Source organism: Silene latifolia, chromosome 1 (assembly GCF_048544455.1).
Source record: "Silene latifolia isolate original U9 population chromosome 1, ASM4854445v1, whole genome shotgun sequence".
NCBI lineage: Eukaryota > Viridiplantae > Streptophyta > Magnoliopsida > Caryophyllales > Caryophyllaceae > Silene > Silene latifolia.
In genome coordinates this window covers 194,719,362-194,778,294 of record NC_133526.1, presented here as the reverse complement: position 1 = coordinate 194,778,294, position 58,933 = coordinate 194,719,362, and the positions used below count along the sequence as shown (strand labels likewise).

Here is a 58,933-nt window from a genome sequence, read left to right as displayed (position 1 = left end):
TTCACCTCCATTTTCTCACGCCATAATTACCACCGTCGTCCGCCACCCCACCACCATTACCGTAACCAGAACCCGTTATACTGAATTACCCGCCAAATCTCTCTTTCGATTCAAATGTGTCTCCAAACAATTACAAACCCTAATTGCTTCCCAAGTTTACAATTTGGTACTCGACCCAATAAATTCAATTATCGGATCTTACAATGGCTATCGGACTCTATTCGATTATCTAGTTGTTAGCCGGGCACCTTTTTCCATTGTATTTTCGGGTTTACTTAAATAGTTAGAGTGATTACATTCAAAACCAAACTGAAAGATACAAAGCAACTGTTCCAAACCAAAATCCAACTGAATAAATAAAAATGTCTCGACACAACAGCGGAAGACTACTAGCTGACTCGTAGTGACTCATCCCGAGCTAACCCTCGCGCATCCAAGTCATACCTGCTCAACAATTGCTCATTATTCCCGAATGGATCACCACAGTTTTCAAAATAATTAAACGGGGTCAGTTACTGCATACACAATATAAGATAATACAACAACAAGTACACGGTCACCATCCTCCAACACTGTCACATCACCAATCATCTGACTAGCCTGAAGGTTTAGCACTGCCAGATTGCCAGTCGCAACCAGTAATCCACACCGCCAGTGGGGGACCGCAGACTTTCTCACCTAAGCCCCGCTCATCTTCATCGAGCGAACAACCCATGTTCCTTAATGTGCACATCCCCCTTGTGACGGGAACCACAAGGAGCAAATCAAGGGCGTGATTCGTGAAGTCACTCCCGCAAATGACTCCAGTCAGCCGAGGGCGCACCTCGCGAACCATAGACAATCAACAACAACCAATTATAATATCAACAATACCAAAACAAACTACCATATATTCACATGTCAATCAACCATGCATCAACCATCTCATAATCATGTATACAATAACTGAGTAGGGAAACCCTACCTGGAATGCAATCATCAAAATCAACACAAGGAGCAGATAAAAAACGTTCCTCTACCAAATCCCCTCTTATCAACATAGAATCATACAATTACAAACCATCATCAACAATACTCCCAAACACCTCCAAATCACCCAATTAGGGTTTAACCGAAACTAACGAATTAACATAAAAACTGTACTAGGATCTTACCCACAATACGACGGTCTCAATGGTATAAAGAACTCTGCAATCTGACGACTCCAGCCCTTTGATTTGATAGCAAGGAGAGAAGAAGAAGAATCAGTGTTGCTTTGTTTTCTTTGTAAAAAGTTTAGAATAAAGTAAAAAGATAAAAGAAACTGACGATTCCATTTTATATAACTTTCACGTGTTGCTATCAAACCCGGCCAAAAATACGAATAACCCGACTTACTCGATCGAGTAACTAAGGTACTCGATCGAGTAGCCCCTAACACTCTCCAGAACGTAAAACTAACTTACTCGATAGAGTACCCAACAACTCATAAATCCGTATTATTACATTGGTACTTGTACTTGGTACCGTCAGAGTCTGGTGATATCTTCGGCGCTGTCGGAGTTGTTCACTTATATTTTCGATGCCGCCTGAGGTGGTCGTTGTATGTAAGTGATGAATCTTTGGTGTTTTATTGGTGGTGGTGGCGAGGAAAGGGTGGTGGTTGTGACGACGGTGGTGGTTGTGAATACACAGATTACCACCCCAGATACATACAGTATAACTACTAGATACATGTGGTATTACTAGTAGATACATGTGTCTCCAATAGTTATACCATGTGTATTCGGAGTTACTACCTTGTGCATACGGGTGTATGAACTTGCGTATCCAGAAGTATTATATTGTCGATATAGATTTAGAATCCGGTGAGAACAATCACTTGGTGAGAACGCATATGTAACCTTAGATTAAACATGTCACCAATCAAATTTAAGACCCTGCGATCTACTATCAACTTCCCTGGGTACATCTCTTACTCACACTGTGTCACCGGAGCCAGAGTTCTGGCAAGCCACTACTGTCCGTACATTCGTACTCCACCATCGGAGCTACGCTAACCCACCACTGGCCGCACAACTTCAACAATGTATTTATTTCTCCTCCACTTTCCGCTAACCCCGATCTATTGCCCTTGTCCTCAACCACCACAAGTGACCTTCGCCGGAATTATAGTTTGGCTCGCTGGTGTGATGTTTCCAATGGTGGCGGACCTAATCGATTTCCATTTGTATTCATTTTCACTCTCACCGCTCTCTCTTTTGCTGGAAACCAGTCAACATCTAACGACCTCAACACCTCCCCTTCTTTAGTTTCCCAACTATTTTAATGAATCTACACCAATTTTTAATGTATTTAACCACTATTTTAATGTGTATAACATAGATACACAAAATTATTTATTAGGTACATCAAAAGTGTCATGAGATACATCAATATATAGACCACATACTCTGTTTAGATCCAACATATCACATTAATAAATTTGATAATGGTAACGGCGCAAGAGATGACGTCGGCGGAGACTGTGAGTGAGTTGTATCACTACCTAGTGAGAAACGAAACACGTTATTTCAGTGTCGGCATCGATAGATTAAACGACCGTTCTATTGAAGTGTCTTCATGTCCGATGTAGGTGTTGACATCTACTAGTGGTTGGTGGCGGGCAGTGGCAGCTGTTGGCAGTGGTGGAGGTCTTGGGAGGTGAGGGATCAAAGTGATTTGTGTGAGTGATAAAAAATGTGGGGTAACCTCTGTGAATGCTTGAATGTCTTATTTAATGTGTTAATTTGGAGATCTAATATCAGCCATTCGTTCGCTCTTATCCAAGGGAGGAGAGTTGTTCTCATCGAGTGATCGTTCTCACTAGATCTCGACTCTTTATATATATCTTGATACTTAAGTATGTAAAAAATATAAACTAGCTGATTTCAAAACTGTTATTAGGTAAATATTCATGATTTCACGGTCATGTATATTTTTAAATCATACTCCCTCCATTGAGATCTTGTTTTATTCGTCTTTATAAGTACATTAAAAATACGGTATTGCTCTTTCACATACGATTTTTACTCTTTCACATACATTTTTTTCATAATGTTTCCGCACAATACCCTCCACTCAAGAAAAAACCCTTGATTTCATGCTCTTTCTCCTAGAACCTAATTAAATTTCACTCAAATTCTTCAATTACAGATCTTAATTCTTGTATAGAACGATTAATTACTTTGATGTTTCAAAAAAAATAAAACATCAATTTGCTACGTACGTATTACACGAAATTGGATTGCTCAATGACATTGTTTTGGGTGTTGATTTACAAAATGAAAATCGAATTCGTCGAAGTTGTAGTGTAGCATTAAACGAAATTGCATTTTACATATTCTTCGTCAGTTTTATATTTAATCAAATTGTGATTCAAGAATTGATTGTCTTGTATGTTTCTTTCAATTAATTAAAGACTTATTCTATACATAGGATAACAGATTAACATGGATTGATTGGGGATCAGCGGCTTTAGTCGTTCGTTGGCGAAAGTAGCTGGTGTCTGTTGTCGGTCTTTGGTTGGTGGGTGGGGTGGTTGGCGATGGTGGCAGTTGTAGAAAACGGCTAATTGTTTTTTTTTTTTATTATTGAAAATGAAAGGGGTAAAAAGGTAATTTGTGTATGTGAAAGAGTAAAATGCGTATGTGAAAGAGCAATACCCTAAAAATATCAAATTTTTATAATTTTTAAAAATGCGTAGCTAAAGATATTTACGATGCAAAATATACGTTGACAAACTTGACAAAAAAAAAAAGAAAATTACCATTTAGAGTTGAATGGAGAGAATATAAAAGGAGTCTGACGTATTCAACTTATTCTCTATTTTAAAAACAACGTTTAATTCCTCCTTACAAGACATGAATAGATTAACGTTTGAATCAAATTTACGGGTCGGATTTTGAATTGTTGGCTTGAACTGTTGGTGTACATAGACAGAGAGATGCTTTTTTTTTCAAAGCTCCATTACGTACAGAAAAAGTACCAAGGTAGGGAATGCGACCGTTCATATCCAACGGTAACATTTGACCTAGATCTAAGACCTTTTGTCTCTTTGGAGTATTTTGTGGTAGTTGGTTCATAACTCATACGGAGTACATAATACACATGCTGCAACGTCCTTAAATCGTTGGTTTATTTGATTTAATTTCATAATTATAATTATTGGTCCTACCATGGTACGTTGTGTCCCCTTTTGTGATAATGTTTACCTTACTTTAAATCTACATTACAAACTTGTACTAATAATATTGATATAGAGTATAAGAATATGATGACCCCAATTCCCAAATTAATAATTCATGGTGGTTAGAAATCGGTGGCAATCTAATGATAATATCAATATTAATAATTTTACCATTAACATAGGCCCTGTTTGGTAAACAGCGGATTAATTTCAGCATAAGCAGATTGCAAAAGCAGATTATAAATGACAGATTTTATCAGAAGGTTTGACTAGCATATTATAATTAGCATAATTAATTTGAGTGTTTGGTAATTGGCAGATTACGATTAGTAGATTATTCTTTTCTTTGTAAAATGGAGAAAAATTTCCTATTTTACAATATCTAACCAATATGTTGGGGTAAGCGGATATTGTAAAACAAAGATATCATATTGACCCCAAATATCTTTGTTTCAATATCTTTATTACTAAACACTAAAATTAAGATATTGATTGGTCAAACATGCTAAAACCCTCAATATCTTTAAAATTGGCCAATATCTTTGTTTACCAAACACAATATATAATCAAGGATTGAGAGTCAGATATGAGTGAGAGTATCGTGCCATTTTATCCTTAAAACAGACCCAATACCATCATAATGATAGTAGAGATAAACTTTTGATAGTCCTAGAGATGGAAGTCAGAAGTGGGTCATGGCTGGAAAAGGAAATGGCACGGCCTAGACATTGGAAGAGTGGGTTTTGTATCGTGCCGGTGAAATGGAAATGGCAGCCCAGGCATGTAGTGCCATGCGTGCTTGGCAATCCCTCCACTTAAACCTTACTTCTTTGTAATTTTGGGCGTGTCCAAATGTGTCGTGTGCCCGTGCCTGAGCCAAGCGTGACCCATGAGTCCATGACCCATGGCATGTGAAGTGCATGTCATACCGTGCCAATCTCGGTGTCGTGTTAGTTAATATGAGCCATGCGCGGTGCTTGGGCATGGCAGCCCAATAACTCTCCTACCCATTTTCATTTCTACAACTCTACCCTAAACAACTTATGTTATCAAGTGATATCTATTTGACCCGTTTTATTCTTCCACCAATACTCATTGAAGACGGACACTTTTCGTCACAAGCTGAAGACGGGCCAAATGTCGTCATTATAACGACAAATGTGACCATTTTAATGACAAATTATTATAGCCTAGGAAATTGTTCTGGTAACTTTTTGCGTAAAATTGTTACATTTTTGTCTCAAAAGAATCACATTTTATCCCGTCTTCAACTTATAACGAAAGATACCCGTCACAAGCAAGACGCGTTGTATTCTTCAAACGGAAACATTCCGTCTTGAAGGAATCTACGTTCGATCTTAAATGGCACTTCCCCCAAGGAAAAAAAATTGCAAAAAAGGACAGTTACTAATTCAACTTTTTCTATATAAGAACAAGATTTCACTCAATCTATTCTGCCACACCCACACACACACACCTCTCCAATCTCCACCCGCCTCCATATTCTCCCTCTCTTTCATTCGTGGGTCTTTTTCCTCTTCTCACCCACGTGCATTTAAAACATTCACCTAAAACATTTTACTAATTTTTCATCTTTCATTAAAAAAAAATTCACTGTTTTTACTGTTTTAATCGTAGAAAATGGTGATGTTTTCAGTACCAAAGTTAGGGATTTTACTGTTGTTGGTGTTGGTTTGTTTAACTGAAGCACAGTATATGAAATATAAAGATTCAAAATTACCAGTAGGTAAAAGGGTAAGAGATCTTTTATCAAGAATGACATTAGATGAAAAAATTGGACAAATGGTTCAAATTGAACGTAAAGTTGCTTCAGCTGATGTTATGAAGAATAACTTCATTGGTATGTTCCTTTTTGTATTGTAAATAAATTATTTGTTTCGAGTCGTGTTGGTAACCCAAGGGTAAGGTTGCGGAAATATAATACCCCATTTAATCGCTCCGTGCCAATCATTTGTTTAGTTTTGATTAAAATACCGATTACCAAAAATAGAAAGCGTAAACAAATGATTGGGAAGGAGGAAGTAATTTGTAATTTGCACTGCGGTAGTAATGTTGTTGTTGATATATCAAAGTTGGTTATTTGATATGGTAGTGATAGAAAGTTTTGATCTTTTGAACTATTTAATGGTTTTATTGAATGACATTTCTCGTGTTGCTAACACTAGGGTAAGACTGCGTAAATCCGATAATTTATCAGGAACTGTTGAATGTTATTGCTGATATATTGTGTTATTTCAGCCCAAAAGTTGGTTATTTGAAGTATATTGATTGAAAGTTTGATCTTTTGAACTATTGAATGGTTTTATTGAATTATATATCTCGGTTTAATTAAATCCGATACTTTATTACTCCCTCCGTCTCAATCATTTGTTTACCTTTGATTAAAATACCCTCACGAAGAATAAAAAGGTAAACAGATGAATGAGGCGGAGGGAATAACTCGTAATTTGTGGGAACCATTGATGTTCTAGGGTAATGATGTTGTTCTTGCTTGTATATCTTGAGTTGGCTCAGCTGTAAAGTTGGTTACTTGATATGGTATTGATAGAAAGTTTTGATCTTTTGAACTATTGAATGGTTTAATACTTTTATTAGTATGTGACAGTGACAAAGTTGATGATATAATTTTTTAGAAAGTTTGATCTTGTGGACTATTAGGTAATTTTGGTTTTGGTTTATGATATTTCAACTACCTCCGTCCCAATCACTTTATTTTTTTATTCTTTGTGACGGGTATTTTAATCAAAGGTAAACAAATGAAAGGACCGGACAGGGGGAGTATTTTTCGGGGTGAAAGTTGGATTCTTGAACTTAGACTATTAGAAATTTTTGATCTTTGGAATTACTGAGTGATTGGTGATTTATATATAGTTGGTTTCGAAATTCCGGTGTATATTTTGCTCACTGGTTTAGTTTATGCTTGTTTTGTGAGCAGGGAGTGTTCTGAGTGGAGGTGGGAGTGTTCCAGCTCCAAAGGCATCTGCAGAGGCATGGGTTAATATGGTGAATGAATTCCAGAAGGGTGCTCTCTCGACCCGTCTTGGGATACCGATGATTTATGGTATTGATGCCGTTCATGGCCACAACAATGTATATGGTGCTACCATCTTCCCTCATAATGTTGGTCTTGGTGTCACAAGGCAAGTAACATGACCTACTTGGATGAAATCGTTCTCTCCACGATTAATATACCGATGAAATTGTTTAGCTAATGTGATGTTTGATGTCTTTATCAGGGATCCTGACCTAGTGAAGAGGATAGGAGCTGCAACTGCAGTTGAAGTTAAAGCCACCGGAATACCCTACGCTTTTGCCCCATGTATCGCGGTATGTAGGGATCCGAGGTGGGGACGGTGCTATGAGAGTTATAGTGAAGACCACAAGATTGTCCAGATGATGACTGAGATCATTCCAGGCTTGCAAGGAGATGTCCCGGCTGGATACAGAAAAGGTGTTCCGTATGTTGGCGGAAAGTAAGCCCTCTTTCCCTTGATTGCTTCTTCCTTTTGAGATGTACAATCACCTAGAGACGGTTTTAAAGGATGATTCATGTCAGCCAATCCCAAATCATTTTGGAATTAAGGATATGTTGTTGTTGTATAGCAAAATGGCTCACAAAATCACAACGCTTTTAGTACTATGAAATCATAGACGGGCGATGAACGTGGGTAATCCTGTAACCGCCAATCGAGTTTAACACATGACCCATGTGAAAAGGTATACACATGAATTATTTGATCATGAAAAACATTCTGAATGAAAAGTTTGGTTAGGTGCATGTTATGGTTCATGGTATAGCAATACAGAACATGTCACATGTATGATCCTTAGGGAACTACTCATGTTGCATTGCTTATTAAATTGAAATTACGAACGTAAATCTAGATTTAGTCCGATCATTTTTCGTCCCATCCTAAAAATCGGATCTTCTTGCTTGGCACTGGTTCACTGAATTAGATTAAGAACTCGATAAATTATGCCTGTAACTCATGATTAATATTTTTATATATTTTTTTTAATTTGGCTAGGACAAAAGTAGCCGGTTGCGCTAAGCATTTTGTGGGTGATGGTGGGACTCAGAACGGCATTAACGAGAATAACACCGTGATCTCACCTAAAGGACTGTTTGACATCCATATGCCAGCTTACCGCAACGCCATTAGTAAAGGTGTGGCGACAGTTATGATTTCTTACTCTAGTTGGAATGGAATCAAGATGCATGCCAATCGCAATCTTGTCACTGGTTACCTTAAGAATACGCTGAAGTTTCGGGTAAGAAAATATTTTTGATGGCGTTTCTCAACCGAGCATTATAAATTTGATTTTGGATCTGAAAGCTGATAATGTGTTCTTTCTGTTTCGTAGGGCTTTGTTATATCAGACTGGGAAGGTATTGACAGAATTACCTCTCCGCCTCATGCTAACTATACTTACTCCGTTCAAGCCTCTGTTCAAGCTGGTCTCGATATGGTCAGTCGTGTGCATTCTGATTCTGATTCTGATTCTACGTTAGCAAGCTTATTCTGATTCTGATTCTGATTCTGATTCTGATTCTGATTCTGATTCAACATCTTACTCATTGCAGATTATGGTTCCCAATAACTTCCAAGAATTCATCGACGATCTTAAATTATTGGTAAATAACAAAATTATCGGAATGGAGAGGATTGATGATGCTGTCAAGAGGATCCTGAGGGTGAAATTTATCATGGGCTTGTTCGAGAACCCAATGGCCGATCTCAGCCTTGCCAATCAAATTGGCAGCAAAGTAAGCGCGCCTCAGAAACCCTCTTTCATTTTCTCTGTCTGCCAACAAACGAGTTATTTCCTAATGCTTTTGAAATTATCTTTCTTGAGCAGGAGCATAGAGAACTTGCAAGAGAGGCAGTGAGAAAATCGCTTGTTCTTCTGAAGAACGGTAAATCAGCATACCAACCATTACTTCCGCTTCCAAAGAAGGCACCCAAGATACTTGTAGCCGGGTCTCACGCTGATAACTTGGGCTACCAATGTGGTGGATGGACAATTGAGTGGCAAGGAGTTAACGGCAATGATGTCACTAGTGGTACGAATTTATTCCCAACTCTTATACAATCACGCGTAGGGACATTAATATGATAATATCTGCAGCTAGTCTTGCTATAGACGGATATATCCACTTGTTGCTTGTCCTATTAGGAATGTGGTATTGTATTTGGCCCGTCTTTAGTTATAGACGGATATGTGCCGTCTATAATGAGATTTTGTATAATATCTGATGAATGTTGCGTAATTTCCGACAGGCACAACAATTTTAACTGCTGTGAAGAACACAGTGGATCCAACAACCCAAGTGGTCTTCAATCAGAACCCCGACCCAAATTTCGTCAAGTCAGGTGGATTCTCTTATGCTATCGTTGTAGTAGGAGAGCCACCATACGCGGAGACATTTGGTGACAGCAACAATTTGACAATCCCTGAGCCTGGCCCAAGCACCATCAAGAACGTTTGTGGGTCCGTCAAGTGTGTGGTGGTCGTTGTTTCTGGTCGTCCCGTGGTAATCCAACCGTATTTGCCAACCATTGATGCTCTAGTTGCTGCATGGCTTCCTGGATCCGAAGGTCAGGGTGTTACAGACCTGTTATTCGGTGATTATGGATTTACTGGCAAACTCGCCCGTACATGGTTCAAGTCCGTAAATCAGCTCCCGATGAACGTGGGCGACCCACATTATGACCCGCTTTTTCCGTTTGGGTTTGGTTTGACAACTAAATCTGCGAAAGGGTATTGAAAAACCATGACCCGTTTCCAGCAGGGTACGAGGTAGTTGTTTCGCTCCTAATGAATATGCACTATGACCCGTTTTTTCGAGTCGGGTTGGGCTGACAATGTAATCCATCAATGTGTAAGGATATGTATTAGTAAGCGAACGAAAAAGCCCACATTATTGGTGGTGTAAATGGCGCAATTTGTAAGGCATATTTGGTTTTGTGATCATGAAATTATTTATTGAAATCACTGGACTTGAATTTTCATGTTGCCCATTAACTTTCCGTCTCGGATATTTATTTAACTTTAATTAAAATACCCTTACGTTTGTTTATCACGAGCCGTTTGTGTAACACTTTAATCGATGGCTCGATACGAAAACATTAATTCATTATTGTATATTCTCATACGACTATCAGTAAAAAATAAAAAATCAAACCGTCTCATACAAGAGTTGTGTTGATTTACCATATAAAATTGATTTTATTTGTTTGCATTAATAATTATTATACTCCGTAATTAATTATTACTTTGTACTTCAAATTGAAAGGGGGGGAGTAGTATTATTGGTGTAAAATGTACCATTTGGATTACTATCATCTTTTGGCTATAATAGCCTAGTAATATAGGGTGGGTAACTTTACAACTCGGATTAAAATTACGACTTTCTTAGGATTCGAGAATTAGAAAGTACTACTGTACTTGTGTATGTGTATCACCGTTAGGGATGGCAATGGGTCGGGTTGGATCGGGTTTTGCAAGATCCAAACCCGATCCACTTACTTATTGGATCACAGATCCATATCCATACCCGATCCATATCCAAAATTTTAAAATCCATACCCGATCCGTTATACTTTTCTCAAACCCATACCCGATCCACTACATAATCCAAAACCCAATATGAAACTTGATTTGACTACATAAAAATTTAATCTTATATAAGAAAATTTAAATTTCAAGGTTAATAAAGCCTAAATTTTAAATAATATCCACTTGGATCGGGTTCGAGTATGAATGAATCGGCTTTGGATTTGGTTCGGGTTTTCCAATAGTGGATATGGACATGGGTTTTTAAATAGTGGATCGGGAATGGGTTTTTAAAGAGTGGGTTTGGATCGAATTTTTTCCTTCGGTTCGATTCGGGTTGGGTTCGGTTTGGGTCATAATTGCCATCCCTAATCACCGTAATATACCTTATGATGATGCATCAATGGATAAATCTTTCCTAACATAGACTCAAATCTTATCCAAATTAATGGATTATTCAAACAAATCCAGAATTATATTTGGATAATTCATAATAGGAAACTTATCATTTTATTATGGATAAATTAACAACATTAATCTTATCTAATTCGAAGATTATGCTCCTACATTAATCTATATAATATGCACAATGTGCCTAAGTAATTTTGTTCTTCATCATGCAATTTTCATAAACTATACAAAATACAAAATTATATAGTTGTCTTCTTTAATCTGAGAAAGTTAATTTGGCTAAAATCGTTTTTAGCAAAGGTTAGAGACGTTTATCGAGTTTATTACGTACCATATCATATCATATCGTATCGTATCGTATCATGTGCTTTAGTGCATTATGCATGACTTTTTTTCTTAAGATTATACGGAGTATTTGTTTTTTTTTATGCAATGTTCGATATGGTAATGTTGTTGTTACTATTGTTGTCTGTGTGTAGTCGTTTTTAATCCGAATAACTGAAATACGTATAGAGATTTCTCTATCAACGTCTTGCTTATTTCAAATGCGTACAACAACAACATCAGAGCCTTAATCCCAAAATGATTTGGGGTCGGCTGACTTTTATTTCAAATGCGTATAATAAGTTTTTTTTATCCAATCGTCCAATTTAGTAATCGTCATGGGTTATTTAGAAATGGTCTCTCTGTATCCAACTAGATATTATACATAGGATTGATATAAATTTTATCCTCCGGGTAAAATTGTTACGGTATATATTCAGGATTTAATCCTGGTATACAATAATAGTTATGTAAAACAGTTTTATACAAGAATTATTGTTCAGTATTTAATCCCGATTTTTTCAAAACAATTGTTTTTCAGGAACATCATGGGAAAATCATCAACACACATAAATTTTATATTGGGATTAATACTATGCATAAGTATAGTGACTTTAGTAGTAGCAGAGGCACATCAGGAGGAGCGCATGGTGTATAAAGACCCAAAGAAGCACGTCGAAACAAGGGTAAAAGACCTTCTAAAGCGAATGACATTAGCCGAGAAATTAGGACAAATGACTCAAATAGAGAGGGTGAATGCCACAGCAGAGGTGATGAAAAAATACGCGATTGGTAGCGTACTCAGTGGTGGTGGAAGCGTACCTCAGGTAAATGCTAGTGCCGAAGAATGGATTGAATTGGTTAATAGGATACAGAAGGGGTCCCTTAGTAGTCGGCTTGGTATACCGATGATTTATGGGATTGATGCTGTTCATGGTAACAACAATGTGTACAAGGCTACTATCTTCCCTCATAATGTTGGCCTTGGAGTTACTAGGCAAGTTTCTATACTATCTATAAATACGAATTTGTGTTATTTCGAGTATTTGGTTAGTTTATATCATAACTTAACGGGTTTTAATTTTCTGTTGATGTCAGCTAGCTTAGCTGGTAAAGTCATGAGATGTGTTACTCATGACCTTGGTTCAAACCCAGTCAGCAATATATATGCCCTTGTGGGGCTCCCTTTGTACCCAAAAAAAATAACTAGCTTAGCTGATAAAGTCATGAGCCCGTGAGCAACTGATTTAAGAGAAACCCAGAAAAGAATAACTGAACGGGTTTTTCTTAAATCGGTTGTTGCTGAAGGTCATTTTGGATCAAGTCATTCCCGAGTTTGATCATTATTGCTTTTTAACATTGGAGTGCTTGTTATTTATACAGGGATCCAGAGCTTGTAAAGAGAATTGGAGCGGCAACTGCGCTTGAAGTCAGGGCAACTGGCATTCCCTACGCTTTTGCACCATGTATCGCGGTATGGCTGATATCTTTCAAATTTCTTGAAATTTTTGGAACGAAGAATTAGTACTTTGGAATTTTGAGTTTCTGCCTTCTACAACATGCTTTATTGAAACCTCTATAGGTATGTCGAGACCCGAGATGGGGTAGGTGCTATGAAAGTTACAGTGAGGATCCTAAAATTGTTCAAAAGATGACTTCTATCATCGACGGTTTGCAAGGTGTTGCTCCTGCTAATTCCAGAGGTTATCCATATGTTGATGGAAAGTAAGTTAACATATTTTTAAAATTCTCATTTGAGACGGTCTCATGGCAATATTACTCTAAATGGTAAATACATGGTCGAGTCAATTCAGATCGGGTCAGTTTTATCAGGTCTATTTATCTCAACCAGATACGAGAATATGCATTGAAACAAGGTCCTAAATTTGTCGAAAAATTTGGTGTAGGCTGAAAGTTGCAGCTTGTGCAAAGCACTTTGTCGGTGATGGTGGAACCGTAAAGGGAATTAATGAGAACAACACAGTAATTGATTGGGAAGGATTGCTGAAAATTCACATGCCGGGTTATTTGCCCGCGATCAAGAAGGGTGTAGCTACTGTCATGGCTTCCTACTCTAGTTGGAATGGCATCAAGATGCATGCTAATCATCATTTGCTTACCAGCTTCCTTAAAGGCAGACTCGGGTTTAAGGTAATTACATCCACAATTGACGCTACTTCTTAATATCCTCTTGATTATACCGAAGAGGTCTTGGCCTAGTGGTTAAGACTGAGATATCGGGACCCATTGGATCTCGACATTAGATCCATGTTAGGTGGATTCAGATTCGACCTGTTGTCATCCCTACTTAAGTTATAGCTTAAATTTTCTAATCGAAATACACAAATACTATCTTACAACCAGTTATATAGTAGCATTGTACAACCGCCTCAAAGTTGTTGAGCTCTTACACAAAGTTGTTGAGCTATTTTACAAGTTATTGAGCTATTTTACGAAGTTATTGAGTTTAATAATTATTCTATTAAGCTCAATAACTTTGTATCATAGCTCCATAATTTTGTTAGTAGAGCTCGATAACTTTATAACAAAGCTCTATATACAACCAGTTGTATAATATATTAACTGATCGAAATATTAATGAATTGTGTCGAGCAGGGATTTGTTATCTCGGATTGGCAAGGTATTGATAGGATCACATCTCCACCCCATGCTAACTACACAAACTCAGTTGAAACTTCTGTTAATTCCGGTGTTGATATGGTGAGAAAATTTGGTACAATTCCTTGACATTTTGCCTCAAAATATACTTAGATCATGGCTAATGAACTGTCTTTTCGCGTTAATTCTGTTCTGATCACAGATTATGGGGCCTTACAACTACGAGGAGGTCATTAACACATTAACCGAACTTGTACACAAGAAGGCGATCCCAATGAGCCGCATTGATGATGCAGTTACCAGGATCTTGCGAGTCAAGTTCGCCATGGGCCTCTTTGAACATCCTCTGGCCGATACTAGCCTGGTTAAACAACTCGGATCAAAGGTCTAAAAGATTTCAATATTGCTAATAATAACTAGTGAAAATTGCATCGAGAATTTGGACCACACAAACACTCTACCCCACGTGCAAATGAATTTAGACCACACAAACCTTTCCAAAAAAAGGAAAGAGGGAAGATAATCTCTCTACCATGAAAAAGGAAAGAGGGAAGAAATAAGCGACTAGGAGGGAGTATGTTTTATGCTATATCGACTACTAATATATATGTATCGTCGAAAACAGGCTCATAGAGAATTGGCAAGGGAGGGAGTAAGGAAGTCATTGGTAGTGTTAAAGAATGGAAAACACGAGAAGAAGCCGGTACTTCCATTGCCAAAGAAAGCGAAGAAGATACTTGTAGCCGGAACTCATGCTGATAACTTGGCTTACCAATGTGGTGGTTGGACAATTTCATGGCAAGGAGAGAATGGCAACAACTACACTACTGGTACACATTCAAACTACATCAATGTTATTTCGATATTTCACACCCGAGTTAATCAAACTACTTCTCTTACTTTAGGACCCATGTCATTTCGATATTTCACTTTTACTTCGTTCTGAATGTCGACACAGTAATTCTTCTGATGACAATTTACAACATTCTGAATGTCGACACAGTAATTCTTCTGATGACAATTTACAGCTGAATCAAAGTAACATAAATGTGTCGACATTCAGAATGAAGTAAAAGTGTCATCAGAAGAATTACTGTGTCGACAATTTACAGCTGAATCAAAGCTACTGCCTATGACATTATTGCAGTAAGTCTCATTTTAGACGGATAAAATGTGACCATTTTACGGTAAAATGTGCAACATTTCCTGATAATAAGGTACCATCAGTTTATTATTAGAAAATGGTCACATTTTACTATAAAATGGTAATATTTTTCTCGTCTTAAGTTAAGACTATCTGAAATGAGAATTTGCGATGATTTTGAAGGCTAACCAATGTTTGTCTACTATGTTCATATAGGAATAACCATCCTGAAAGCCATTGAAGCAACCGTCGACAAAGACACCAAAGTAGTGTACAAGGAAAACCCGGAAAAATCCTCACTAAAAAAACACGATTACTCCTACGCAATAGTAGTAGTCGGTGAACTTCCATATGCAGAGACCAATGGAGACAGTTTAAACTTGACAATCCCAAAACCCGGTCCAGAGATAATCAAGAATGTATGTCATCATATCAAATGTGTGGTGGTGTTAATCTCCGGTCGACCAGTCGTGATTGAACCGTATCTAAAGAAGATGGATGCTCTTGTTGCAGCTTGGCTTCCTGGCTCTGAAGGCCAAGGTGTGGCTGATGTTTTATTTGGTGATTACGCGGCAACCGGGAAACTTGCTAGGACTTGGTTTAAAAGGGTTGATCAACTTCCTATGAATGTTGGGGATAAGCATTATGATCCTTTGTTTCCTTTTGGGTTTGGGATTACTACCAAGGTTGCAAAGAAAGATGAGTAGTAGATAGATAGATGAAAAAATGTTTTTACACAAATTTTATATTATTATTATTATTATTAATTTATTAATTCTTATAATAAAAGAAGATCTCCCAAATTTTTCCGCCTAAATAAATTTGCCTATAAATAGACTCTCATTATATCATATCTGTTAATTGGGCTTTTATTATATCATATTTGTAATTGAGCTTCCATTAAATTATATCTACAACTGGATTATACTAAACTTTCTCTTTTCCACGGATTATTAAATACAAAACATTAATAATGATAATAATTTTACAATTAAATTTCAAATTGAGTTAAATATCAGTTGTATAATTGTTATTTAAATTTCAAATTGAGTTAAATATCAGTTGTATAATTGTTATTTTATATTATTATTATTATTAATTTATCAATTATTATTATTATTGTTGATTAATAGTGATACAAAATGCATTGAATTCAAATTATTAATGAAGTTTCGTTTATTTAAAATGATGTGTTTACGTGTCATACCTTTGTCCGACCGTCTGAGTTGTGCTGGACATGCTCGGAAAAAGGAGATATGCACGATAACATGAAAACGGACTAAAGTGAGAATGTTTTTTTCTTAAACAATGTGATTGCTAGTTTACTACATCATTTGCCTGACTTCTTGTACCTCGCGGTTATCAGAGTCTGAATTCTGATGTAATGTTGTTGTTGTTGTTGATCATTCATCCAATTGGAGAGGCTTGAAATATTTCTCGTCTATAAGGTATGTTCCGATGCTCAAACGAACAGCCCACACGTTCATTGGTTTTCTAGATACGATCCTGACAACAGACCAAAAACATTAAATCATTATTTCATTCATTTATTGATGTAATTAGTGAAAACTTTGTATTCGTATTCAACTAATCCGTAGATTGATAACGAAGATTACCTCCCGACATCACCGGGATTGAGCAAACCGGAATTGACCCTAAGACAAGGGACTGAAGCCGCGGTCTTAATCATTTTAGGAGCTTCGGTAATGATGATGGGGGATCCTATGTTCAGTTTCGATGCACCCTTGTTGGTTAACTCGGTACCAGATGATTGCTCATTATTCAACGTACACCGAGTCGCCACGCTTCGGAATCTCGTAGTTGGGAGTTCACTTACTGGAAATGGCTTGTGTGCTATGGAAGAAGATAAAGTGTGCGACATTGGTGACTATTAGAGAAAGATAGTTGGAGAAATGGTGTAGGGAGCATGTGTGGCTCTTGTGAAATTGTGATCAACTATTAAGCTATTACAATTTGTTCAATTTGGGTCCACCGTTCTTGGTCTCTAGCGCAAATTCTTACTTCAAACCGTCTTAAGTTAAAACAGCAATCACGATTCACGACTGATTTAAATAATATTTAAAATAAAATAAGGTTGTGACTTATGAGAGGTCTTAACTTAAGACCGTCTTAAGCAAGACATACTATTTCTCCAGTAAATTGTCCCAAACCATTTTTCTTAACGCCACTTATTTACGTAAGTTAAGCCTAGGAGATGAATCTTCGAGACACATCTTTGTGTCTTGTTGCAGGTATTTCTCCAAAGCTCAGTCCGTTAAGATAAGTAAAGATTTGTTCGATCATTTGGCTAACTCTGTTCATCCTTTCAAAGAATGCTGAGGATGTTGAAGTTGATCTCTGTGTTCAGTCATCCATACGCCGCCATCAACACACTTTTGTAACCCGATGTAGTTACTTTGTTGTACTCCCTCCTATTCATTTTAACTCTCCCCCTTTCCTTTTTCATCTATTCATATAACTCTCCCCCTTTCCTTATTTAGTAAAGTTTTATACTTATTTTAATCACCTTACCCCACAATACTCATACTTTATCTTATTTTAATCACCTTACCCCACAACAATACTTATTTTAATCATCTTACCTCACAATAATACCTTCTCTCTCTCCAATTACCTTACACCACCACAATACTTTACGATAAAATAATCATCCCCTTAATTTGCGTGCCATTTTGAAAGGGGAGAGTTAAAATGAATAGGAGGGAGTATTAGTTTACGGTATTACTAAAATAAGTGCATTTGACCATATGAGTCCAATGTCATCTGTATAAGAACTTTCTTTTACGACTGCCCAAAAAAACACATCAGAAGATAACAGGACTCACTCACATGAGACTAGGTTCAAATATAGCAACTGATTTCAAAGTTCCAAACGGAAAATATAATAAATCAGAACGAATATTGGCACTCGAAAGGTAACTTCTATTGTTTCAACATAAAAAAATATTGTGCAGTTGGTAGTAAAACACTAGTTGATCCTATGAGTATACAATTTCAATTAATCAGAAAGTTGCGGAACATACACCATTGTCAAATATAACTCAACTCCCCTTCCCCCTGCTAAGAAGATGTCCACTGCAGGATACGGAGTATATTGCAGCGAAATATATTTACATTTACATATACTGGTTACGATTAATTTACAGAAACAAAAAAAAAAAGCTACAGGCAGGGGCAACCAGATTCGATTCAATTGAAAGGGCGGTAGCAAAACTTGATAGCCTGACCGTTTCACGACATTGTTACACTATGCACTCATTTCTTGGCATAGGTTAGATATGCATCCTGGGCAATACTTAAAACATCGGGTCGCTCTGCTTGATTGTAGGTTAGACAGCGCCGTATTAACTCCTGAGATAGCAAATGGAATATGAATATCAAGAGTTTGTAGCAGGCAAAAAAAGAATGAATTCCAAAAGTACGAAATAAAAAGGTATCACACAAGAAAGTCGAAGATAAATAAGAACTGTATGTTACAAGTTTCAATCCATTGTGGCAACATGACTACTAAATGAAATTTTCGTGGAATATTTCAACAAAGAATTACTATTTCGCAATAGAAGCACAACTTGTTTAGTGAATTGTTTTACGCTATTTCTTCATTTAACACCGAAAAAAAGTGGGCTTTGCCTTCATTGGGATTGGAAACAAGCTAGTTATGCTCACGAAGAAAGTCATGCTCATGAAGAAAGATACTACGGTAGAATTTATGAATAATATTTGTTCCTCAAATCATAAATATTTGATTTAGGGTTATTGATTGATATACATGGAATGATGAAGAATGAGTTCGTCTTACTTTTGCCTCAGCTGAAACACTAGGTCTTGAAGGGAAGTCCACCTTCCTAGCTTTGATAATGGTATCTTCACGTAAAATTCGCTCCTGAGTTTGATCGTGTCCAAAAGGACGTCTCCCAAACAGCATTTGGTAGAACAGGACACCCACCGACCAGACATCCACCTGGGTTCAAGGTTTTAACCATAGATATTAAACCGGTGGTCCATGGCTTATCATCCAAGGATAATTGAGAGCTTGCACATGATGTCACGAATCCAACTTCATATATATCAACTCTAACAAATAAAGATACATACCTTTGACGATATTAACGGTATTTTATGGAGCTCAAAGCATTCAGGAGGCAGATACCTAGAGATATATATTATCCAAATTAATTCACGAAGTTAGCGGGAAAAAGGGGGAGCAACAGTTCACGAACAAACAAACAAACAAACAAGCACTTTGGCCATCTTAATTACGATAAAAGTAATTAAACTTCTAGTGTCTTCTGAAACGTGGAAGTATGTCCGCACCATCATGTTTTAGTATATATCCCAAGTCGGAAAAGATTAAGGCATGAGCAAAGCACCAGGTCAGGTAAATCTTACCAAGAGCCAATTTCATCAATTGTTAGAAATCATCGATGGATTAGGACAAAAGAATAAAAGATCACATAACAATACTTCCAAAGTAGTCCGCAGACAGGGATCTCAATGAATAAACTTCTTATTTATATTTTTTTTGGTTATATATGGTCATTTTTTGAGATCTTTCAACTTACATTTTCATCCACATACATGTTCCCTAATTTTTTGTGAAAAACAGACTAGAATGTTTACTCATGGGCAGAAGCAGCACTGCAGCAGCGCATATGACAATTTAAGACTTTCACTTTAATTGATTAAGAAAAGAGGGGAATCAATAAATTTGACATGTTAATCCAATATATTTGATGAGAAAAATGTTCATAGTTCAGACCTAAGTTCATGAAGAGACATAAAAGAGTAACGCGTATCCACCTAGACTCACCAATAAGTTCCCGCTCCTTGAGAAGTAAGCTCCATACCCTGAGGTCCAACATCCTCCTCTACTATTTTACTCAATCCAAAGTCTGTCAATTTAGCAATTCCAAGCTCATCAAAAAGTACATTCCCAGGCTTCAAATCATAATGAATAATCTTTTGTGTTCTCTTGTTCAAATAAACAAGTCCTTGAAATATCTGCACAATTATTATCCGTGCTTCCTTCTCTGACAACACAGGTGTAGCCTTAAGAACAGCGTCAAGATCTTTGCCTGACATGATGGATTGAGAGCCATGAAAAAAAGGTAAATCTATAATATATATATAAAGGAAAACATCATCCAGCATATTCTTACCGCTACAAAACTCCAGGACCGTGCAAAATGCATTGTGATCAATCTCAAAAGTATCCCAAAGACGAACAATGTTATTATGGACCAAGGTCTTGTGAATGTTGTACTCTCGAATAGCATGTCTGATGTAGCTTTGCTTCTTTTCTTCACTCCACTGGGGATTCAGACCATGAAGCTTGCATGCAACGTATCTATGCTCTACCAAGTCATAAGCCTGCCGGAAATTTTTCATGTCAACTCAATTAAAAAGGTTTAGGCTCATATTGTCAAAAGGCAAAGAAAACCTTGAGGATTCTTTTAAAGAAGACTGAGATAGAAGATGGTGCAGGTGAGCACTTATTGCTGTCCAGGTTCAGACCTTGTAAACCTCGCTGAATCCTCCTTTCCCTAAAAGATTCAAAAGAGCATAGCGACGGTTCAGAATTGGAAAGTTGTTGAAGCGAGAACCATCTTCGTCTCGTATACGCTTCATCTCACGTATTAGCCTTCCCTTCTCCAACTCATACCGGTCTCTCTCGCGATAGACCCCTTCTTCCTCCTAAAGATAACCGAACAGTAAGCTGAAACCAGAAAGCTTTCAAGAGAAGAAGACAGAGAGCAAGGAAAGAGCTGTAAAAATCTTCAAAACCTTACCCGCTTAATACTGGCTAGTCGAGATTTATAAATTTCATCCTGTATAAGAAAATCTTCCTCTTGATTACCGGACTCCATGTCACCAACATCACTTTTATCTACAAGAATACATGAAATCCACAAGTGACTAATTATAGAGAGAACACAATCTTAAATACGAATTTCTCCACAACAATGATCCTGATCACCCATTCAGATGTGAACAAATGTGTTGAAGAACAGTGGATATTTGAATTTGCGAATATCACACAAAACACCAACGGAATAACTTGACAAGCGCTCAATGAATGATGAACAATTGATCTTGCACAAAAAATGGTAGGAGAAGATGGAGAAAGAGAGAAAACAAAACATCGATTCAATTTATAGATTAACTGGATGATGGTGAGGATGGAGGTAGAGGAGCAGATCGGCCAATAAACCCAAAAGAAAACTTTGAAAGTCTTCAAGCGAAACAGAGTATTTTTCTTCACATTTTCCGAATCCACAAAACACACTAATGATCCACAACTTCCATCGGGAAGTTATATCGACGTGCCTAGTTAAAATCTAATAACTCAATGACGGGAAATAAATACGGAGGAGGCTTACAAATAAAACTCTAATCTAATTATTTAAATTGCATAATGACAGCACATAAAAGTTAAAACAATAAAAACAACTTGTCAACGTCATAGTAGGATGACTGGGTGACATGGGCCAGTTTAGAGGCAACGACGGCCAGCGCATAGTACTTTTGTTCATAGAATTTCGTTAGTCAAAGGTGAAGAGTTCGGGTAAAAACAATCATTAAGGCTATGCCATAACATAAATGGAGTAAATTTATCTTCTGATAAAATAAAATAAAATAAAATAGGGTGTTAAATGTAGAGATGTACCAGATGGTCGCTTTCTCAACAATTTCCGTTGCCTCTCAACCATTTCCTTTGCCTCCAATAATTGTTTCTAAAAGAACATCTCGTCAGCAGTTAATATATGTGATGTCAAAATATCTCTAAACGCCAAAAAAGGTGACATTCATATAATCATATATCCATATTCCAATACGGACAAGCATTTGGCTCCCATGGAAATAGTTTTCTTGGGTATAAAGTTATCATTTAGCGATTCAGTAAATGATTATTGTGGATAACAAAACATAAAGGCATTTAAGTAAAATGTTAATTACTGGTGTACTACAACAAGTACTACCAGTTTGCTTAATAATCTACACACCAAAAAGAAGGGTGTCAACTACAGAAACTAAAGCACACTTACAATATGAGCGTTGATGTCTTTCAATGCTTGTCCATCCTCCCACGTCTCAGATATGACATGACCAGCCCTGAAACATTGATGTCGCATTGAATCAAAAATAGAAGACGGGTAAGCATTCAGATATCAAGAGAAATTAACAACTATGCTCAGTACACATAATTTTATCTGCATATAGTTGTCATACCTGATCACTCCAACACTTCCAAGCCTAAGAGAATCCTGGCGAATTTTCATCCTTGTTTCTTGTCTCTCAGCTTTTGAAACAGATATCAGCAGATCAGATATGACTTTTGCTCGCTGTAAAGATGAACATACCATGTCGTCCATATCAAAAGAATCTAGATGAAATTGAATGGTGTGCAAAACAATCAGACTTTTCACTATATGCTATCACCACCATTAAGACTTTCTAAAGAGGACAAGTCATAAAATTGATGAGAGCAGCTAAATACAACATACAGAACTAAATATATATTGCATTATAGGCTCATAAGAATATGGAATGAACAAACCTTTGGTTTCATTAGTTCTTCACATTCCTTATGTTCCTTGAGCTCCTAAGTGGATCAGATAGAATGATATTAGAATTTAGTAGCATACTACTAGCATGCACATATTACAATAACATAATAGCGACAAAGCATCATATAAAACTATATTTACCTTCTCTAATTGATTGCACAGCTTCTGATAATTAGCAACCTCCTCACGTGATTTTTTTAGCTCCTCTTCTAAGATGGCAACTTTACTGCGCAATGATGAAACCTCTTCCTGGTAGAGGAACAATAAAGACATGAGAAGATATAAAAGATAGCATCTTCCTTTTCCATCACTAATAAAACACATCTAGTGAACCCTGCTCCACCTTTCTATTCTAAAGTTACTATGTAACCTGTGTTTTTATAGGTGTTTTTTTTTTTTGCTTCATTTTGGGGGAGTGGGTGTCAGACAACAGTTTTTTGCTAACACAACTGATCAGAATCTATAATACCTCAAAGGAAGGCCGTTCACCATTTCCAAACAATTCTTTACTTTTCACATCCTGCAAAATGATAGATAATCCATATTAAGTGAGGACAGTCAATTGTCGGATACTGACAAAGATATCAAACTTCCTTATAATCATAAAGTCATTAATTCAGTTAGTAATTACAGCTCATGTATCATCAGACAACAACTTTAATTATTTAACGAAGGAAGAGGTATGTATGACTATATCTTTTTTCCAATAATTAGACTCCTTGGCCTGTACGGATATACACTTGTCAACACTAATATCCATAATTTTCCTCTTTTAAAGTGACTCTTTGATTCCATTGCAAAAAATAATTACAACAAATAACACAGAAGAAGAAAACGAAGAAGTTTGTTCAATTCCAAGTAGAAATTACCTTGTTTGAGCTATCCGCATGACCATTCAAAGAAGGAACTGCTGAAGAAGATATTTGAGTTTTAGAATTATCATTTGATTTAGAACCACGTCCCCGTCCAGATGATCCATGCGGCCTCCCACGACGCTGTTTTTTCTTGTTTGTTTTAACATCTACCTTTCCATCACCCACGCCCTGACACATTTATCAAAGGACATGAATAAGCAAAGTTCAGAACTAAAAGCTCAAACCCGTTCAGGTGATTATCCATTTTATCTTCCCATTCAGAACCACCTATCTTTTAGTTACTTATTGGGGTAATGTTCTTGTTCTTATCTTCCCTTTAATCAAGGTCTAAGCTCCAAGTTACCCTGTCTAGTTATCTATCAGAGTTTTAACGCGAATTTTAAGTTCAGAGGCAATAAGTAACTACAATATACACACGTTACAAAAATTAAGTATGATGGTGTATCAGCTAAAATACAGGGATAAATGGATAATCACCTGAACGGGATCCAAAACAGTGCTATTGTCATCCTGAACTCTTTGACGCTTCTGAGTGTTGGCTTGTATAAGATATTCCCCACCATTCTGAGAATGAAAGCACAAAAAAAAAAGAAAAAAAAAATTAAGGAAATTAAATACAATGATTGAACTTGAAATAAACAGAGAACAGTCTCGTAAGGCTATGACTTATAAATATGTGAAGATTCAAAGCAATAAAACATACGGTCAAAGATAGAAAAGTAAGTGTGTGTGTGTGTGTGTGTGTGTGGGGGGGGGAGATATCCAGGAAAGGAATGTCATAGTATCCTAAACGGCTTGAGGATAAGCATTTCCAGAGAGTGATGACAGCCGAACGTTAGAAAAACATGTTGCTCAAAACTGAATGCAAAAAATCAATATAAAGTCATTTAATAACAAATGTAAGATCACTAACAGTGGTAAGAAAAGTAAGCTCTCAAAAAAAAAAAAAAAAAAAAAGAGTTAGAGAACAGCTGGCCAAATGTAGCGACAAATTTATCATGGAAATTTATGACGACAACTGTATATGACAGGATTACTAGTGTTTCGCAATATATCTGAGACCTTTGATAGTAAAACTTACAATTCAGCTAATTTGCACTTTCAGAGATATAAAATGCAAAGCCAAATCACACCCATTTACGATTACAACAGTTGAATGACACTTCTTAGAGAACTGTATAGTTATTAGCTGTAATTAAAATTGTATATCATGGTCATTCAGATTACCATAACGGACTACGAAGGTGCACGTTCAATGATCCACAACAATGACCAACCTGACGGTAAATGTCACGTGTAAGCCTTAATAAATGGCAATCACTTGCCATTTTCAATGGATATTGAACAACAACATTACTCCAATGTCTTAAGGGCTCCTGTAAATGGCAAGGTAGGGGGACGAATGTACACCGTCATGCCCTTGTATTGGTTAACACAGAGAAACTGTTTCTAATGACCCAAGATGAAAACTGCATCGGAAATTAAATGACTAATTGACACCACTTTCAATCGCATCCCTAAAAGACCGACGTCTTGTTTCACGAAACCATTTACAATGAATATAAACGGCTGATTTACAGAAGGCGACAAGTATACAACCAAGCAGTTCTACATAATTTAGGAACTAATTAACACCACTTTCAAACCGAATTAACTACTAATAACACAAATAACAGTTAAAAAATCGATCGAAAACACTAAACTTTGGCTCACTTACATCATCATCAGAATCACTAGAAGTGGAAGCATCAGGCACATTTTCAACAGCCTCAAACCTCGACGACGAGGACGGCCAAACAGGCTGGGTAGGCACAGGCAAGGAGCTCGAACCCAAAACTAAACCCGAACCCGAACTCAAACCCTTGCCCACTAAACGAGCTTCAAGCTTAGCCCTTTTGGTGGGATTCAATGAATTATCAGATTGGTTACTTGAATTAGACGCTAAATGGATCAACACATCATCAGACATTTTCAACACTTAAACAGCAAACAACACAAAATAATCCCAAATTGAACGAACAACAAACCCTAAAATGTAAGATTTTTCCTACACATGATTAACAACTAGTTAAAATTGAAATTGAAGTTGGAATTGCAGGAATTGAAGCTGTTATTGAAGTTAATAGTTAACATATGAAAGTGAAATGCGACTCAATTTAAGATCTAAACCCTAATTTTTGAATTGGGGGCGAATTATTTGAGAGGTATGAGGTACTGAAAGAGTATAGTAAAAGAAACAAGCTGGAAATCAGACAATTTGAAGCAGCAATGTAGCATTAACTAAGCAAGTTATCGATTTGTTTTCGAAAGATTGGGAGAGGAAAATGAAATTAGGGTTTGATGATGGAGTAAAATAGGGGTTTAGGGATGCGATTGAGGAACGGAGATTAAATTGATTGGGGAAATTAGGGGAAACGGGGGATTTTTTTGGGGAAAGAGTATCACTTGCATAATACAAGTTGTTACAAGAAAAAGATTAAAGTAAATTGGATCGGAAATGAAAATATTTAACATTAGGGTATTTATAAAGAATCGGTTTTTTCTCGGATGGGAAGTAGAGCGGGCCGTTATTAGGGATTTGACCGAGTGGCGACTTTGAGAATCCGTCACTTCTAGCTTTCTAGGGGTGGTTTCTGTGGAGATTGGAATGTAATCCGAGCTACAATTGGATGGATGGGTATATGGGAGGTTAGACTTGTTTTTATGAAGGGGATAAATAGACGTGTACTCAATCACGCCAGTCATTTAAATAAGAATTGTAATGAGCGAGAATTACGCTTTTGGTTGAGTTAATATTGAACAATGGCACCCATCAAAACTATTTGAAGGTATATTCTTCATCTCTCTTCAAACCATAACTTATTTTTAATATTCAAATTAGTATTTTTAGGTCGAAAGATGTTTGGAATTCAGACCTTCAAAAATGTGATGTTTACAAGATGATGTCGGCTTTATAATCTCCTTGTGTGATGATTTTGAAGCGGTGTGCCAGTCGGATATTTTGAGGCAAAAGTGTAACGTCCCTCCCCAACCCTTTGGGCAGGGAGTGATTACTCACACGAGTTTATCAGGCTATGAACTTGCCCCACATATTAATATGGGTTCTTTTTAGCGCACCTTTGACTGTGGAGTTCTTATCACGCGCCTAAAAAAGAAAATGCACTTTGTTGATATGATTAATACTTTCAATTACTTTAAAACACTAGCTGTTTGAGCTTAACAATAAACCTCTTTAGTAATAAGACAAATCACTCGAACCTCTTCGATTAACATGGGATATTATAAAGTGACTTTGGGATCAAATATGAAAACCCAATTTGACCCATATTAATATTTTCATTTATTATGAAAATATGTCTCGGTTACCAACCATAAACATTGTGCCACAATTAGGCAGTAATGTAGCATGGGGCATGTTTGCCCAGTGTGTCATGGCAGAATAGAGGTGTGCCTCATTTGTTTTGAGATTGTGGTTTGGCAGATGGTGGGAAAAGAGAAATGTGGTCAAGTTAAGTGTGCTTCGATATAAGATGTTATGGATAAGCAGGTTCTTTTGAGTGGGAGATGGAATAAGGAGGATTTTAATTTGTAGAGGGGGTGAAGTGAGTCGACATGTACATAATTTTATGACGGGTTGTTAAACCATTTGGTAAGGGCTTATTTAGGTTTTTCTTTTTAAGAATTGAAGGTACGGGGATGCTTATTGTGAGTCTCGATACAGGAAGAGGTCATAGGTGAAGAGGAGGAAATAACTTTAAATCTAGTGTAACGAAAGCGGTGAGTAAGTTTCCCGTAAAACGATTTTACGATATTAATATTGTAAAACCACGTGAAAAAGACCTTGATGCCTCCATTATGGAAAACTCGCGGTTAGTTGAAGTTATATCAGTATGGTTATTTACTTATTTAGGTAAAATAACAATTGGTTTTACCATAACACTTGTGTACCTCGGTTTTTTACAAGAATTGTTGTTGTTGAAGTTGTACTTTGTTTTATTGCTGATTTTTTTTAATAAGGTTACACGTTAGATCGTGTTACATTGTTACACTATGATATATCGATGATTGATTTTGATCAACTAAGCTCGATTATAACTGATGTTGTGAAGCTTGGTTTAACGAATATGTGTCAACTTCTTTTAGGTTTCAATAAGTCTTCTAAGAATCCGTTTCACATTGTCTTGACTCTCGAAATTGTTCATTTTTATGCTTTTAGTTTTTACTTTTCTCCATGTAAGGATATGTCGCATCTCTTTTCACCAAAAAAACGTTATGATGACACGATACATCCACCAAACAAACAAGGTGAAAAAACAACTAACGCAATGTGAGAGCCCTGACGGCAATATTATTATGATTTTTGGCGGAGTTAGCGGAGGGCTAGTAAGGGCGTTCGTCCCCGCTGGACTATAGAAAATTCAAAGTGTTTAGTTAAATTTTTTTTTTTTTCAAGTGTACTTTGTAGTCTTCAGTCTATTACCTTATTACCCCCGCTTAAAATTTCCGCCCCCATAAATTAAAATCATGGTTCCGCTAATTGTGAGGCCGTCTCTTATCCATCCCCTATATACTAAAATATTAACACATCTTTAATTTTCCCGCTTACATTTCCCGCCCAAGTGAATTATACTAGATAATATTTATTTCCTATTTAATTTGTATTCACTATCTATATTTACTAATAAAATCTCTTTTACTACTAAGAGAATAATATTTCTCTTATTTCCCACCAAATGCATCTGTCTATCTAATTCAAGAAACAAGTAAAATATTCCATCTTTAAACTATTAACTTTTTTATTAAACTAATTAGTATAGATTAAAATTATAAACTATCTTTTTTTTTATTAAACTATTAACTTTACTAACGGTTATAATTTTTTCATCAAAATAAATTAAATTTGATGTTAAACTATAAATTACACGTTGTAAATTCTTCATTAAATGTTATAATTTTAATTTTAGAGAATAATTCGACACATACCTACCATTAACTTTGTGATAATAGAAAATTCATTAAAACAATTGGAGAATTATTTAAATAAAGAAATCATTAATCTCATGGTCAAAAAAATATATTTATTTCATAAAAATACACATTTTATAACGTTACTCGATTCTCTCTAATTAGTTTTTCATTATAAATAACACCCTAAAAAAAATACTCTATATATATCGCGCATGGCGTGGGATCTATGCTAGTACCGATTAGTTTTACTTTCCTTTTTTTTTAAGATGTTTAGTCAGTAGTTACCTTTCTGTTTTGCGCATAACATATAGGTAAACATTTTATTGAGACGGAGTGAGTATAAAAAAAAAGGAAAAAAAAATAAAATAAAAAGAAAACTCTGAGGCGCAGAGCTTCAAACAGAAAGAAACTCTTATCCATGGCGGTTTCACTGAACAACTGCAACCACTACACATTTCATCACCATCACCATTATCATCATCAAAATTCTCTCTCCTCGACTTCATCATTCTTCACTTCACCTCTTTCTTCTTCAAAATTCAAATCGAAAATCCCTAATTCTCGAAGCAAATTCAAATTGAACTTAAATTTCTACCTGAAAAATTCGAGTTTAATTGTAATTCATCCAATTCTACTGTTCAATGGAATCGATAGACCTGTAGATACGCAAACTTTGTTGGCTACAGTTAGTGTATTGACCGCCATTTCTATTTCTCTATTCCTTGGTCTTAAGGTTAGTAATGGTTGCTGCATGCATTTTGGAGATAATGAAACCCTAATTTTGTGTGTTTTTGAATGTATTTGATTTGATTTTGGTAGGTTTTTGCAGGGTGATCCTGTGCCTTGTGATCGTTGTGCTGGCAATGGTATATCCTAAATCTTACGTGTGTGTCGTGTGTTTTTTTTATTTTTTTGAAGTGTTAGTCTTGTGTGAGACGGTTAATTTACGTACAAAGATAAACGCGTTTATTAATTAAGAGGTACTCCCCGGGTTCTAAAATCATTTGTTTACTTTTTCTTATTTTGTTATGAGGCCTATTTTAATTAAAGTTAAATAAATGAGTGAGACGGAGGGAGTATATAACATGAAATGAGTCAGTTGTACCACGGCTTTATGCGAGTTGTTGTTGATTTTGAAAGATTAAGAAGAGAAGTGAGTAGGGTGAAGTCAAATGAGCTACTCTTTGTAGAGTATTATTGATTGTGTTCTTATTTTGAAGAATAGTATGGGAAATGAGTAGGTGACTAGTGTCCTTATTACTGTAGAAATGTTTGATGCTACTCTAAAACTTACATGTGTGTCCTGTCGGTTATTTTGAAGCATTAGCGATTATAGATTAGTCATGTGTGAGACGGTTATATTCATATAGAACAGTCAAGAAACCATCTCAACCAAAAGCTTAAGCTAATGGTTGGAGTCTCAACTCTCAATATCTGTATTATACTCCCAACACGCCCTCTCACACACACGAATACCCTTTTGGCTTGAAGTTTGGATGCAACTGCCCTCCTCATACCTGGGGCTAATATTCTACTTTAGAATTGAGGGGGTTAGAATTCGAACGCGTGACCTTTTGGTTACAATGGCTCTGATACCAAGTCAAGAAACCATCTCAACCAAAAGCTTAAGCTAATGGTTAGAGTCTCAATATCTGTATTATACTCTTAACAAAAACATAAACGCGTTTATAAAATGAGTCTGTTGGATACATACAATGATCTCATATGAGTGTGTGTGATTTAAAAGGATTAGAAGAGAAATGAGTGGAGTGAAGTCATGAGCTACTCTTTGTAGAGAACTATGAACTGTATCCTTATTTTGAGATGATAGGACGGAGATGACGAATGATGAGTGCTTTAAGCCGAAGGAGCTATACTCTTAGTAGAGGCTTATAGCAGTGCAATTGGCTTTAGGATGGACCATGCTAGTGCTTTTTATGGTGGTTAGACTCTACTTCGTTGTGTTTAGATTAAGTAATTAGTGTTAGGCCGACAGCCATGAATAGGTTCATTACTTCATAACAGTATTGTAATGTGCGGGTTTTGCTGTAAGAGAACTAGAGTTGATACCCTATTTTGATGACACCCGACCTGTTATAAACCGACATCATTTATGAAATTTCTTTAAATTTTAAGTAGGAACTGGATTTGATTGAACTAAACTAAACTGAACCGACACTTTTGGAATTTAGAATGCATGATTGCTTACATAAGTTGTAGTTCAGTTCAGTTTTAGGATATATCTTTACTTAAACAAGCTTTGAAAGCTTATCGTCGAGGACCTCAGTTCATTGTTCCATAAAGTTTTCTTTAGTTAACCCGAAAAATAACAACCTGCCATATTTTGAGAATTATATGTCTGGCTTAATCATCTATATGTTTCAAAATAGCAAAACAGCATGTCATTCTCTCAAATTTTCATTCTGCCTTTCACTTTATAGACACTTTTCCCCTGCCAAACATCCATGTTCTGAGGTTAAGTTTGCCTCTTGACGCTTAGGAGGTACAAAATGCGTATTTTGCAACAATGGCAAGATGAAGGCAGAAACAGGCCAGGTTGAGTGCAAGGTCTGCAAGGGTGCAGGTACTGATCTAACGTATTATAACTTGGTTTATGCGTTGCTTGTACTGTTATGAGTACTATTTATACAGAAGAGGGAAGTTTTGTTACAGAATTCTTGGTCTTAGCTTTTGGTCAGATGTACTCCGTAAGTAATAGCCCTGCAGCCATGTGGATTCATCTTTGTTTCGTTTTCTTTTTTCTTAAATAGGTATGGTGCTTTGCAAGAAGTGTGCAGGTTCTGGATATTCAAAGCGGTTATGAGATTGGATCACAAATTTGCAACAACTAATGTCAATCATGAAATTTAGAATCTAATTTTGCTATCTGTTCATTCTCAATCTCTGTTTTCTTACGAGCTGAACACGCTCGAAACTTTGGAAGTGCATAATATATTCTACCATTGTAATTTCTGTCGCAGCGCATTCAACTAAAATCATATTGCTGGGTTGTTATGTTTCAGAGTAGGGCACTAGAGCTTCCTAAACATTTGATAGTGATTCCCCAGCACGCATTGCCCGAAAGGCTTCAGCCTAATGGTATGATCAGTTCAGATCTTAAAAGCAGGTGCTCGATGCTTTAGTTGTGATTCCCCTTCTTGTGTTGAAGTCTGAACCGATATAGTATACTCCGTAGTTCTGTGGTCTATTAGGAAGGACTCTGGAGTCATGATTCTGTGGTTCTGTCTTTGCTTACTTTTACCAATTTTAGGTCTTGGTCATGTCGATAGCAGTCTGATGTTATGATCATGGCATCATGCCACTGATTGATGGTTTCTACTTGTCTCTGTACGATGGGTATGGTGGCGTGGTGTGGTGTGGTTTCTCTCATTCTGTCTTTGCTTCCTTTTACCAATTTGTACGTTTTGTTTTGTTTTATAAATTCTCAACTCTTCTTGTATGTGTTATTTCTTCTTTCCATAATCGTCATTTGTGCCATTACCGCCTCGGCCATTGTGTTCACCAAATCACCACCCAGTCATGCCCACATGTAATAGAAGAATGCTGGGGAAACCTTCAAGACTTCAAGTTATAGAGATGGCTCGATGCCAGCTATAATTAGCCCAGGTTTAATGCCCCAGATCTCAATGATGGCTGAATATATCTGTACAACTGCAGCGTAAAAGGCGGGGTTATTCAGGTTTTTGATTCAGGCCTGCTAGCCTGGTTTACAACTCCTGTTGCAACAACATCGATAAGTTGAAGATATTAGAGTCAGAGAGATCAGAAACCGGTAAGATCATGACAAGGTCACAGGTCAGGTTATTTAGGGTCTTGATTACTAGTTTTTTTTTTTTTTTCGAATTAATCATTTCGGGTGTTTTTCACTTTTTTGTCATTTCGAATAGGCTCAATTCGAGTTTTGGTTGTACTTTTTAGTCCCAGGTTTGGTTTTGGTCGGATCAGTTTTGACATGTCTAACCACAGCCCAGCTCTGTAAGAAACGAATGTTACGAATGTGTTACAGGAACTCCATCCAAAAAGATATGAGAATTACAAGATGTTCAGAACATGATTCAAGAAGCCAGCTCACTTTGCCTGCAGGATATAAGTTTACAACTGTCAGAGCATGATCCACTGTTGCTGCGGGCGGTTCTATCTGTCATGTCAATAAAAATCATCTTAGATTTTTGTTGGTATTTGTACCCGAGGAGGCTGGTGTGTATGCATCTATGTTCAGCAGGAAACCAAAAACTACGCCAGCTGATGACATTCGTACTGCATGATCCACTGTTGCTGCAGGCGGTTTCTATCTGTCATGTTACTAAAAATCATCTTAGATTTTTGTAGGTATTTGTACCCGAGGAGGCCGGTGTGTATGCATCTGAGTTCAACAGGAAACCAAAAACTACGCCAGACGCCAGACGCCAGCTAATGACATTCGTACTGTAATGTATCCTTGGCTGCAATTGATAAATGACAGTGACCAGCTTCAGGAATCTGGTTTTAAAGTTCGATGTTTTGTGCATGGTGAAGTTTCCTGCTTCAGATATCACTACTAGATTGGTAAATGGAATGGTCATAATTATTATTTTTTTGACAATCAATGGTCATAATTATTGATGTTGCTTATAGGTTCAATAGCTCCTATCATTATGACACCATTTTTTCCCGATTACATGTTTCAATATATGAGATTGTCTGCAAGGATCTAAAACTTGTGAAATTTCCACGAGTCTCAAGTTCAAGCTCCTTCAAGAGCAATCTTAAAGAGCAATCCATGTCCGTCATCTCCAATGCTCTCTTAATCCAAGAACGGATCTAAATCTCTCACAAAACTGCCGTGTTTCATCTAAGATTGCTACCGTATTATTCATTTCCCATTATCCAAAAGAATGTATATTATCTATGTACCGCAAAAAAATAAAAAAGAATGTATATTATCTATGTACCGAAAAAAAAAAAGAATGTATATTATCTATACTACTTCGTATATTAGTATGTAAACTGGGCAAACCTGAGCCGACCCGGACCTGGTTAGTATAACCCAAGAGACCTGAACCCACTCCGAAGTGACTAGACCCAAAATAACTTGATAGCACTCGAAAAGATAAATTTAGATAAATCATTTAAAATTAGGATTCGATCATACCTAAAAAGACTTGACTCAAGATAACCGGATTCGGAAACAACCCTACTCAAAAATGACCCAATAAACATGTCCTCGAAAATAATTAGCCCGAAGCAACTCAAACCAAACCCGACTACTCAAATAGCCTATTTAGTGCCTCTATTTGTACGCATACAAGGAGAACTTAATTACTCCCTCCACATATTATTATTCTTCCCATTTTTTTATTATATGAGTAGAATTTTAATAAAATGCGAAGAATAATAATGTGTATGGAGCACTTAGCTTCTCTATGCATTAGGAATTTAGGATCCTCTTCATTACTTGGATAGTAAAAGTGGAGGGAAAGGGAGTGGGAGTGGGAATATGGTGTGAGTGTTTAGATACACTTCCCTTCAAATCTTGCCTATTGTGGAAAGAAATTTTTTGGCAAGCCAAGGGACAACTAGATACCTTGCAAACCCAGGGACCAGTTATTCATCAAGGTTGCTCTTGATGGCAGGTGGATACCGCAGCACTCTCGTGTAGGGAGTCGAACCCGGCACCTCACAATTCGTCGAAATTTCAACGCTTTGAGGCACTTCCGCGCTCCACTACACTCAAGCCACTTTGGTATTGTGGAAAGATTTTGATTAGACTTGGCAAAGGGAAATTGAATCCCTCCAAATCTTTCCCCTTCCATTTCCCTCTACCCTCATTTACTATCCAAATAAGGGATTTTAAATCCACTATTCTCCCTTCCTCTTTTTTCCCTCCAAATCACTCAATTCAAACACACTCTAAAAAAGTGACATATCCAACATCCATTTTTATTTTATTTTTATGCATAAATTTAGAATTATGGAACGAAGAGGCTCAAATAAGGATAAGGTAAGGCTTACTGAGAATGGTCGTAACTTTTGTAAACGGAAACTGTGGCGGCTTCCATGTCCACAAACATGGAAAATACTGGTGTGGCGGATCATTATTAGTTCTCTTTATGTGGGAAGTAGCTTTGCACAACGAAATATTGGAGTTGATCCGAGATGTAAGTTTTGTAGAAATGAATATATGGTCATGGAAACAATGAAACATTTATTCCGGGACTGTCCTGTATCCCGAAGGTTGTGGGCTTGCTTCACAGTTGGTATTCGCACTGACATCGGCTCACACTTGAGTATTGGGAAATGGGTCATTGATTGAGTTTCTTATTTGGGAAATTTAGAGGGAGCGGAGGAACGTCTAGTCCGTTTTTTGGCCATGATTTGGTGCTTATGGAGTATACGTAACCGTATTCTTTTTCAGGGGATGGACTTTCACCCTCTTATGTTTTATAATCTTTGGACGCAAGTGGTAGGGACGGTTGATCAGGCAATAGAAGCGGTTAAAAAAGGATCAATTGCCACCACAGGAAGTGCTACTATTTTGAATAAAGATAGGATTCTTTGGATTCGCGAAAGTAAACCGGTATGTATCGTGGGAACAATCAGTTATTGTGACTATGTCAGAGTTATGGTAGACGCAGGTTGGAAAGGTATGGATAATGCATGTATTGTCTGGGTCGCTTTATGAGGAAGTGGGGAAAGGTGTTACTACACAGGTAAAAGCATTAGGGCTGAATCGGCTTTACAAGCGGGAGGATTGGGTGTTAGGGGTGAGTAAAACCGGATATCCGATACTGTTTGGGAAACCGTATCGGATATCCGGTTTTTTAAATCTCCTTTTTAGTATCCTTATCCGATACGGTTTTTCCGTATATACGGAAACCGTATAGCCGATTTTTCCGCATATCCGAAAACCGTATATCCGGTATCCAGTTTTCAGCCTTACTTATGTAATTTAATATATTTGTTTTCTTTTCTATGTGTGATTGTTGGTTTTTTTAGTAACTTAAAAGTGTTTTAAAAAGTTATAAGAGTAAATAACTTATAAAGTTTAATACTAATAAGGTTTAATCACCAACATATTGGATATTTTGTGACTTATGTATGTATTTTAATATTTTATTCTAGAAAAAGAGCAACCGTATCGGATACCGTATATCCGGTTTCATATTTTGCTGATTCTTATCCGATACGGTTTTTAAAGAATCGTATCGGATATCCGAAAATTCGTATCGGAAATTCGTATAATTAAATTCGTATAGCGTATCAGATACGTATAATAAAACCGTATCGTATAATTTTGCTCAGCCCTACTGGGTGTGCGTATGGTTCTTTTATGGGCTATGGAACAGGGAATACGACACTTGGAGATCTCATCGAACTGCCTCTCTCTTGTTTGTCAACTGACTGGGATAGCGACCACATCATTTTTTTAAGGCTATCCTTGATGACATTTATTCTTATTTCTTTTCTTTCCATTGTTTAGCTGTTAGTTATATTCCTAAATATTTTAATAATGTGGCCCATAGTCTTGCTTGTAAGGCTATGACTAGATAGGTAAACTTATTTACAGCTATTAAAAAAAAAAAAATTATTAAAAGTAGCTCGAATGAATCTACCTTGTTAAAAGAAAATCGACTCTCCCAGGACAAATCAAGACTTCGGTCGTATTAAAAGTAGCTCGAATGCATTGTTCTTTTTTAAAGGACAAATCACAAGATCCCAAAAAACACAAAACTTCGGTCGTTTTAACTCGTTTACTCCGAATCCTAATCAAATCCAAGTTCAACTTCAACTACGGTAGGCGACCAACCGTTCCATAAATAAACAAAACAAACACCATCATCATCTTCATATATATAGTAGAGTTAATTAATTAATAACACAAATAGAACCCAAAATTCCCCAATTTTTCGCAAATCACAAATTAACCTTCAAAACAAAACCCTAGAATTTCAACATCTGCAATTACCTTCTTATTTAACAACCTTGATCCTGATTAATTCCTCAATTCGATTCAATCCGATCTTATTTAATAATTATAGCTTCTTAATCTCGAAATTTTTGAAATTTAGGGATTTTTTGCGAAGATGTTTAACGGTATGATGGATCCTGAATTATTTAAGCTTGCACAAGAACAGATGAGTCGTATGTCTCCTGATGAATTAGCTAAGATTCAACAACAGGTTTGATTCGAATATTCTAGAAGTTTCTGTTGATTTTGTTGATTATTTCGCTATTTTTTGGGTTTTTGTGTTGATTTTTGATTGTTTGATGATCGTTTTAGTTGCGAGTTTAGAATCGTGATTCGAAATGCGGTGATTTTGAAATGTAATTATTGTTATTTGTGATTGAGTTGTTATTTGTGAATTGTGATTGAGTATACGGAGGTCAAAATTCTTTGAATTTAGTTGTTTATTGATGGGCTGGACGATCGTTGAGAGTTTTAGATTGATTAAAGCTAAACAAATGATTGGGACGGAGGGAGTATTTGATTTAACGCGATTGTTAAAAGTTCAGATTGATCAGATAGCTTGATTATTGTATTTTGATCCTAATATATAAAGTTAATGTATTATTAAGCTACAATGCTGACATTACCAACTGTTGTCATATACACGTGTTTAGCATGCGGTTTGATCTGCTTAGGGATGTCAGCAACGAGCATGTTGATGAGTGATGTTGTGTGGTGTTAGTGACATTGTGTTGTGGGTGATGCAGATGATGTCGAATCCTGATTTGTTAAATATGGCCACGGAAAGCATGAAAAATATGAGGCCTGAAGACCTGAAGTATGCAGCAGAGCAAATGAAGAATGTTAGGCCTGAAGATATGGCGGACATTGGTGAGAAAATGGCTAATGCTTCTCCAGATGAAATTGCAGCTATGCGTGCTCGTGCTGATGCTCAGATGGCGTACGAGCTCAATGCTGCTGAAATGCTGAAGAAACAGGTTAGTAGATACCTATGATGCCTGAGTTGGGAATATATTTTTACGTTGTTAATCTAGTTTTCATCAAGAAGGGGAGCCTTGGCGCACCGGTTAAGGTGTTGCTTTGTGACCGTGAGGTCACAGGTTCAAGTCCTTGGAGCGGCCTCTTGCCAAAATGGCAAGGGAAGGCTTGCCCCAATTACACCCTTGTGGTGGGACCTTTCCCCGGACCCTAGCGGGGACGCCATCGTGCACTGGGCTGCCCTTTTTTAATCTAATTTTCATCAAGATTATAGGACATTCTGTTAGAAGAACAGTGTCTCACGCTCTCACTAAATGGTTTGCATTTACATTAGCTGAAGGGTGTGTAGTATTTTATCCGAAAACTCAAACAGGACCCCTAGAACGGTCCCCATCACTTCTTATGCACCTCATTTAGTGGCGGTTATGGTAACTATGTTGTACCATGCATCATGTAATGGTCTTACGCAAGAACAATTGAATTTTTTAAGGTCATTCTTCCGTGTATTAAGAGATTCCTCGTACGATGAGTACAAGGAGATTTTTTTTTTCTATGTTAGAAGCTATTTTTATGTGTGTGCTTCTTACTTTGATTGTTCATCCAGGGAAATCAGCTACATAGTCAGGGGAAGTATCAGGATGCGGCACAGAAGTACTCTCTTGTGAGTGTGTTATTTGGTTTCTGTAATTTTCGAAGTGGTTTTTACGTGGCGTTGGTTTTATAATTAGTTGTTTCCCTTGCAAAATAGGCAAAGAAGAATGTAAAGGGAGTTCCAGTAGCCAAAGGCAGGACACTCCAATTGGCCTGCTCACTTAATCTGATGTCATGTTATTTGAAGACTGGACAATTTCATGATTGCATAGCAGAAGGTTCCGAGGTATTTGTTTGACTTTTATTTGAAAACTATTGATAAAGAGCTGATGTTACAGTCCTATGGACTTGCTTGTATTAATGGTGAATAAGTGATTGTTACAAGAGCAATGGATAAAGTAGGAGGTGGTGGTGGTGGACATAAATTGAGGAAGTTGATTAAGATAGTCTATTAAATATTCCGTTAAGGGGATAATAGTTACCCACCGCCAGCTAGTGTAATGTATTTTCCTCTTATGTGAGTAATAATTCATTATTCCACCATCCCTTTATTCCCTTCACCATCTCTTATATGCCTTCCATCACCGTCATTTTCCTCCTCTTTTGTTTCGCCATTACCACCAATACAAGCAAGCCTTAATAACACATGGACTGGCCATTGGGAAATGACGGACAATTTTACTGCTGTTATTCTTGTCTAGTGAAAATGTGTGACTTTAGTTCCAACATTACTATTTTTTTATTTATTATGCTGTACCTATATTTTATTATTTTTCCAGGTTTTGGCATATGACGGAAAGAATGTCAAAGCATTATATCGTAGAGGTCAAGCTTACAGAGAATTAGGTCAACTACAGGTGACACCTCTTGACCTTGAGCTCGTGCGAGTTAGGGCTTCCTCTGATAAAATAATTGCTTGCTCACATTTCTCTGTCTTTCTGTATTTCAGGAGGCTGTCTCTGATCTGATGAAGGCACATGAAAACTCCCCTGATGATAACACAATTACTGAAGTTTTAAGGTACGTGAGTGCTTTACTCAGGCTTTTAATTCATATTCATTGAATTATATGTCCAAATGTTACCCTCTTAATCTTCCCCCTCTCTTGTTTCATATACCTGCTGTATTGACATAAGCTTATGTAAATTTTCTTCATCACAGTGCTGTGAAAGAAAACTTGGGCGAAAGTGGCATCACCCGAAGTCCAACAGGTATATAACACTTTGTACCTGTTGATGAAACTATTGTTTTGGGTTGTGATTTAGTGTTCTTGAGGAGAAACATCTGTTTTGATGGTATCGCAGGACTAGTGATTGAAGAAATAACTGAAGAAACTGAGACTGCATCATCTGGTACAAAAACATCTCGGGATTTTTTGGTAACACACCCAGATGAAAGTCGTAGCAATTCAGAGTTTCGAAGAGAGACTGTTTCGAAGAGACCAACTACAGAATCAGAATGTTTAGAGGCATTGAAAGATGACCCGGATACAATCAGGTAAAAAATTTCTTATATAGTACGTTTATTACTCCGGAAATTTCCATTAAATTATCCCATTTCTGAATTGTGATATCCCTCTTTCTCAGTTTCTCTTTTATGTTCAAGGTATCAAATTATCAATGTATCATCTGCCAGTATCTCACGAGTGTCGTGGCTGCTGTCCCTTTATTTATAATCTAGTATAAATGATCTAGGTAGTTTTATGCTTTTTTTCCAAATTTTAAATAGGAGGGATTAGTTATGATTCTGAACTTTTCCGGTTTACAATTGTTTTGGCCTGTGAAAAGAATTCTAAGATCTTGCTCAAAATTGAACGATCTGTGTAGCATTCTTGTCAAGAAGAATTGCCTGCGTTTATTATATTTTGTAGTTTTTTTTTTTTTTTTTCCCGAAAACTTGACAAGTTTGCAAGACCTTTAATTTACAATTGTCGGGCCTCTGCTGCTGTTATTTTCAGTCAGTAGATATGGAGTTTAATAGTGCCTAATTTTTCGACACTTGCTATTTGCCAGGTCGTTCCAGAATTTCATGTCCAACGCTGATCCCGAAATGTTAGCCAAAATGGGTGCTGGAAAAACCGGAGAGGTTCCAGTTGATATGCTGAAGTCAGCAACCAATATGATTGGCCGAATGTCACCTGACGAACTGCAGAATATGATCAAAATGGCTTCTTCTCTACAGGGTGATAAACCACCCTTCAGCAATTCTCCTTTTGAATCCAACTTTGGATCTGGCTCTGTTCCTCCAAATCTGTCACCGGAAATGCTTAAAACAGCTAGTGACATGATGAGTAAAATGCCGCCTGATGAGCTGCAAAGGATGTTTGAAATGGCCTCGTCTTTGAAACAGAGTGGCTCAGTTCCGTCCTCGTCAAGTGCAAGAGTGAATACCTCGTCAAAATCAAAGCTTCCTGAAAGTCAGGGTGCACCTGTCGATAGGAATAATATTATGAGTGAACGTAGTAGCACTTCTAGTTCATTCGCCGATGTTGGAAGCACTTCTCAGCCAAGCTTTCCCGCTTCAATGGATGATATGCAAGAACAGATGAGAAATCAAATGAAGGATCCTGCAATGCGACAGGTTTGTTGGTTTACGCCCCATTTATGCACATTTTATTTAACAAATTTAAGCTGTCTGTCTGTCTGTCAATTAGCAGCTAGCATTTTGAATAAACAACCCAAAATAACAGTTAGCACTTAGCAGGCTGTATTGAAAGGTTTAACCACTGACTTATATTGTAAGGGGGTCTTGTAAGCAGCAGACTGTGTAAGATGACCATTTGGAACATGAATTCACTCAATTAGCATGTGGTCAAATGTTCTAAATTCTGCTAGAGTATATGCCCATTTTACTCCAATATGTCGTAAATGAAAGATCTCCTTAACAACTGTATTATGGCTTTTGGCACAAATGTTAATGTTAATATTTCTGGAGGGGGAGGGTCGAATGGTCAATAGTCCTCGGAGATTATACCAACTCTTACTGTATGGAATGTGAGAACCTTCCACAATTGTCGACTTATTACATAATTTGTCGGAATATAAAAAAAAAACTACTAGGATCTTCCTTGCTGATGGATGTTATATGTTGCATCTATCAGATGTTCTCTTCTATGATGAAAAACATGAGCCCAGATATGATGGCTAACATGAGTGAGCAATTTGGCCTTAAGCTTTCTAAAGAAGACGCTGCAAAAGCTCAAGAAGCAATGGCTTCTTTGTCACCCGAAGATTTGGACAAAATGGTACACTTCTAATTTTATAACCTTTTTCTACTTAAATAAATCTACCTACTCAAGATCTTCAGCTCAAACTCCGATAGCTTTGCTATTTTTGCATTATAAAATTATCTTCTTTTGCTATTTTGAGCTGTGCGTTCACCCATGCACGGTTCTAAAGGATAATTCACGTCAGTCGACCCCAAATCATTTTGGGATTAAGGCTCTGGTGTTGTTGTTGTTGTTGTTGCTAACATATTTTTAAACTCTCAATGCAGATGCGTTGGGCAGATAGAATTCAAAAAGGAGTGGAGGGTGCTAAGAAAACAAAGAACTGGTTACTCGGTAGACCTGGTATGATTCTAGCCATTTTCATGCTCATCTTAGCCGCCATCCTTCACCGATTTGGCTTCATCGGTAGATAAAAAGTTTCACTTCGGTACGTTTGAATCTAGTTATTCCTTCAGTTCAGGCCGCCAATGTCAGTTACAAATCTACCTTAAGAACTTTGTAAAATACAGGGCGGCATTGTACTGATGTACATCTCCTAACAGATGTTCATCAACTTATGTATCTTAGCTAATGTGAGAAATTTTTTGATTCGTTGAGACCCTCGACACTTTCTTCCAATAACAATTTAGTGTCTCAAAAAATTTTGTTGCGTCGAGAATCTGTTTTTTTTTCTTTTTTTTTTTTAGTGTAGTGTCACTGTAACATAGGTTTCAAATAAGAATCGTGGCCGCTCTCTTTGGGTTTGCCTTTATATGTATGTATACAATTATCAGCTTTTTTCGGCCATATGTTTAGACCGATTGGCGCTAGCATTGATGAGCGTGGGATGTTTCTTGTGATCGAGTTCTTGATGTGTTTGGCCTTAATTGCAAGGGACACTTGAAACATTATTTGCCAAGTTGCAATTAATCAAGTCTTCGCAATTTGTAAAAGGGTACTTGTGACACTTTGATTATACTACATAGTTGCGAAAGCGACTTATAAAAAATTAGCGACGCCAAATTTTGGTCAATTATTAGTGTGAAGTGGGGATAATTTCCGAGAATTAAGTAAATGTATCTATCCTTAGTAAGCGCCACATCATGTTGTATGGACTGTATTCAAAGGAATATTCGCGTATACTCCATAATATTTTTTATGAATTATGGGGATTTTTAAATTATTTATATCATTATCATAATACGATTTGTATCCATACATGAACTCAGTCGAGTATTAAAATATGTATTTTTGAGTATTAATGATTGCTTTCACCCTAAAACAAGATTGCTTTTACAAGCAATTTCGATAATGAAGTGAGTGGATTAAGACTTGAGAGGGTAGGTCAGTATTTTTTTTTTTGTGTAAACCAGGGTGTCCACCTTCGGCAACAGTGTATAATTCTCTCGCCGCGCGTGCTCTCATGAAGAGGTAACCGGCTGGCCAAAGAGTTTGTTCCATTCCCATTGGCAGGGATCGAATCCCTGATCTCATGGTTAAGGGATGAGGTGAGCAATCAGCACACCAAACACATTTGGTTAGAGGGTAGGTCAGTATGACGTTTATTAAATGAGACTTACGAAATAACATTTGGGCAAGCCCTCGCGAAAATGAACCTTGTTCATAATGTTCAAAGGACTAGAAAGAATCATAACTGAGTCAATTTTTTTTGAGACACCAACTCTCACCTCAACATATGCAATTGGATGGAGTCTTAAATATTTGTAGAAAAATTGTGTGTGTTGAACTTCCAATAAAACACTCTCACTTAATTTTTTTGTTTTGGTGTTGACCAAGAGTATCCCCTACCGATAGCGGGGACAATCTCTTTCGGGGTACTGAAGGCAATTTAATGGGTTGACCTCTCCCAAGTTTGTTTTTTTCATTCGAAAGAGCCAGAAATCGAACCCTGACCACTTGTTTAAGAGATGAGTGCCCTTCCCACTCACACCGGCCAACTTTAATACTTTGACTTCATCAAAACCGTTTAAACTAGTTTTTCACTAATTAGAATGTACTACGACAAATATTTGTATAAAAAGGGTTTTTCGTATTTGATTTCTAAAACTGTTTTCTTTTGAACTAATATATAATATAAATAATTTTATTTTATACAATATTAGCATAAAACCGCTTTAAAAAGAGTTCCTGTATAACACAAACAAGGGAAGATAACCGTGTGAATCAGTTTCAAAAGGTATACTCCCTCCAATTCGCTATAATGTTCCCTATTTCCCAAAACGGATTATTCAAGTAATGTTCCCATTTCCTTTTTTGGTAACTTTTTTCTCTTATTTTATTCATTTCTCTCTCCTATAATAAAACCCCACACAACTTTTTTATTCCTATTTTATTACTTTTCTTAATGTTTTGGCCCCACAACTCATTATTTAACTCCTATTAATTCATCTCTCTCTCCTAACATCAACCCCACCAATGTCCTTTATTCATTTTTAATAGTATTTCTTAAGTATCGTGCCAAAAGCAAATGGGAACAATATAACGAATTGGAGGGAGTATTATATAAACAAAACAACTGACAAAATACGGTATTGACAGATAAGTACGGCCCACGCGTCACTAATCATAACTGAAAAACAATATACAAATTTCTTAATCCCCTCTTAATTCACGTAACCTCCATTTTCTTTATTTCTTTCGTCTTCTCCTTCCTTCTTCTTCATTTTCCTCTTCACAAATAAAATTCTCGTATAAGACGGTCTTATTCGATCAATAATTTCCTCAAATGTTGCACTAAAATTTAAATTCCCGTGTAAGACCGGTTAAATAGTCTTATATTCTTATTCCTTCAATTGTTTCCTCAAATATCACACTAAAACTGAAATTCTTGAAATAGTCGATCTTATACTCTTATACGATCAACAATTTCCTCAAATATCGCAGTGCAAATTCAATTCTCGTGTAAGACGGTTTTACAAGTAAAATGACAAATCGAAGAGTAACAACCGCAACTCCGCCGTCGGAAACCCTAACACCGCCGGGAAAATCAAAGAAACCGTCGCCAAACGTCGGAGAAGTCGCCGGTGGTACGGCGGCGAATATTTTCGTCGTGTGTTGTTGTTGTCCGTGTGGATTAGCGGAGTGTTTGATTCTATCGGTGTATAAACTTCCGGTGAATTTCGTTCGTCGGATGTGGCGTAATCATCGACATCGTCGACGAAAGCTGAATTCAAAGAAGAAGCTTCTTGATCACGGTAACGGTGATAGTAGAGAGAAAATGGTGGAAGGTGGTGGGGCCCATGGATTGTTAGGGTTTAACGATGAGGATGAAATGAAGAAGAAAGTCTCGAATGATGGCGCGATGTTGGCGGAGGAATTTGATAGAAGAATGTGGGACCAGTTTTGTGATACGGGATTTTGGAGGACTTGTTCTCAACGACATACTTGATTAGGTAGAGTCTTCGTAATTCGTAAATCTTGTTTGAGATGGTTTTATGTTATTGCTCTTGTGTGAAATGAATTCGTCAATAGGAATTCATTTTACGGTGGTATACCGTATACCTAAGATCGCCTTAGGTAAATATTTGCGCACTTGTTTAGATGTGTCATTTGGTCATACATGATTTTCGGTTTGATTGGGTTAGTAGTTGTGTAATTGACCTTCATTTGTCTAGTACATATATACACCGTATCCATATTTGTTAGATGTCCGTCTTCAGTGAGAATTTGTGTTGTTAGATTCATGTTACCATTTCTGCTACTAATAAAGATGATGATAATCATTTTCGGTTTTGATACATCATTCACTTAATACGATATGTGACACAAGTACGAGCACATGTTTTATTTATGATGATTGTGTTGTGATCATGAGAAGATATATTAGTATACGTCTATACGATATGTGGTATAACTGTACGGTTACTTAAGTCTTCTGTTCCTAAATAACCTCCCGTGGAAATTCAGCACATGGTATGAGGGTGCATGTGCACTAACCACTCTTCGAGCCCAATGGGCACTCGAGTGAAGAGGCGTAGTAAGAACCTCAACCATCACCTTAAGGTTTATTCGTGTATAGTTTGTCGAGTTTATTCGTGTATAGTTTATTCGTGTATAGTTTGTCAGTTTATTCGTGTATAGTTTGACTCATCTATCATTTTATGTTTCACTACTTTCATTGTTTGTCCGTTTATTCAGTGTATAGTTTGTCGAGTCCTTGTTTTTATAGCCATTTTGATTTATTGACGGTAATCTACATAGTATAAAAGCCAGGTTTTTTAGAGAATTGTGATTGGCTGTTGATTTTAGGGGTAAAAAAGTAATTTTCTAATATGGGGCCTACCCGTGATCTTTAACACAATTAATTAAAATTTCCAACAAATTCTCTACAAGTGTTTTGAATAATTTAACTTTTACTACATTTTAATTTAATTCAATGTCAATTCTCTAATTTAATTTCAATTCATATTTTTTTATTTGATTGTTGATAAAATAAATATTATATCTAATTAATATTCATATAATGTCAGTATATTATAATTTAAAACCGACCCGTGCATTTTTTTTTGCACGGGAGTAAAACTAGTTTGCTAGAAATATTTACTCTTTATACCCTCAACTTTTTCTTTCTACACGTTTATAGGGGAATTAAAAATGCAAGTACAAATGATAATTATAGAAGAATGATCCGTCTCAGAAAAACAAAATAAAACAAATGTAAACAATTCGCCAAAACAGAGAAAGTATTATCAAAGCCACTTCTCAGTTCTCATGCTCAGACCATCCCCATGCAAAGGTCGTGCTAATTAGGTCGCGAACCTGTTTTACTCTTAATCCCACTATATTTATCTTGACCTATTTTCACCCTCCCAAGCAGAAGGTCACGACCTAGGTCATCAACCCAATCATTTTTCACTTTCCAACCAATTACATCTCTCCACATTATATCACCTTTTCATATATATATTTTTTTATTAATTATTAATATTGTCAACCAATCACATACCGCCACATATAGGTCATGAGTTTGGTCAATTTGCTCCACCAAAGGTCACAAATTGACCTCTTCTCACCAAAGGTCACCATAATTTTTGGGTTAATTGTTGATTAGTGTGACCAAGCAAGGTCATGACCTAGCAATTGACCTTGCTTGGGGATGGTCTCAATTTTTTTTTTTTTTTTTTTTTTTTTTTTTTTGATTAGGTAAGAAAACTAGGTTGATCCTCTAGGGTAGGACCAACCTATCTCATCCTTTCGAATGAGGGAGGTAAGTTGAAGCCACCGGCTATCAAACCACCTCGAAAGAGTTGGACATGAATGTCCAACTGAAGCCATGAAGTCAGCAACCTTGTTGGCTTCACGAAAGTAATGTTTAATTATCACTTCATCGAAAAAATGAAGGTCTAATTTCACATCCTTGATAATACTAGAAATTTCCCACGGAATTTGCCAAGTACCTCGAATCGAGTTAATAACATATAAGTTATCACCCTCCACAATTAAGTTTGAGATTCCTAAGTATTTGGCTGCTAAAATACCTTCTTTTAAAGCAAGTGCTTCCGCAACAAGGATACTATTGGATCCGCACTTTTTTGCTCCTAACAAAACAACTTTACCATTGTGATCTCTTATAGAATATCCTAAAGCAGCTTTATTACCTTCTATTCTCGATCCGTCAAAATTTAGCTTTAGGAAACCGTTCGTAGGTTTTTCCCACCAAATCTCTTCCTTACTAGAATTGTTTCTAGCTGACTCTTCTACCTCGGGATTGTTGAGATCCTTAAATCTAGTCACATTCCATGTCTTAGTGCTATTATTACATAAAGTAATAAGTTTGCTGATACTTAAATTAACATTATTAAAGATAATATCATTTCTATGGAACCATGCATTCCACCAAATAAAAATAATCTTTATAAATTCATCTTTTGGAATTAAATCCCTGAGATAATTAAGTTTCGTTAGAAAACTTTGACTTGTAATAGTATCATAATTTGACAAAAACTCGTTGAAACTAATAATGTTCAGGTCTTGGATAACAGACCCAATCAAGGGACATTCGTAAAAGAAATGATCTTTGTTTTCAATAGGATTGTTGCACAGAACACAATGAGGTGGAACATCAATATGACTTTTGAGAAGTCTACTTTTCGTTGGAAGGCCGTCAACACATGCTTTCCAAAGAAAAAATTTCAATTTAGGAGGAATATTCAATTTCCAAATCCACCAAAATTCACATTTGTCAAGAGTTTGATCGAACAAACCTTGCGCTAACCAAGTTCTTTGTTTTGGTAGAGAAATTTCCATCTACGGACAATCCCCAAATGAGGGTATCTGGAATATCATTATGTGGCACTGGAATGTTAGTAATCTGATTAACAATATCGTTATTCACTAAACTGGATAATTTACAAACATCTCATTGCTTGTCTGAGGTTATGAAATCTTTAACCAAAAGATTAAGATCACGGTTACTATCATCATCAACCATATCTTGCTTGTTAGTGGGTGTGAAAAAACCCAATTATCAGACCAAAACTTAATGTTGCTACCATTACCTACCCGCCATCTCAAATCCTTTTCTAAATAGAGTCCGAAAACTCATTAGTTTACGCCATTGCCAAGAAGAGGGTGAATTAGGCTTATGATCAAAGAGTGAACAATTTCTCAAGTATTTTTTAGATACCACTTTGACCCATATACTTTCCTTATCCATAAGAATTTTCCATAAAAGTTTGATTTGAAGAGCTTTATTAGCTGCTTCAGAAGATTTAATTCCTAAACCACCAACCGACTTTGGTAAACAAACTTTATGCCAACCAACCAAATTAGGAGAACGTTGGGAAGGATTCTTATTCCAAAGAAAATCTCTATTAATTTTATCTAATCTATTATGGATCGATGAAGGAAGGAGGAAACTTTGCATCTGAAAAGTTCCCTTCGCGGCTAAATTAGCATTTACAAGAACGAGTCTACCTGCTTGAGATAAAGAATTCGCTTTCCATTTCGATAATTGAGTGCAAGAAGATTGAATAATGTTCTCGAAAGTATTTTTAGTCACTCTGCTATCAATTATAGGACATCCTAAATACTTACCCAAATGAGCTTCCTCGTTCATATGAAGAATGCCTCTAAAGGATTCACGAAGAGAACGCTCAATATTTCTAGTGCATTGAAAAGTGGATTTGTCAAAATTAACAAATTGTCCGGAAATCGTGCAAAATTTATCTAAAATAGACTTAATAGTTCTACAACTCTGGTTAGAGGCTTTAGCGAAAATGATAGTGTCATCCGCAAAAGTGAGAAAAGGAATTTTCTCCACCCCGGATCCAATTCTAATACCAATATCACTAGAGCTAACATCGCTATTTTTTTGTAGAGATCTTGCTAAAATTTCGGCGCACATAATAAATATCAATGGCGAAAGTGGGTCTCCTTGTCGAATACCTCGAGTGGGTTTAAAAACGTCTCCCGGTGTTCCATTTACTAACACTGAGTAAGAAACAGTGTTTATACACGCCATAATCCATGAAATCCACTTAGCATTAAAACCCATTTGCTTAAAAGTTTTCTCGATAAAATTTCATTCTAGTCTGTCGTATGCTTTCTCCATATCAAGTTTGATTGCAATCCAACCTCCTTTGCCCTTTTTACGTTTAAACGAGTTAAAAATCTCGTGTGCTAAAAGAATATTATCTTGAATGAAGCGATTAGGTGTAAAGGCACCTTGAAACGGGTGTATAATCTTATGCAAAACACTTCGAAAACGATTAGCCAAGATTTTTGCAATAATTTTATAAATTGTTGAACAAAGACTAATCGGGCGAAAATGGTTTCTTTGTTTGAGGATTTTCAATTTTAGGAATCAATGCTATGAAAGTGGATTTATTTCTTTTAGTAATTTCTCGAAATGAAAAAATGCTAAAATCGCTTTAGTGATGAATTTCCTACAATATCCCAAAGATTTTTGAAAAAACTCGGCAGAAATCCATCGGGACACAGGCATTTATCTCATGGCTAAACTAAACACAATTTGTTTAACCTCTTCCGTACTAATATTACCCGTAAGAAATCATTATCTTAAATCTCGTAATTAATCCACAAATAGACTTAAAATCCTCATTCTTGTCGAAATTACAAAGATGATTTTTCGCAAACCTAAGTTTAAACTCCTCGGATATTTCTTGCTTAATAAGGTTTTGATCGATAAATACAAGCACCATTCTTATTTATAAACTGTTTAATACCATTTCTACTACGTCTAATCGTGGCATGAGTTTGAAAAAACTTGGTATTATTATCTCCAAAATTAGCTTTGTTTATACGAGCTTTTTGTTGCCAGTAAACACGTTTATAATCAAGGAGTGCATCGCGCTTTCTCAACCATCTCAATTGCGCGACTTCTAAATTGGTAATATGAGATGTACCTAGTTGGTTTTGTATATTTTCTAACTTTTTTTCAGCAATTGAAAGTTGTCTAAAAATATTTCCAAAAGTAGACTGATTCCATTTCTTAGCCTTTTGTTTTAGCAATTTGCATTTTTGGGAGAGACAGAACATATAAGATCCCTGAAACTGGTATTGCCAACAACTTTTAACCATTTTACTAAAATCATTCCGGAGGGTCCACATGAGTTCAAAACGAAAAGGAGGGGCTTTCATATGAACTCGGTCATGAAACTTCACAGAGATAGGACAATGGTCGGAGCTAGTGAAAGCATGATGCACAAATTGCATGTTTGGATATCGACTAATCCAATTAGGAGACGCTAAGGCTCTATCAAGTATTTCAAAAACATTTTCGGAACCACTTTTCTTTTTTCTCCAAGTAAAAAAATTACCAGAAAAAGGGAGATCTATACAATTAGTATTACTTAGGAACTTAGTTAATCTTACACAACGCGCATTCGTTACCTTTGCACCCCCTTCTTTTTCACTAGGACTCTTAATCTCGTTAAGATCCCCTAGTAATAAGAAAGGCAAATCAATATTAAGAACAAAATCCTGTAATTCATTCCAAAATTCCAACTTATCAGTCGGTTGGGCCGGTGCATAAACAAAAATAAGGCAAAAAACCAGATTATTCGTTAAGTCACACACTTTACAAGTAATAAATCTTTTCGACTTAAAAGTGACATTTATTGAAAAAGTCATGAAGATAGACTCTTTCCAAAATAACCAAATACCACCTGATAATCCAGCACTAGGAATAAAATCGCAATTATTAAACCCAAAATTAGCGGTCAGAAAAGGTTCGGGCTTAGAAGTCGATTTCGTGTCACAAATAGCTAAGATTTTAATTCCATTTGACGAGCAAAAGAAATTAAGTTCTTCGGCAAAATTCTTTCTTTTAGTACCCCTAACATTCCAAAAGGCAATTGTTCCGGGTGTAATTCCAGAGCAGATATTAGTTACCACCCGTTGCTTGTAGAATGATGTCCTTGGTTGAATCCTTCTTGTCTTTATCGTTCCTCTCGGCCTCTCCTGCAACAATGAACAAACTGAGGGCTTGGCTTTGTGCCAAGCGTACTCACTCCGACGCTCAAGTCAGTAACTTAGGGGATAAGTTGTTCCTTGGCTAAATGTATATTGTAGAGAGATAAGGAAGATAATACCAGATGAAGAGTGTATTTAGATTTTGTTGTGGGATCCTTTCCTCAATGAAGGTTGAGGAGTATTTATAGGCTTTCACCTTTTGTCACGTAGTGGCCAAGTGGCTAGCAGGTGGAAAGACTGATCTACCCCTCGGCCGAGTACGCGAGGGGTCTTGGATATGAGTACGCGGGTGTGTGTCCCGGCTGGCAGGTTGTCACGCCGGGACCCAGGATAACAGGCCGATGGGATGCATCGGCTAGGCTGTCTAAGCCGTTGACTTGCTGTAGATATCTTTGACCTTGCTCAGTATGTTGACTTGGTCAGCGGTGCAGAATATGCCCCATCAATTTGCCCCCAGCGTAGTCTATGCCGTGGTATGGGCTCCGATGTTCGTCTGAGCGTATATTCTGCGCAAGTAATTTGTAAAAAATGTTCTGCATCGGCTTCTTATGCATCGACTTCTACTGTGGCGGCCTCGATTACCTTGGCTTGGTTCTACTTAGGCCGTACCATATCCCCCTTCCACATGGATGTGTAAAGGGCATCCGATGTGGAAAAGAAAGTGACGCTTGCCGAGACCAGGGTTGAGAGTGCCGGTTGTTTTTGATTGCCCCCGGCCGGCGCTACTTAGCTTGGTTGATCATGTGGCGGCGGAGAACAGATGCTTGAGAATTTGTTGAGGAAGGTGAATAGGCGGAGAGATATGAATGGGCGTGTTGAAGACGCTTGGTCACCGTTTGCATTGATTGACGTTCAATCGTTGCGACGATTGACATCCCGTGGTTGCATGTCCGACACGTGTCCGCACGCTGATTGGTTGACGCTTCATGGGTCATTCGGCGATTGGTCCTTCTTTATGGGCTTTTCCCTATAAATAGGGCAGTTATTCCGTGAAATTGGCCACCAATTTCATTCTCCAAAATTTTCTTCTCTCTAAACTTTCAAGGGCTTCTTTGTCTTCTAATTTCCAGAGTTGTTACTCCGGCGAGTGTTTTTCTTCAAGGTAAACAAACAAACTTCCCAATTTTTTAACTTTGTAAGTTTTTATTGTAAACATGTCTTCTGCTGATGCCGAGCCTAGTAAACCGGCGCTGGGGGGTTCCCCGTCGCGTCTTGATGAGGAGGAGAAGTTGGACGGCCTCCTGATAAGGCCTGGGGGCCCTAGGTCTCCTTCTCCTGAAGTCGATCCTCGAGTTTTAGAGGAATGGGAGGATGACGATGATGACGCAGACGATTTTAGTGATGATGCTGAATTGGCTCGTCCCAAAGAGAGGAGGCAGTACGTTATGGATCACGGTGACGTCTGTAAGGCTAGCGTTGACCGATCTTGGACCCATAAGTTGGCCAGTTGTTCTGGTGAGAAGTTTTTCGAGGGCCACTTTTTCTTTGGCAATGGATACAAAATTGTCATCCCTGAGGAGGGTCAGGCCGTCTGTTGCCCTCCGCCGGGCCATATCGGTGTATATATGCGACACTTGGAGTACGGGCTCCGGTTTCCGCTGAACGAGTACGTCATGGCTATCATCAAAGCTATGAACGTCGCTGTGGCCCAACTACATCCGTTGGCCGTGAGGACGATAGTCGGCTTTGTGTGGCTTTGCCTCTTCAAGGGGGAGGCCCCGACGGTGAATTTATTCCGCGCCGCCGCATTATCTCCACCGTCAATCTCTCGGCGCGTTGGTTGGTACAGTGTGCACATGGAGAAGGGTTATGTCTCTGTTGACAAACTTACTTCTTGCAAAGACCGGAGAGATCGGTGGGTGTACGTTAAGGTGCTTGGGATGACTATCCGCCGCCCATTTTCCAAAGACCAAGTTAACTTGCGGTGTGAGACTAAGGCGGAACATGACGGATGGGTCTCCCGAAAAAAACTCAAGATGGATGCCGGGGGTCTCTCTTAGGGAGGATGAGAGGGTCACGATGAGGCTCTTTGAGGCGGACAAGAGTGGGGTGTCGAAAAGATGGATTCCCCCAACGCAGATCATTCTTCGGATGAGCCGCTCACCGTCGGCCTCATACCGGCCTTAGCACAGGGTGAGTGGGGTCGGTATGAGGCCCATCAACGCTGTCAATGCTCCTGTTCTTCGAACTTCGATTTAATTTCTCTATTTAATTCTTGCTTTGTTTCCTTCGCAGATCACTTTGGACCGGATTTGTTTGAGGATATCCTCCGGAGAATGGGGCTGCACAAAGACAAAACCGTTGCTAACTTGCATCCCAAGGCTCTGACTCACGACCGTAGGCCGTCGCCGAATGATCTTATGGACCAGCGGTTGAAACGCTTGAATGTGGTGGAGGCCCAGGCGAAGGTTGTTAGTAATATGCCGCGCCATACGCGAAAAACAAAGTCTTCGGCGGTGATGGCGTCGACATCGGCTCCGCCTTCCACCCCCCCTGTACAGAAAGAGACGGTGGAAGTTGTTTACATCTCTAATGGGGATGACTCTGACGAGGAGGAGGGGTCTCCCCTTGTCCGTAAGAGAAAGCAGACAGCTTTTACCGCTGCCGTTGCTTCCTGGCCGACGAGGAGATGCGCCCTTCGCCAAGAAGGCCAAGCACGATCGATCTATCCGGTGGCTCGTTTAGCTTCTGGTTCATCGCGCCGCCGATGACAGAGCTCTTAGGCATGTCGATGTATGTTGATACGATGTTTTCTTTAAATTTTGTAGATCGATCGGCTCGATCGCGCTCTTATTGAGCAGCAAGTGGAGGAGAAACCCGCGCAGGCTGGTGTTCGTGACGTCGCCATTGGGTCTTCATCCCAGAAGGTTTCCCTTTCCCAACCGCAGACTAGTGATCGAAATGTCACTGCTGACTCCTCATCCCAGAAGGTTTCCCCCTCCCGGCTCGTGGCGGGAGGTGCGAGGTTGGTCGAGGAGCTGGCGAGGTGGAACGAGCTGGCCGGTGCTTGCATTATAGAGCAAGAGAAGGTCGTGGCTCAGTCCGCTCTTGAGCTTGACGTCACTAAGAAGGTGGCCGCGAAGGCGAGGCTGGATCTCCTCAATGAGCAAAGGCTTAGGGGAGATGTCGAGAAAGCGCTCTTGGCTGAGAGAAAGCTTAGGGAGGACGCTGAAAAGGAGGTCCTTGCTGAGAGAGCCAAGGCCGAGGCTGCTGCGGCCGAAGTTGCAAAGTTGCTGGAGAAGTGTGACCTTGTTCAGAGGCACGCCGACCTTTATCTCCAGCAGAGGAATGAATTTAGGGGCAAATTTCAGATCCAGGGGAAGGTGATCCGAGCAAGGAGGCCATCATCGAGCAAAAGGAGGACGACATTGAGATGCTCCTAACCAAAATGCTCCCTGACCTGTGTTCCGAATTCCGGGATCTGGCCGAAGCCGCTGCCAGGGAAGTAATTGAGGAGCTCTTTCCTCTTGAAGGTTCCTTTCCGTGGGGCAGATTTGACGAGCTGTTTGACGACAAGCTCGAAGCTAAGGAGAAGGCTGTGGAGGAGAAGGTCAAGGAGGCGGTGAGGGTGAAGACAGAGCAGGAGGCGGCCGAGGAGGCAGCAGCTATCGCTGAGAAGGCTAAAGCGGCCAAGGAGGAAGCCGATTGGGCAAGGGCAGTTGAGGCCGCCGAGGCTAAGGCTCGGGGTCGCTTGAAGCCGAGGCCGCTAAGGGAGCTGCTGGGTTGACCCTCGAAGAAGGTGCTGCTACCGCTGCTGATGGCGAGCAACAGCAGACATAGGGAGATGATATCTGTAACCTTGTCTTTTGGTTTGTCCTTGTAATTTCTTGTAATTCGTTGAACATTTTTAATAAGAGCAAGTTTCTTCTGCCTCCGGCCTGGCCGAGGTTTTTACCTTACTTCCTTTTCTTGCGCTAGTATTCGAGCCTCAACTGTACTTTTAGCGTCTTTGTCTTCGTCTGGGTTGTCTCCTTACGTTATTAATTGAGGGTCTCTTTTGTTTCCGCCACGGCTTGGCCGAGGCAGTCTAGAGCGCGTATCTCAATTGTGTTAACGCTTCTAAGGCATTTTGATTGCTTTGAGAGTATCAACTGCGCTGGTCGTGATTGCCGCTCTTGTCGGTGTGACAGTGTGAGCCAGCACCTGCTTCTTGTTACTGACTGCCGTGGCGTCTACCACTTGTGGTGTCTGCAACGACGCCTATTTCTTCATGAGACTGCCGTGGCGTCTACCACTTGGAGTGACTGCGACGGCGTCCAACCTCTTGGGGTGACTGACGTGGCGTCTACTACTTGGGGTGACTTCGACGGCGCCTACTTCTTCATGGGACTGCCGTGGCGTCTACCACTTGGAGTGACTGCGACGGCGACCAACCTCTTGGGGTGACTGCCGTGGCGTCTACTACTTGGGGTGACTGCGACGGCGCCTATTTCTTCATGGAGACCGCTGGTGGCGTCTACCACTTGGAGTGATGCGACGGCGTCCAACCTCTTGGGGTGATCGCTAGTGGCGTCTACTACTTGGGGTGACTGCGACGGCGCCTATTTCTTCATGGAGACTGCCGCTCTTGTCGGTATGACAGTGTGAGCCGACATCTGCTTATTGATAAAGACTGCCGCTCGTGTCGGTATGACAGTGTGAGTCGGCGTCTGCTGCTTCCTAGTGACTATGGGAAGAATGAACATTTTGATGGAAGACTTGATGGTTTTTCATTTAGGTATAAACATGCGTCGGGGTGCCCACAGCTGTTTTGGACACCTCCGCCTCTACATAGATTATTCCCGAGATTACCAGCGTCCTAATGGCCTATCAAAGGCACAACGTCCTAGTCGGTAGCTAGTTAAATCCATGAGGTCGCCCTCTCGTTGTAAGGATAGACTTTTCCCTTTCTCCGATTTCTTTGCCACTTTGAGGGATTGCATGTTGCATCCTCTCGCGCTATCCGGACATTGACCACCTCGTCATTCTCGTCTTTATAGACGAGCTTATGCGCTTCCCCGGTCCGAGACATACATCGTTGTTAGGGCCCGATGGACATCATCAAGCGTCGGCCTTACTCGGGGTGACTCGGCCTATGAGAACGTTGTAGGCGGACGAGCCGTCGATGACCACGAACTCAGCCAGGACATTCTTAGCCGCATTCTTTTCGCCGAACGTCACCGGAGTCCGATCGACCCAGTGGTACCAGGCCACCGGAGAAGTCGTATAGTGGGTTGGTGCGGGGCTCAAGTCCTTGACTTTCGGTAGCCGAGGCCGAGGAAGCACTCCCGAACATGATGTTCGTGTATGCGCCCGTGTCAATCGTGCACCTCTTGACCAGGTGGTTGGATATGTCTAAATTGACTACAAGTGGGTCGCTGTGAGGAGCGATGACTCCTTCGTAGTCCTTCCTTCCGATGGTTATATCGGGGATGTTGGAAGCGGGGATCGCTGTGTTGGGCACAAAGTTGATGGCCTGATATAGCTCGTTCAGGTGCCGTTTGTGCCCGTGAGCGGACCCTCCGTTCTCATTGCCCCCGATGACAACATGGATCACTCCTATCCGTTCGAAGACGGATTTCTTACCCGAATCGTCGGCGTCGATCTTTTGGCCTTTGGCAACGTACTTGCCGAGGCTCCCCTTCCGGATCAGCTCTTCAATGGCATTCTTTAGATGCCGGCAGTCGTTGGTTAAATGGCCGGTGTGGCCGTGATACTCACAGTACTGGCTCGTGTCACCGTCACTTTTTGGCTTGGGGGGTCTCTCCCACTTCTGGCCCTCGTTCTTGCTCAAAGTGAAGACCTCGGCGGCCGACACGACTAGGGGGGTGTGATCATCGTACCGTTTTTTATAGTACGTTCCCGAACTCCACCCGGCGCCTGTCGAGTCTTGTTTCCTGGCAGACTTGTCCGACCGTGACCTATTATTCTCACGGCGTCTTTCATCGGACCGTGACCCGTTGTTGTCACGGCGTCTCTCATCCGGGTTGTCCTCCCGGTGACTCTTCTTTTCTGAGTGCTCGGCCTCGCTGGGGCCTACCCAGGTCTTGTGATAGTCTTCTACCTTGATGGCTTGGTCAGCCAACTTCCTGGCGGCGTCCAGACCCAGGCCTCCGCACTTGATGAGCTCATTTTTTAATTCTCCCCTTGGGAGGCCTTTCATCAGCGCGAAAGCCGCCAATTCGGGATTAATTTCTCGAATCTGCTGAACCTTTCCGTCGAACCTCTTCACATAGCTTCGTAGAGTCTCGCCCCCCTCCTGTTTGATAGTTAGGAGGTCTGACGTCTCCACGGCCCTCCTCTTATTGCAAGAGTACTGGGCTAGGAAGGCGTCCCTTAGGTCGGCGTAATAGTATACCGAGCCGTCGGGGAGCCCCTTGTACCGGCTTTGAGCCATTCCATGCGAGTTGTTGGGAAAACTCGCACTGCACCTCATCGGGCTGCTCCCATACCGACATGTAAGACTCGAAAGTCTCAGCGTGGTCGGCTGGATCACTATCTCCCTTGTATGATAGAGGTGGCAATTTGAGCTTAGTTGGCACCTGGACTTCTAGGACGTAGGCGCTGAGGGGCTGTCTGACCACGTGTCGAACGACACGCGGCGATCGGCTCCTCGCATTCCTAATCCGGCTCCTCTCCTCGTAACGGGAAGGACTCCTTCTTCGGCTCGGGCTTCTTCTCCAACTCTGCTGAGTCGGACTCCTCTGGCTCCTTTGGGATAAGCCTCGTTCGTGCTGCGGGGACGCTGTCCTCCCATGAGTACGGGAAGGACTTAGGTCTACCCCGCCCACTTTGGGCTCCCCCGGCGACTTGACCGGGTCAGCTTCTCCTAGTGCCCCGTTCAAATTTCTCGGAGTCACGTTTTGGGCCCTGGTCTCCTGGACAGTTTCCGCCGCTCTTGTCGGCGTGACAGTGTGAGCAGGCGTATTACTAATTAGGTCCAGGAGCATTTTCAGTTTTGCTACGTCAACCACATGTCCCATGATGGTGACCTGGTTGGCTGGCAGCGGCGTGTCGGGTATTGATGGCATCCCGAACTCCGGTTGGATTACACCGCCGGTGGAGGGTTGTATGACTCCAGAATTGTTGAAAGTATCATCTTGGTAAAATGCGGTTTCGTCGGTTACGACTGCGTCTTGTTGTTTCGACATCTTAGCTTTTTGGGTGGGTTTTTGTTGTTTTTTTTTTTTATTGGGAATGAATGTGACTAGCTTCTAGTGTCTTTCCCCACAGACGGCGCCAATTGTTCCGGGTGTAATTCCAGAGCAGATATTCGTTACCACCCGTTGCTTGTAGAATGATGTCCTTGGTTGAATCCTTCTTGTCTTTATCGTTCCTCTCGGCCTCTCCTGCAACAATGAACGAACTGAGGGCTTGGCTTTGTGCCAAGCGTACTCACTCCGACGCTCAAGTCAGTAACTTAGGGGATAAGTTGTTCCTTGGCTAAATGTATATTGGAGAGAGATAAGGAAGATAATACCAGATGAAGAGTGTATTTAGATTTTGTTGTGGGATCCTTTCCTCAATGAAGGTTGAGGAGTATTTATAGGCTTTCACCTTTTGTCACGTAGTGGCCAAGTGGCCAAGTGGCTAGCAGGTGGAAAGACTGATCTACCCCTCGGCCGAGGGACCTATGGCAGGCCGGCGGCCATGTTGGCTCACCGCCGAGGGGTCTTGGATATGAGTACGCGGGTGTGTGTCCCGGCTGGCAGGTTGTCACGCCGGGACCCAGGATAACAGGCCGATGGGATGCATCGGCTAGGCTGTCTAAGCCGTTGACTTGCTGTAGATATCTTTGACCTTGCTCAGTATGTTGACTTGGTCAGCGGTGCAGAATATGCCCCATCAGCAATATTCATGGAAAATACTTTGAGACGAATTGATGCATAATTGACTCAATAATGTCGCAGAATGCCAAACTCATTATAGTTAAACGCACCCTTAACCAAGAGAGTTCATGTGCTATGTTATATTTACGATGGGTTGTAATAACCATCATACATGATCTGAAACAAAATTTGGTTCTAACTGAGACAA

General features: G+C 38.7%; 7 protein-coding genes across 9 annotated transcripts; 5 read left to right on the top strand and 2 right to left on the bottom strand.

Moving 5' to 3' along the window:
* Nucleotides 1-5,661: 5,661 nt before the first annotated feature.
* Nucleotides 5,662-10,240, top strand: LOC141615028 (uncharacterized). Its single transcript, XM_074433626.1, has 8 exons — nt 5,662-6,068; nt 7,164-7,368; nt 7,465-7,701; nt 8,257-8,500; nt 8,594-8,698; nt 8,814-8,996; nt 9,089-9,293; nt 9,511-10,240. The coding sequence occupies exons 1-8, from the start codon at nt 5,849-5,851 to the stop codon at nt 9,996-9,998; spliced, it is 1,887 nt and encodes a 628-aa protein (XP_074289727.1). The 5' UTR covers nt 5,662-5,848; the 3' UTR covers nt 9,999-10,240.
* Nucleotides 10,241-11,383: 1,143 nt separating this feature from the next.
* On the top strand, nt 11,384-16,135 carry LOC141614996 (uncharacterized). The gene is made up of 9 exons (XM_074433618.1): nt 11,384-11,497; nt 12,063-12,518; nt 12,905-12,995; nt 13,104-13,246; nt 13,429-13,672; nt 14,138-14,242; nt 14,343-14,525; nt 14,766-14,970; nt 15,501-16,135. The coding sequence occupies exons 2-9, from the start codon at nt 12,070-12,072 to the stop codon at nt 15,989-15,991; spliced, it is 1,911 nt and encodes a 636-aa protein (XP_074289719.1). The 5' UTR covers nt 11,384-11,497; nt 12,063-12,069; the 3' UTR covers nt 15,992-16,135.
* On the bottom strand, nt 14,302-17,239 carry LOC141615011 (protein CHLORORESPIRATORY REDUCTION 42, chloroplastic). 2 transcript variants are annotated; one of them, XR_012529557.1, is made up of 3 exons: nt 16,901-17,239; nt 16,637-16,790; nt 14,302-14,501 (listed from the first exon to the last, which is right to left on the bottom strand). XR_012529557.1 is itself a non-coding variant. In XM_074433621.1 (2 exons), exons 1-2 carry the CDS (start codon nt 17,164-17,166, stop codon nt 16,688-16,690), a joined length of 369 nt encoding a protein of 122 aa, XP_074289722.1. In that variant the 5' UTR covers nt 17,167-17,239; the 3' UTR covers nt 16,565-16,687. The 2 variants fall into 2 exon arrangements, 1 of the variants encoding a protein (XP_074289722.1); XM_074433621.1 differs by lacking the exon at nt 14,302-14,501 and having other exon boundaries at nt 16,565-16,790.
* Nucleotides 17,240-18,277: 1,038 nt separating this feature from the next.
* LOC141614986 (serine/threonine-protein kinase TOUSLED) lies at nt 18,278-26,247 on the bottom strand. The gene is made up of 16 exons (XM_074433615.1): nt 25,466-26,247; nt 24,226-24,312; nt 23,743-23,916; nt 23,343-23,393; nt 23,015-23,122; nt 22,864-22,908; nt 22,536-22,648; nt 22,352-22,418; nt 21,973-22,039; nt 21,095-21,192; nt 20,820-20,999; nt 20,465-20,675; nt 20,116-20,380; nt 19,401-19,455; nt 19,105-19,266; nt 18,278-18,656 (listed from the first exon to the last, which is right to left on the bottom strand). The coding sequence occupies exons 1-16, from the start codon at nt 25,715-25,717 to the stop codon at nt 18,561-18,563; spliced, it is 2,031 nt and encodes a 676-aa protein (XP_074289716.1). The 5' UTR covers nt 25,718-26,247; the 3' UTR covers nt 18,278-18,560.
* A 2,805-nt stretch (nt 26,248-29,052) lies between these two features.
* Nucleotides 29,053-31,738, top strand: LOC141614964 (uncharacterized). Of its 2 annotated transcripts, XM_074433607.1 has the most exons (4): nt 29,055-29,449; nt 29,546-29,582; nt 31,217-31,300; nt 31,488-31,738. In XM_074433607.1, the coding sequence occupies exons 1-4, from the start codon at nt 29,135-29,137 to the stop codon at nt 31,538-31,540; spliced, it is 489 nt and encodes a 162-aa protein (XP_074289708.1). In that variant the 5' UTR covers nt 29,055-29,134; the 3' UTR covers nt 31,541-31,738. The 2 variants fall into 2 exon arrangements, with proteins under 2 accessions (XP_074289711.1, XP_074289708.1); XM_074433610.1 differs by lacking the exon at nt 31,488-31,738 and having other exon boundaries at nt 29,053-29,449; nt 31,158-31,271.
* A 4,674-nt stretch (nt 31,739-36,412) lies between these two features.
* Nucleotides 36,413-42,301, top strand: LOC141614952 (outer envelope protein 61). Its single transcript, XM_074433602.1, has 11 exons — nt 36,413-36,896; nt 37,432-37,662; nt 38,268-38,324; nt 38,412-38,540; nt 39,034-39,111; nt 39,204-39,274; nt 39,415-39,464; nt 39,558-39,750; nt 40,266-40,833; nt 41,354-41,497; nt 41,749-42,301. The coding sequence occupies exons 1-11, from the start codon at nt 36,801-36,803 to the stop codon at nt 41,893-41,895; spliced, it is 1,764 nt and encodes a 587-aa protein (XP_074289703.1). The 5' UTR covers nt 36,413-36,800; the 3' UTR covers nt 41,896-42,301.
* Nucleotides 42,302-44,405: 2,104 nt separating this feature from the next.
* LOC141590349 (uncharacterized) lies at nt 44,406-44,870 on the top strand. The gene has a single exon (XM_074410948.1). It carries the CDS (start codon nt 44,406-44,408, stop codon nt 44,868-44,870), a length of 465 nt encoding a protein of 154 aa, XP_074267049.1.
* The last annotated feature ends 14,063 nt before the right edge of the window (nt 44,871-58,933 follow it).

Bases quoted from the DNA above. Each gene is read 5' to 3' on its own strand.
- LOC141615028 (XM_074433626.1), top strand. From the start codon at position 5,849: ATGGTGATGTTTTCAGTACCAAAGTTAGGGATTTTACTGTTGTTGGTG. The intron at 6,069-7,163 runs GTATGTTCCTTT...TTTTGTGAGCAG, and splicing joins TATGAAGAATAACTTCATTG to GGAGTGTTCTGAGTGGAGGT. The intron at 8,699-8,813 runs GTCAGTCGTGTG...TACTCATTGCAG, and splicing joins TTCAAGCTGGTCTCGATATG to ATTATGGTTCCCAATAACTT.
- LOC141614996 (XM_074433618.1), top strand. From the start codon at position 12,070: ATGGGAAAATCATCAACACACATAAATTTTATATTGGGATTAATACTA. The intron at 12,996-13,103 runs GTATGGCTGATA...AAACCTCTATAG, and splicing joins CTTTTGCACCATGTATCGCG to GTATGTCGAGACCCGAGATG. The intron at 13,673-14,137 runs GTAATTACATCC...TGTGTCGAGCAG, and splicing joins AAGGCAGACTCGGGTTTAAG to GGATTTGTTATCTCGGATTG.
- LOC141615011 (XM_074433621.1), bottom strand. From the start codon at position 17,166: ATGTCGCACACTTTATCTTCTTCCATAGCACACAAGCCATTTCCAGTA. The intron at 16,791-16,900 runs GTAATCTTCGTT...GTCTGTTGTCAG, and splicing joins AATCCCGGTGATGTCGGGAG to GATCGTATCTAGAAAACCAA.
- LOC141614986 (XM_074433615.1), bottom strand. From the start codon at position 25,717: ATGTCTGATGATGTGTTGATCCATTTAGCGTCTAATTCAAGTAACCAA. The intron at 23,917-24,225 runs GTGATTATCCAT...TAAATGTGTCAG, and splicing joins CTGTTTTGGATCCCGTTCAG to GGCGTGGGTGATGGAAAGGT. The intron at 21,000-21,094 runs GTAAGGTTTTGA...GGTTATCTTTAG, and splicing joins GACTAGCCAGTATTAAGCGG to GAGGAAGAAGGGGTCTATCG.
- LOC141614964 (XM_074433607.1), top strand. From the start codon at position 29,135: ATGGCGGTTTCACTGAACAACTGCAACCACTACACATTTCATCACCAT. The intron at 29,583-31,216 runs GTATATCCTAAA...CTTGACGCTTAG, and splicing joins TGATCGTTGTGCTGGCAATG to GAGGTACAAAATGCGTATTT. The intron at 31,301-31,487 runs GTACTGATCTAA...TTTCTTAAATAG, and splicing joins CAAGGTCTGCAAGGGTGCAG to GTATGGTGCTTTGCAAGAAG.
- LOC141614952 (XM_074433602.1), top strand. From the start codon at position 36,801: ATGTTTAACGGTATGATGGATCCTGAATTATTTAAGCTTGCACAAGAA. The intron at 39,275-39,414 runs GTACGTGAGTGC...TCTTCATCACAG, and splicing joins ACAATTACTGAAGTTTTAAG to TGCTGTGAAAGAAAACTTGG. The intron at 40,834-41,353 runs GTTTGTTGGTTT...TGCATCTATCAG, and splicing joins AGGATCCTGCAATGCGACAG to ATGTTCTCTTCTATGATGAA.
- LOC141590349 (XM_074410948.1), top strand. From the start codon at position 44,406: ATGACAAATCGAAGAGTAACAACCGCAACTCCGCCGTCGGAAACCCTA.